The 61280-nt window shown below is 37.9% G+C and overlaps 1 protein-coding gene across 2 annotated transcripts; it reads right to left on the reverse strand.

Moving 5' to 3' along the window:
- Positions 1–25875: 25875 nt before the first annotated feature.
- CPA3 (carboxypeptidase A3) lies at positions 25876–58065 on the reverse strand. 2 transcript variants are annotated; one of them, XM_019961134.2, is made up of 11 exons: positions 57979–58065; positions 57806–57881; positions 54644–54768; positions 46553–46655; positions 46342–46443; positions 44816–44917; positions 42494–42604; positions 41333–41423; positions 39751–39953; positions 37995–38079; positions 25876–26437 (listed from the first exon to the last, which is right to left on the reverse strand). In XM_019961134.2, the coding sequence occupies exons 1-11, from the start codon at positions 58044–58046 to the stop codon at positions 26250–26252; spliced, it is 1254 nt and encodes a 417-aa protein (XP_019816693.2). In that variant the 5' UTR covers positions 58047–58065; the 3' UTR covers positions 25876–26249. The 2 variants fall into 2 exon arrangements, with proteins under 2 accessions (XP_019816693.2, XP_070649477.1); XM_070793376.1 differs by lacking the exon at positions 37995–38079.
- Positions 58066–61280: the final 3215 nt, after the last annotated feature.

The raw sequence follows: 61280 nt of genomic DNA on the forward strand, positions 1-61280 counted from the left end.
TTGCTAAAGCTTAATTTTGTTAGTTTTTCTAAATAGCCATCTTTTTTTTTTTTTTTTTTTGCCTTGTTAGTCTTCTCTATTTTATCTTTGTTTTCTTTTATCCCTTATCTTGTGTTTTCTCTAGTTTTTATCCTGTTATTTTTCCAACCTCTTAATTTGGGCAATTAATTTGTTACTTAGGGGGCTTTCATCTTTTCCTTTAATGTTCATATTTGAGGCTATAAATTTCCCTCAGTTTACTTCTCTTACTGTAACACATGAATTTTGCTATATAGTTTAAAAGCTTTTAAATCAATTCCAGATATTTAAAAATTCTCATTATGACCTCTTATAACCTTGAGTTATTGATCAGGGTTTAAAATAAAGTTTCAAATAAGTGGGGATCAAAAATTTGTATTATTAATGTCTAACCTAGTTGCATACTTATCTTTATAAAATCATTGAGGCTTTCTTTATTGACTATGCCAAAGCTTTTGACTGTGTGGATCACAATAAACTGTGGAAAATTCTGAAAGAGAGGGAATACCAGACCACCCGACCTGCCTCTTCAGAAACCTGTATGCAGGTCAGGAAGCAACAGTTAGAACTGGACATAGAACAACAGACTGGTTCCAAATAGGAAAAGGAGTACGTCAAGGCTGTATATTGTCACCCTGCTTATTTAACTTCTATGCAGAGTACATCATGAGAAACCCTAGGCTGGAAGAAACACAAGCTGGAATCAAGACTGCCGGGAGAAATCTCAATAACCTCAGATATGCAGATGACACCACCCTTACGGCAGAAAGTGAAGAGGAATTAAAAAGCCTCTTGATGAAAGTGAAAGTGGAGAGTGAAAAAGTTGGCTTAAAGCTCAACATTCAGAAAATGAAGATCATGGCATCCGGTCCCATCACTTCATGGCAAATAAATGGGGAAACAGTGGAAACAGTGGCTGACTTTATTTTTCTGGGCTCCAAAATCACTGTAGATGGTGACTGCAGCCATGAAATTCAAAGACGCTTACTCCTGGGAAGGAAAGTTACGACCAACCTAGATAGCATATTGAAAAGCAGAGACATCACTTTGTTAACAAAGGTCCATCTAGTTAAGGCTATGGTTTTTCCAGTGGTCATGTATGGATGTGAGAGTTGGACTGTGAAGAAGGCTGAGCGCCGAAGAATTGATGCTTTTGAACTGTGGTGTTGGAGAAGACTCTTGAGAGTCCCTTGGACTGCAAGGAGACACAACCAGTCCATTCTAAAGGAGATCAGTCCTGGGTGTTCATTGGAAGGAATGATGCTAAAGTTGAAACTCCAGTACTTTGGCCACCTGATTCGAAGAGTTGACTCACTGAAAAAGACTCTGATGCTGGGAGGGATTGGGGACAGAAGGAGAAGGGGACAACAGAGGATGAGATGGTTGGATGGCATCACCGATTCAGTGAACATGGGTTTGGGTGAACTCTGGGAGTTGGTGATGGACAGGGAGGCCTGGAGCACTGCGGTTCATGGGGTCACAAAGAGTCAGACACAACTGAGCGACTGAACTGAACTGAATTCATGATAAATTTTATTAATAGTCATGTGTACTTGAAAACAACATTATGATTCTATTTTGTGGATGCAGAATTCACTGTATGTTCATTAAGGTTTTTAGTTCTGTCCTTCAGATCTTGTATATCCTTGCTGATTTTTTTTTTGTCTATTTGACTTCTCAAAAGTTGAGAGAAGTATGCTGAAATCTCTTACTATGATAGTAGATTTATTACTCTATCCCTGCAGTTCCAATAAAATTAACTTTATATGCTTTAAGGCAATTTTATTAGTAACTATGTATTTAGAATTACTTCATCTTTTTGGAGAATTGAATTAAGTAGTGAATTGAATTATCTGTCCCTAGTAATATACTTTATTTATCTTATCTGTTATTAATATAGTTCCAGCAACTTTGTTTAGTTGTATTTGCTTCATATTTCATTTTCTATCATTTTACTTTTACCCTTTGTGTTTTCCTATGGTTTAGGTATATCTTTTATAAATAGACTATTTTAAATTTTATAAAATCCAAATTGCGATTTTTATCTATTAAAGTTTTAGTTGGTATTTATTTATGCTAATTACCAATATACTTGCACCAATTTAAAATATCTCGGCTTATTATTTCTGTTTTCTCTTTCATTTCTATTTCTTTTCACCCATTTCATTTCTCTCCCATCTTTAAACTGATAGCTCTATCTACTCAAAATGCTGATCCGGGAATTGTTTGTTACTAATCCAGCAAGGTAAGGACCTCATATCTGAATGTAAATTAAAGCACTGTTCCCTTCATTGAGAAAGTATGTGAAAATCACGTCAGCTGAACAGAGCAGTGTGGTTGGTGACGTGGTTCGTGTATAGTCTGATGCAAAATCTTTCTCTTGTTGCTGCTGCTTCAGTCGTGTCCGACTCTGTGCGACCCCATGGACTGCAGCCCACCAGGCTCCTTCGTCCGTGGGATTTTCCATGCATGAGTACTGGAGTGGGTTGCCATTGCCTTCTTCGTATCTCTTGTTAAGAACTGCTGAACAGTTCACAGACCAGCTTGGTGGACTACATTTTGAGAAAGAACATTTAGTGTGTATTCACATCCTTTGTGAGAGCCCAACCTTCAACATCCTGATAGTATCTAAGCTTTTAAATATGGGTTGTTATGAATATGTTTCTTTTTTACTTTGAAAATAAAATTCTTTCTTGCCCTCTCTTTAAAATAGCAACCAACTTTAAGGTAATAGCCGATATTGGGTCTCTTTTATTCACACTTCACAGCATCTCTTGTATTTGTTTGCTCTCTTTTTTGAGAGAACAAACAGAGCATGTTTATCAAGCCTTTACATTTGACTTATATTGGGCTGGATACGAAATGCAAATTTCTAAGTTATTTTCCTTCAATATTTTGGAAATTTTACTCCTATAGTCTTCTTGCAGTCAATGTTGCTTTTCTTGAAGAATACCTGCTGGCTCAGATGGTAAAGAATCTGCCTGCAGTATAGGAGACCTGAATCGATTCTTGGGTCGGGAAGATACCCTGGAGAAAGAAATGGCAACCCACTCCAGTATTCTTGCCTGTAGACGCCCCATGGACAGAGGACCGTGGCAGGCTACAGTCCATGGGATCACAAAGAATTGGACACGGACTGAGCGACTAACACATACATTTTTTGTTGTTGTTGTTGTTATTAGCTTTTAGAATTTTCTCTTTCTTATTCTTAAATTTTAGTATAATGTGTAAATTTTTCTTTCTCCTCTTTGGCACTCTGTAGGGGTTTTCAATCTTAGTCTTGTTATCTTTTAAAAAATCTGGGATATTTATTTACATTATTTCCTCAAATATTTACCCCTCTTTAAAAATTTTCTTTTCTTTCTGTGATTTATATTATTTGGATTTTAGCACTCTATGTCTATTCTTTATACCTATTGACTTCTTTTTATTTCTAATTTCTCTACATTTTCTTTCTTTTCTCAGCATAGTCCTTTATCTTATCTTTCTGTTCTTTGTTTCTACAGTAATCTTTTCTTTAAAGTATTTGCTTGACTATTTTTATAATGTATTTTTCTTTTAGCATATTGATACATTCTTCTCTTTTAAAAATATATTTCATTATGTGATTTAAAATTATTAAGTTTAAATCCTTTTGCTTTTAATGGAATCTGGAATACAGATAACTGTACTCCTTAAATATCTTATCTTCTTGGTTAGTGGGCTTGTATTTCCTGGAGGTATTTTTCACTTTATCAAGCCATGCATGTATGGGAAGGCCAGACCCCTGTCTTTATCACTACAGCCAGCTCAGGGTGATAAAGTAGTGTATATGCATGAGTCCTAGTGTGTAGAGGTCCAGGCAGTGAAAAACTGAGTCAGTCACTCCTCACTCTAAAAAAAGAAAGCAGGGTTTTGCTCTTTGCCTCTCAGTTTTAGGTGGGGATCTTTCTTAAATGTAACAACTTCCAAAAGTCATTACCTTATTCTTTTTTTTTTTTTTTTAACACCATGTCAAAGTGGCTTCTGCCTTTGATTTTGCCTTGGTGGGGAGGAACACTTGGACCAAGTCTGAGTTGCTGTAGAAGTAGGGTAGGCATTCCTTGTCCCAGGAGTACATTTTTCTACATTATACTGGGCTGCTCCTTGTGCTGGCTGAAGCCACTCCTTCTATCTTGCAGTAATTCAGAACAGCCTTCTGTCTTTTATTTCAAGGATTTCTTATATTTGTTTTGGTGTCTTTGGTTGATCTTGGGTGTGAGATCCAATAACTGCCTGTTCACTTTCCTAGTAGGACCTGGAAATGGATCCACCACCCTTTGCTTTTGTTTTTAGGGGCCAACATTTTTTTTCCCCCCCAGCACAAAGTAACATATAATTTTGTCTCATGATTTTATTTTTACAAAGTGTTTAGAATATAAACATAGAATATCAAATACTATATCAAAGCTCTTTATCTGTGTTCCATCCCCCATCTTTAACCATATACAATAACATTTTTTTATCCTGCAAGCTTTTCATATTATTAAATTGAGTGTACTTCTTTTGCTTTGTTCTTTTTATTTTAATGCTTCTAGTATTTATTCTTAATATGGTGCATAATATTCTAAAAATTATATACTAAAATTTATTAAAGCTGTGTTATGATTAGATTATTTTTTGAGTGTATTTATGTTATTTTTACTTCTTACTACTAGAGATAAGTATAACATCTTTAAAAATATATCTTTTTCTTTTGATTTATTGGTTTAGATTTATTTTTAGAATGAGATTACAAGGTCCATGGATGTAAAAGCTTTATGGCTCTTGATAAGTATTGCCAAATTGCCCTTCAAAGAATGATGCTATTCTTTGAATGGTTTTCTATATACTTATTCTGATGTATACTTAATTGCATATGCACAGACTTGTTGTATATCACTTAAGACAAATCCTCTTCTGTCTTTTTTACACTATTCTGATTACATTTTTAAGGATACATTAAATTAAAATGGTGATAGACCATCTTCTCTGTTTTTTTTAAACCACTATTACTTCCAAATAGCCCTGTAAAATCCTCTTAATTCTAATTCTAATTTAAGTAATTAGGAATATAAATATAAATTAAGACAATGGGTGATGTTTACTCCCTCAGATTCTACCAATATGGACAGCACGTATTACTCATATAGTTTGAAGTCTTAGATCTCCCAGAAATGTAGAAAATATTTTTTGCAGTCAGTGTTACTTCCAGAAGTTGTCTGAAATTATGACTCTCCCCCTCTGTTTAGAACCATATAAGTCCTGGGGTTTTGTGTCATGTAAGAAAGGGTTGGGAATTGAAAAGAACAGCTGTTAGGCTTCTTTCCAACTCTGAAGCCTGGTACTCAAACTAGATTTAATTTGATCTAGAAAAATGCAAAAAGGTACCATTTTTACACGATGAAGGCCTGCTACTCACACCTGCTATTTTCTTTAAACAGAGACTTTGAATATCTTGCTTACATTTTTATTGTTCAGTATAATTTATAGGATTCCTGAAATAATTATTGTTAATATGTGGAAAGCACTATTTTAGATACTCTGTGTTAACCCCTGCATTACTTTTTGCTGCATAAAATGTCAAAGATTTGGGGATTTACAATAATAAACATTCCTTTTCTCCCTAGGTTTTCTGTTGCTTAGGTTGGCTCAAGTCTGTGGATTGGGGTCTCGTCTGCTTCACCAGTACCAGTGGCTGTCTGGGGCATGCTATTCGCATTGGAGACCACAGAAATGTAAGTCAGCAGGCCAAACCACACAGACTTATGTAAAACTTCTGCTTGCATCACATTTGCTCACATTCTGTTGTCCTATACAAATCACTTGGCCAAGCCCAACTGTAGTGGGCTGGGATACATACTCTGCCTACAGTGGGAGGCAGTGAAAAGTCACATGGCAAAGAGTGAGGATGTGCAACTTTATTAGGAAGTGAGTGAAGAATTGAGAGTAATAATCTTGTATATCATAAACCTCAAAGCAGCTGTGTGGATTGTCTATTGTTAACTCACCTTCATCCCTGGCCCTTATATTAAATGTACCAATTGCACTGCATTTCAGGGGTGAAGCTTCACATATTAATTGGCTTTGGCTGCCATAACAAAACACTATAGACTGGCCAGCTTAAACAACAGACATTTATTTCTCACAGTTCTGGAGGCTGGGAACCTGAGATCAGGGTGCCAGCATGGTTGGCTTCTGGTAAGAGCTCTCTGCTTGGCTTGCTGCCTTTTCACAGTGACATTATGTGGTGGGTAGAGAGAGGGAGCAAGCTTTCTGGTATCTTTTTATAGGAGCACCAATTCCATTATGGGGGGCCCACCCTAATGACCTTGTTTATTAAATCTAATTATTTCCTAAAGGGACTGTCTCTAAATATCATCACATTTGGGGGTTAGGCTGTCAACATGTGAATTGTGGGGGGACACATTTCAGACCATAGTACCCAAGAGCAATATTTTCTGAAACCCCTAGCCTACTGGGTCAGATTCTGTTAATGAGAAACACTTAATTGGGATATGCAATGTTGAAAATTAGAGGACATTGTCTGTCAGCAGGTGGGCAGGTAAAAGGCAAAGAGCATGAATTTACTTTGAATTCTGGCTACTTTTCCCAATCACTTGCTTTGGTGCGGGGGGCAGCTGAGATGGGCCATCAGCAGAGGTTTTTCCATGATGCTTGTCTTCTCACTTCTGAAAGCAGCGGTTTCCCTGATTTTGTAAGCACTTATTATGTTTTACTGACGTTAAGATGCCATCCATGGTGTCACTAAGAAAGAAAAAAGCTACCATTAAAAAGCTAAAATTTTTTAATTCTGAGGATTTTTATTCCACACGTTGGAAAAAAGATTATTAGACTTTAAAAAAAGATTATAAATAAGACTATAAAAAAAGATTATTATTAAAAGATTATTGGACAGCTCTCAAAAACATGTGTGCTAAAAAACATATATTGCAGTTGTACATACATAAAGATGCAAATATGAGCACTGTCAATTTGCTGTTTTTCCTGAAATAACCTTATATTCAGAATTTTGCTCTTGTGAATCATTTTTCTCCATTTAGAGGCCCCAGTATCTGTGTTTTTCCACCCATCAGCATTGGTGACAGATCATTTCTTAAAAGAGTGCTCCGTCATTATCTCGTGTCTTTTTCCTTCCAAGCTGCTAACAACTGCTCTGCCATTCTGGTTGGAGTTAATCTGGATTTTATGTCAACTCATCTTCTATTATATCCTCAAAGAGTACTTGAATGGGCTGGGAGGATTCGCAGTGGTTCAGGTAGGCCACTGGGAATAACTGAGATTCTGTCCTCAATGACCTTATTCTTTACCCATCTTAATACACATTTCTGCAATGTCTCAAGAACTAACCTAATTGATGGGTTGGGTAGATTTTCTGGATAAATCTGTTTGGAGGACTTTGAGCTAGCTCAGTGGCAAACCATTCATGTTTCTTGAGCACATACCATAACATTTTGGGGGAAGAGCTTATTTTTGTCTTTATAATTTTGCAGTTTGCAATTAAATATGAAACCCATGGAATGTACAACAAGAGTGAACCTTAATGTAAACGAGGACTTTGAGTGGCAGAGAGTATCAGTGTTGGTTCGCTGGTGGTCATAATGTAACCTTGGTGCAGGGTATTGATGAGGGAGGCTCTGCATGTGTGGGGGCAGAAGTTATATAGGAATGTTCTGTGTTTTCTGCACAATTTTGGTGTGAATCTAAATTTGCTCTAAAGAATAAAGTCTATTAAAAGTTAAGTATAACAACAGCTTTGCCTTCCCATAACAAATACAGTTATTGGCAACTATGCATAGCTTTATAGGTTTAGGTTCCTTTTTTTGTTTTAAACTTTTTATTTTGTTTTGGGGTACAGCTGATTAATAATGTGATAGTTTCAGGTGAACAGCAAAGGGACTCAGCCATATATATACATGTATCCATTCTCCCCCAACCTTATCGATAGGGAGTTTGGGATGGACATGTACACTGTTTATTTAAAATGGATAACCAACAAGGACCTACTGTAAAGCACTTGGAACTCTGCGCAGTGTTACGTGGCAGCCTGGATGGTAGGCTGCTTAACCTCTTCAGCACCTTTATCAGTGATAGTGTCATCACTGGAGTTTCTTTAGCATTTTCTGTCTGACTAATAAACAACTAGTTTTATTAATTTCCTCAATTGAATCACATGTTGCTAGAAATTAAGCAACTTCTGTTCCCAATCAGCAAAGTTTCTGACAAATTGATCCTTAGGGCCTTAAGGGTAATCCTGGGTGGTGCATGGATTATTTGCATAAGCTCTTTCATCTCTTCTGGATGATTTGGCCATTTCTCCTGCCTTTATTTCCCTTTTAGTTTGGGTTCCCCTAAAAGCAGAGCCTGAGACAAGGACATGGGTGCATAGAGAACATATTTAGAAAGTGGTCTCTGAAGGCAGGTGGTCTAGGGGCATTAATGTCGCCCCTGGGGACATTTACTGTCCCTTGCACCCCAATTTCCAGGCTTTTCTAGGGAGAAAAGCAGAAGCACACTTATTGTTTTAAAGAAAGGGAAAGAATGATGACGAAGACAGAGCGCTAGCTGCTGGGAGGTGCTCTGCTGCTTTTGTTTTTTTCGTGATACTTGCTAGGCCAAAATGCATAAGGTTGAGACTTAGCATAATCTTGTGACATGTATTCCCCCAGCTTTTGTTCACATTTCTTCCTCTTCATCACCTGGTTGGGATGGATACTGCCTGTCTCTCCGAAGTGTGTCTACTCTGCATTCTCTAGTTCACTCCAGACCCCTATCGGCCCACCGTCAATTAATAATTTGGCAATCTCACTGTAGAAGTCAGACCCTAGTGAGCCTGGTTGACATGCGTTCATTTAGCAGAGCCTCTTCACTCCTCATCACACTTCTGCACGTCTGATTCTAAACTCTGGTCCCTCCACATAGGCATTGCCATCCCTGGAGACCCTGCTGAAGCAGCCTGCCAGCATTGGTCTTCTCCTTTACTATGGCGTAGATGTGTTAGGTCCCACAGGGAAGAAAAAAGAAGTCTGCAATAGCAGCTGATTTCCAGGAGTATAGCTGTATGCTCAGGAGTAACCCCACACAAGGGGTAGTCAAACTCTGGGAGCAGTTGAGAAGGAGGATGCTCATATAGACTGGAACCTTTAAGAAAATTTCCATAAGGGGCCCAGGTCTGAGCAGTGGTTTTGAATTGGGGCAGTGATGTTGATAAAGACTCCTAGGACACATTCTTTTGGAACTTGGGCCTTCCAAGCAAATGCCATTTAAAAATTCGATCTTATTCCCCTCTGGTCCCCACATTGTCTGGTAAGTTAGTTGAAGTCTATAGACCTTACGAGCAGGCAACTTGGTTGTGGGATTGAGGTTTGAATGTAGGTCTGAATGTATGTTTGCCAAAAAGGTTGGTGACTGACCTATTTAGCAGTGTCCTTGGAGAGCCTTGGTGGCTTACTTGTGTATGGAAAGTCTGAATAAGGGTCGTAGATTCAGTGGGACCCATCTGAGCGAGAACCTGGCAGCCTGCTCTTTGAGACAGCCAGATTCCTGGGGAAATTGCTGTCCCTGGCCCAGTGATGACACTGACCAGCTCCTGGGTGGACCTGTACCTTCTGGAGCCAAACTTCCCGCTCTTCATCTCCAGGAAAAAACTGTAACCATTTGCTTTTCCATGGCTATCATGGGATGCAGCAGAGGATCTAAGGGGGCTGGGAGGAGCATTAAACCTTCCCTTTGCTCATTCCTTGTGAGCCTGTGGTGTCTGTAAACTCTCACTTGTTAGGAAACAGTTCATTTGCAAGCTCCAAAGGCCTTGAATGATGTACCACAAGAACTTAGGGTCACTTTTGGAAGGCATTGTGTTTGAGGCTCAGGCTTGGGTTCAAATATTAATGCTGCCCCTCCAGTGAAAACCATGAACCATGGGTAATTCTCTTAGATTCTCTGAGTCTTGATTTCCTCTTTATATGGTGGTTAATTATACCTGTCTCATAACACTGTTGGTAGATTAAATCAAATGATATAAAGTGCCTGGCATGGAGCTCCAGAAATGTCAATTCCTTTCTCATACAGACTAATATGTGATACCTGAAGCTAAAGCCTTAAAAGTCCAGTTTAAAATTAATGAAAAACTAAGATATTTAATGAATTATTTTAAAAAGAAACACTGTGAGAAAAATATTTAGATTTAAGCCAAGGAATTTTGAAGGTGGAATATAGCCTTATTTCCTAAATGCAGTTATTTTCAGTGACTATTTTATTCATTTTTATATGGAAGAAATATGTCATACAGAAGAGATGGCCTTGGTATAAAGGCATCTGATGAAGTGCAGCTAATTAAACACATAATTTGGTACGGACTGTGTACCCAACATATTCTGGCACATAAAATATTTACTCTGATAGACTGAAGCTGTTGCTCTGAACTGGGTCTGAGTTGTTATTGAGACTGAATGTTTTTAATCTAGCAAATGATAATGACTTCATCACTTCTGACTTTGTGTGTCTGGTTTCAGCCTGGAATGAGATTTTATTGCTGTGCTTTCAGCTTTCTGTAAGAGTGCTTGATAGACTATCTCTGCTGAGTTCCTGTTTTTGAAAAGAACATTAAATACTGGTTAATTTATATTTATATTCAAAAGTCTAAATCTGTGCTAAACATAAGCTAGACTCCTAATTATGAATTTTCTTTCTATTTTCAGTTTTACGTGAAAGCCAAGAACTTGCATAGCACAAAGAGTAGATCAGCTCAAAGTTCCTTTGCAAAGTGCTTTGATATTTTGGTCTTTGCTCTCTTCAATTCCTGATGCACTTATACCAGAAGAAAGGTCTAGTTTTGGTCCTATTCTAAATAGATGTGTTTTTTGGGGGAATCTCCCTAAACCCATGCTTTAACAAAGCACTATTTGGCTTTATTTCAGTTTCAAGAGGGCCTAGTGTATTTGTCTACTTCCGGAGATGCAAGTTCTACTTTAGTTCAACTTTACTTTCCTTGGCTAAGTCTCTGTGTGGCTTTTAGAGATTCTAGACTTCAGATTTGTGACCTCACAAATTAGGGGCACGGAATGAAGAAATTTGCTCATGTTATCTAAAGCTCATGATTTAAGCTGTAAATGTCTCAGGCATTAGTGTTTCAGTAAGGATTGTGGATCAGTTAGTCCAGGATGGGTGTGGTGCTGAGAGTCTGCATTTTTAACAAGCTCCTAGGTGATGCTAAGGCTCCTGGTCTGAGGACTACACTGAGTAGGAAGTATGTAGCCTGCACATTTTAAAATGTGCCTCCTAGGACTTGAATGCCTGTTGTTCCATTTCTTAGTTCTGTGACTTTGAGCAGGGCATTCAGTTGCTCTGTCTCTCAATTTTGGCATGTGTCAAAATGGTTATTAAAATGATATTTAGCTCTAAGGGTTCACTTAAAGAACAACTGTTGCAGTTCATGTAAAGTAGTTAACACCTAATAGCAAAATGATAACTACTGATAAATATTGATAGAGATTTTATCTGGTGAAATGTTTCTCAAGAATTGGAGAGGCAGAGGAAGGCATCCTAATATTTATTTACTTTTGCCTGAGAAGTGTTTCAGTGGCCAACTGTCGCAGTTTTCCCAGAAGAGTCCTGGTTTTAGCAATGCAAGGCTCACATCCCAGGAGATGTCTTTCTTCTGAGCAAATAAGAGCAATTGGTCACCCATGGCTCAGACGGTAAAGAATCTGCCTGTAGTATGGGAAACCTGGGTTTGATCCCTGGGTCGGGAAGACCCCCTGGAGAAGAGAATGGCTACCCACCCCAGTATTATTGCCTGGAGAATGCCATGGACAGAGGAGTCTGGCAGGCTATAGTCCATGGTGCCACAAAGAGCTGGACGAGACTGAGCAACTAACACTTTCACATCCTTTATATACTTCTTTTGAAATCTTCACAGTAACTTTATAACAGGTAGCATTACCTGAATTTCACAGATGAGCCATGCTAGTAAATGGTGAAACCTCTCTTCAGACCTGCCTTTGAGTCCTTCTTCAGAGTCCTTCTAAGTTCCATTACATCTGTTGTATGCCCAAATGTTCCTGTATTATTAGTCTTTCAAAATATATATAAGAAGCCTATTTGGTTTAGAATAAGATAAAGGAATAAAAGATCGTTAACTTCCGTGAGGTTATTTTAATAAAAAACCAGTAAGTAGTGAATAGAAATACACTGGACACACCAGAATCATGAGGCTACCCTGATCCCCAGTCTGCGGAAAGGTGACTCATCTCAGAGCCTTGCTTTTTGTAGACCAAATGAAATGGACAGTTGGGTTAAGATGAAACTTAGAGGCGGAATATTTAAATAATCCCGTGAGAGGGTGGGTGTTTGAGGAAGTAGCTAGGGAAAATCTGATTTTATTCCTTTTCTTCTTCCTGACCCTTTTTTCCTAGTCTTCTGTAAAAATGACCAGACATGTTCCTTATCTTTCTTCATTTCTCTGTCTTTGTAAAAGATTAATTGGAGCAGATTCAATTGAGCTTTGTCCAGTGGCAACATCAAGAGATGCCCGGGCATAAGAAAGTCCTCAGATTATCCCATCGTCCTGTCTGAGCTTTTTATGTGACAGCCAAAGAACCATGTCAGCTGGAGTCCTCCCCTTAGTCTTCCCTGAAACAAATGCTGTTAACTCCAAAAAGACTTTTGCAGATACTGAGCATAGAATTTGCTCAGTTTTACTGTTAAGAAAGCTACTGTTATTGCTGAAGGAATTTTTAACTCCAAACCAAACCAGTTTTCCTCAGTTGGATGTAGCCACAGTGAATCTGGGCCTTGGCAGAAGTCTTATTTTTATGTTCTAAAAATGGATTTGGACATGACTTTAACATAAAAGCATTTAAACATTTAAAAATTGAATACATTAATAAATAAAAATATGATATAAATAATAAAAATATATTGATGCCAGTTATCTTAAAATCTGTAGAATCAATGAAATTTCAAAGGAAGGACTCTATTATACATTTTATTTATGTATATTTTAAACTGTTTTAATGTATAATGGATTTGAAACGTGTAAATCTTTGTTCAAACACTTATTTACAAACATTTTTTGGAAAGATAGAAAATGAAATGAGACTATTTCCCCCATTTCAACTATTTGATTTCTTTACAATTTTAATTGGTGATAAGACATGTGAGTAAATTACTTTTTGTAAATAAACTGCCCATGTCAATAAAGATCACTATAATTATTGAGAAAAACAGTAATTGAAAGATGAGTTATTTTATTGTAGAACGTTTATAATTACCCTATATGAAGGCAATGGCACCCCACTCCAGTACTCTTGCCTGGAAAATCCCATGGACAGAGAAGCCTGGTAGGCTGCAGTCCATGGGGTCGCTAAGAGTCGGACATGACTGAGCATCTTCACTTTGACTTTTCACTTTCATGCATTGGAGAAGGAAATGGCAACCTACTCCAGTGTTCTTGCCTGGAGAATCCCAGGGACGGGGGAGCCTGGTGGGCTGCCGTCTATGGGGTCACACAGAGTCAGACACGACTGAAGTGACTTAGCAGCGGCAGAGTGTTTTTCAAAGTGTGATTCCTGGGCCAGCACCATCAGCATTATCTAGAAATTTCTTAAAAGTGAGCATTATTGTGTTCTATCCAGATCTAGTTTCAGAAACTGTGGAGAAGGGGCCCAGCAGTCTGTCCTTTAAACTTCTTAGGTGATTTCAGTAAAGGTTCAAGTCTAAACCATTTAGAAGAGTGTCTGATGGGTCATTAAGATGATACACCTTTGGCAAGGTTCAAGAATTAGAACCTAAATTGATGACTCACAAATTTGACAACCTCTTTCTCTCTCTGCCTTCTAAGAACGTGATAACCATAGGACAGTGTGGTCTAAGAAAAAGAATTTTAATTTTAAGTATGAAGGTCTAGTTTTAAGTGACAACTTTTTGTATGCAAGTCACTTAAATACTTGAGCCATTGTTTCTAATACATAAAATGGGATAATCCTAGCTTGTCCCCAACTCAGTCTCATAGAGGAGTTGTGATCAAATGCAGACATGCAAGTGAGGGCAATTTTTAAATTATCCAATGCTATGCAAATGTTACTTCTCATATGATCATTACTGCCAGTATGATTACAATACCCCAGATTTTTCCTTCTCACCTTCCCCCTCTTTGCCCCATTAAATTTGATTGCTCTTGAAATTTGTTTTGCAAAGCAGAGATTAAAAAAAAGAAATGGGAGACTTTTCAAATTAGAAAAGAAACCAGCGTTCTTGCAGTTTCTTTTATATATGAAATGATACATAAGGATTTTTTTCTTTGTTTCATGAACAGTCTTTTAAGCCTTTAATCCACAATGTAAAATGAATCAGTAGCACACTTAGGTGATACCATGGCAATAATAATGCATTTGGAACGTTAAGTGTCAAATTCCCCTCACATATTTCAAAAATTGTTTTACATTTTTCTGGTTTAACCTCTCTTGACACCAGTGAACTTAAGGCTTGTAATTGAAGGATAAGTGAGCAGAAAAGCAGTTCAAGTGATAATATATCCATTTCAATTCCTATTTTCTGGACGGAGACCTTTTATGCTAAGTTCATGTGAGAGTACATTTTTATGACAAAATTATAACCCTCAAATAGATGTTACTCAGGCAGGGTGAGATCTGTCCTGGTATAATGGATTTTGTGACAATGAAATGCAAGAAAGTCTCCCAAAAGCTTTGCCTAAGGAATTTCTGTCAGTAGCCTATATGCTGCCGAAATTTTCAAGATGCTATTATGACTCATTTTTACTCATTATAGAAAAGTGACTTGGTATTTTAATCATGAGATACAATTGTGTTGAAAAAAGGAGAAAGAAGCATAAAGGATAGTCTGAAAAATTGCCATGTATTCATTAGCTGTACTATTTGGTAAATTTTATTGCTTTTGAAATGGTTTTACATAATAAAACCTTCTAATTTAGAAGGTTGAATATATTTGTTTCTCCTAATTTGAGTTTCACTAATAATTTTCTATTTGTCACTAGTGGAATGAAAAGAAGGCATCCTTTGCAACAAGAGGTAATCTGAACTTAAATTATCTAAGTTCTTTCTTCCTGGAGTGGTAGAATACTGCTTCTTCTCTCTTTTCAGTGTTTTTTTTTTTTTCCTTTAGGGAAAGTATGTAAAGTTGTCTCATAATATGGTAACATGTGCAATTAAAAATATCACAGCATCTATAAGGACCAAATACTTTTTCTTTTTCTCTCTCTGGTTTTACTGAGATATAATTGACCTAACACTGTGTTAGTTTAAGGAGTGCAGCCTGTTGATTTGATATATACATATATTGTGAAATGATTACCACAATAGGTTAGTTAACACCTTCATCACTCACATAATTGCTTTTTTTGTGATGAGAATGTTTAAGGTTTACTCTCTTAGCTTGGAAGTATAGAATATAATTTCGTTAACTGTTGTCACCATACTATATGTTAGATTTCTAGAAATTATTCATATTAAAGCTGAAAGCTTGTACTCTTTGACCAGTATTTCCTCATTCTCCAACCTCCCATGGCTAGCAACCACTCATTATTCTACTCTGTTTCTATGAGTTTGGCTTTTTATATTTCACATATAAGTGATATATATTATTTGCCTTTCTCTATCTGACTTATTTCACTTACCATAGTGCTTTCAAGACCATACATGTTGTTACAAATGGCAGAATTTCCTTCTTTTTTATGGCTGAATAATACTATTCTTTATCCATTCATCTATAGCTCGACTCTTAGGTTGTTTCAGTTTCTTGGCTATTGTGAATAATGCTGCTGTGAACATGGGGGTGCAAATATCTCTTTGAGATCCTGATTTCTTTTTCTTTGTGTCATGGTCTGGGTGCAGGTTGGAAAAGTTTCCTGACATGAGACAGAATGAGAGGGAAATAAACTTTCATGGAGAGTGGGAGATGCTGTTAAAGTAGCGAGCCAACTCAAGAGAGAACTGACGTTAAGAAGGGGTCCTTAGTCCACTTTTATACCCAGGGTACAAGGAGTGGGATAGGGGTCTTACAGGTCATTTGCTGATTGGATGAGGCACATATACTGGGTCGGGGGAAGAGTAAGGCAAATACGTTCTCTCTATGGGATAGGAGGGGAGATAGGTTATACTGTTCAGTTCAGTTCAGTTCATTTCAGTTGCTCAGTCGTGTCCAGCTCTTTGTGAGCCCATGGACTGCAGCATGCCAGGCTTCCATGTCCATCACCAACTCTTGGAGCTTGTTCAAACTCATTTCCATCAAGTCAGTGATGCCATCCAACCATCTCATCCTCTGTTGTCCTCTTCTCTTGCCTTCAATCTTTCCCAGCATCAAGGTCTCTTCCAATGAGTCAGTTCTTCCCATCAGGTGACCAAAGTATTGGAGTTTCAGCTTCAGCATCAGTCCTTCCAATGAATATTCAGGACTGATTTCCTTTAGGATGGACTGGTTAGATCTCCTTGCAGTCCAAGGGACTCTCAGGAGTCTTCTCCAACACCACAGTTCAAAAGCTTCAATTCTTTGGCACTCAGCTTTCTTTATAGTCCAACTCTCACATCCATACATGACTACTGGAAAAACCATAGCTTTGACTAGACAGAACTTTGTTGGCAAAATGATGTCTCTGCTTTTTAATATGCTGTCTAGGTTGGTCATAGCTTTTCTTCCAAGGAGCAAGAGTATTTTAATTTCATGACTTCAGTCACCATCTGCAGTGATTTTGGAGCCCCCTTCCCAATTAAAGTTTCTCACTGTTTCCATTGTTTCCCCATCTATTTGCCATGAAGTGATGGGACCAGATGCCATGATCTTAATTTTCTGAATGTTGAGCTTTAAGTCAACTTTTTCACTCTCCTCTTTCACTTTCATCAAGAGGCTCTTTAGTTCTTCCTCGCTTTCTGCCCTAAGGGTGGTGTCATCTGTGTATCTGAGGTTATTGATATTTCTCCAGGAGGATCTGAAATCCATTAATAGTTACAACATGGGGGAGGGAAAGATGATAAGTGTTTTTTTCTGTTCCTGCATTCCAAGACTCTCCTTGGTTTTATCTGCTCTTTGGTCCTTGGTTCACCACATGTTGGATATGTACAGAGAAGGGGAATCATATGGTCGTTCTCTTTTTAGTATTTTGAGGAACCTCCATGTGCTTTCCATAGTTGCTGCACCAATTTACATTCCTACAATAGTGTCCAAGAGTTCCCTTTTATTTGCATCCTTGCCAACACTTTGTTTTCTCTTGTCTTTTTCATAATGGCCATCCTAACAGGTGTGAAGTGATATCTCACTGTGATTTTGATTTGCATTTCCCTCATGGTTAGTGTTGCTAATCACTAATGGAAATGTTGTCTTATTTGGAAAGGTCTATTCAGGTCCTCTGCCCATTTTTTTATTCAATTGATTTTTTTTTTTTTTTTTTTTGCTCTTGAGTTATATAATTCTTTGTATATTTTGGATATTAACTTATTATCAGATAGATGGTTTGCAAATATCTTCTCTATTTCCACAGGTTGCCTTTTCATTTTGTTGATTGTTTCTTTTGCTGCACAGAATCCTTTTAGTTTGATGTAGCCCCACTTATTTATTTTTGCTTTTTTTGTTTATGTTTTAAATATCACATTCCCAAATTGTCACCAAGAACAATCTCATGAAGACTTTTACTTAAATTTTCTTCTAGTTTTATGGTTTTATGTTTTATGTTTCAGTCTTTAATCCATTTTGAGTAAAATGGTTTCCATCTGAATGGAATATCTTTTTCTATTCCTTCCCTTTGAACCTGTGGGCAAACTTAAAGCTGAAGTGAGTTTCTTGTAGGCATCATATAGTTGAAAGTGAAAGTGAAAGTTTTAGTTGCTCATTTGTGTCCAACTATTTGCAACCCCATGAACCTTAGCCCACCAGGTTCCTCTGTCCATGGGATTCTCTAAGCAAGAATACTGGAGTGGGTAGCCATTCCCTTCTCCAAGGGATCTTTCCAATACAAGGACTGAACCCAGGTTTCCTGTACTGCAGGCAGATTCTTTGCTGTCCGAGCCATTAACGAAGCCCATCATATAGTTGGGTCTTGGTTTATTATTCATTCCATGTCTATTGATTATATAATTTAATATAAAATTTAATTTATTTACATTAAAGTAATTATTAATAGATAAGTACTTACGGTGCCAAATTATTGCTTTCTGGCTCTGTTGTTCTTCCCTTGCTCTTTTTTTCCTCTCTTAATGTCTTCATTTAGAATTGAAGACTTTCAATAGTGTTATGCTATTGAAAAGTCTTTTCCTTTTCTCTTTATCCTTTGTATATCTACTATAGATTTTTGCTTTGTGATTACCATGAGGCTTACATAAATTACCTTGCAGTCTGTTTTACATTGATGACAACTTAACTTTAATTGCATACAAAAACTCTACCCTTTTCTTTCCCGTATTTTGTTTTTGATGTCACAGTTGACCTCTTTTATATTATGTATTTATTAACAATTTATTGAAGCTGTTATGTTTTAATACTTTTGCCTTTTAATCTTTATTACTAGTGTTAAATAGGTTAATATGCCACCATATTAAAGATAGTATTGTGAATTTGAGTGTATACTTGTCTTTGCCACTGTATTGTATATTTTCATATGTTTTCATGTTACTAATAGTGCCCTTTTATTTCAACTTGAAGAATTCCTTTCACCATTTCTTGTAAGTCAAGTCTAGTGGTGATGGACTCTAAATTTTTGTTTATCTCAGGAAGTCTTTATTTCTCCTTCATCTGAAGGAAAACTTTTTTGGATAAAGTATTTGTGGTTGGCAGTATTTTTCTTTCAGCACATTGAATATATCATTCTAATTGCTTCTGAACTGTTCGTTTTCTTTGAAGAAATTCACTAATAGACTTATGGGGATTCCCTTGTAAATAACAAGCTTTTCTCCTTTTGCTGCTTTTAAGCTTCTGTGTTTGTCTTTAATATTTGACAGTTTTACTATAATGTGTCTTGGAGAAGATTTTTTTCATTGAATTTGTTTGGGGACAAAGCATCATGAGCTTCATGAACTAGAATGGGCAAATCTCTCCCCAGATTTTGAAGTTTTCAGCCATTATTTCTTTAAAAAATCTTTCTTTCTCTTTCTCCATTTCTTCTCCTTCTGTGACTCTCTAATCTGCAGATTTCTTTTCTTAATGGTATTTCATAATTCACATAAACATTCACTTTTCTTCTTAATTCTTCTCTGGTTGGATAATTTCAAAGTTCTTTTCTTCTGTTTACAGATTCTTCTGCTTGATCCATTCTGATGTTGATGCTATCTATTGTATTTTTTCATTTTATTCATTACATTCTTTAACTCCAGAATTTCTGCTGGACTCTTTTTGTGTGTGTGTGATTTCTATCTCTGTTAAATGTCTCATTTTGTTTGTGTATTATTTTCTCAGTTTCACTGGATTATTTTGTATGTATTTTCTTGTAGCTCATTGAGCTTCCATTAAACAGATATTTTGAATTCTTTCTCAGATAAATGGTAGATCTCCATGTTTTTGGGGTGAGTTAACAGACTGGTTCCAAATAGGAAAAGGAGTACATCAAGGCTGTATATTGTCACCCTGCTTATTTAACTTATATGCAGAGTACATCATGAGAAACACTGGGCTGGAAGAAGCACAAGCTGGAATCAAGATTGCCGGGAGAAATATCAATAACCTCAGATATGCAGATGACACCACCCTTATGGAAGAACGTGAAGAGGAACTAAAAAGCTTCTTGATGAAAGTTAAAGAGGAGAGTGAAAAACTTGGCTTAAAGCTCAACATTCAGAAAATGAAGATCATGGCATCCGGTCCCATCAGTTCATGGCAAATAGATGGGGAAACAGTGGAAACAGTGTCAGACTTTATATTTTTTGGGCTCCAAAATCACTGCAGATGGAGATTGCAGCTATGAAATTCAAAGACGCTTACTCCTTGGAAGGAAAGTTATGAACAACCTAAGTGAAGTTGCTCAGTCGTGTCTGACTCTTTGGGATTCTCCAGGCAAGAATACTGGAGTGGGTTGCCATTTCCTTCTCCAGAGGATCTTCCCAACCCAGGGATTGAACCTGGGTCTCCCGCCTTGCAGGCAGATGCTTTAACCTCTGAGCCACCAGGGAAGCCCTGAACAACCTAGATAGCATATTAAAAAGCAGAGACATTACTTTGCCAACAAAGGTCCATCTAGTCAAGGCTATGGTTTCTCCAGTGGTCATGTATGGATGTGAGAGTTGGACTGTGAAGAAAGCTGAGTACCAAAGAATTGATACTTTTGAACTGTGTTGTTGGAGAAGACTCTTGAGAGTCCCTAGGACTGCAAGGAAATCCAACCAGTCCACCCTAAAGGAGATCAGTCCTGGGTGTTCATTGGAAGGACTGATGTTGAAGTTGAAACTCCAATACTTTGGCCACCTCATGCGAAGAGTTAACTCATTGGGAAAGACCCTGATACTGGGAGGCATTGGGGACAAGAGGAGAAGGGGACGACAGAGGATGAGATAGCTGGATGGTTTCACCAACTCGAAGGACATGAGTTTGGGCGAACTCTGGAAGTTGGTGATGGACAAGGAGGCATGCTGCGATTCATGGGGTCGCAAAGAGTCAGACACAACTGAGCGACTGAACTGAACTGAACTGAACTGGAATATTATTGTTTTCCTTTGGTGGTATCCTGTTTCCTTGACTTTCAATGTTCCTTGAAGTTTTATGTTTCTATCTTCATATTTGAAGTAGCAGTCACTTCCTCCAGTCTTTACTGACTGATTTCAGGAGAGAAATAACTCTCCTTCAGTCCTGTTAGGAATTCTGAGACTTTCTCAGACTTTCTATAGCCTGCTCCATACTTTTTACTACCTCTTATGGCAGAATTTTTAAGCTTGTATACCTTCTCTTGATCCTGTAGTATACCAGGCTGGGTGTCAACAGCCTCCCTTTTACTTTCCCAAGAGAAGTGCTCAAAGTTTAAGCCTGTGGTTTCTTTTTGGCCCACAGAGTCAGACCTGCTTTGTTTTGGGTATGTGCTCATTATCTGCTAAAGTGTGTTTTCACTACGATTGGAAGCATACACAGGGAGCTGGCCATGAAGTGTGTATATTTATGTTTCTGTGTGTGTGTTTGTGAAGTGCTTGGAGTAGCTGTGCTGGTTGGGGAAATCTGTGGGCAAGATATCCCAGTGACTCGTAGGTAAGCCTCCAGAATGGAATCTGTGATGCGGTTGGAATCATTCATGTCTCTTTGATGCATTCTACTCCCAGATGCTGTTCTCCCAGCTGCTCACTGCTCCCAGCCATGCAGCTCATGACTCAGTATGCTGGATGAGACCAGAGAGAAATGGGCCTCCAGGATAGTGTCCCACATAGGTGAGGGAGCCAGGTGCTCACTCACATACCCTCCCTTTCCTCTGTGGGATAAATCACAGGCCAAGAAGAGTTCTCTTAGACTGAGTTGTGGCACCTTCGGGGAAATGTGATGAGGGTGAAGTCAAACTATTCCTCTTCTCCTCTCCAATGTGTCCAATCTTGGATTTTTTTTTTTTTTTTGCTCTGGTGGTATATTGGGGCTTCTCCACTGAACTCCTGGGCTTCCATAAAGTAAGTAGCTCATTGTTCAAGTGAGTATTCTATAGGGACTCCTGGTTTGTGGCCAAGAGGGGCTAGAGCCAGTTCATGGGCCATTCAGGGTCCATAGCTGGTACTGGGGTCTGTATGTCCATTCCCCTTGGCATATGGAGCTGGATTCTGCTGCTCCTACAGAGGCACCTTTGTCCCTGGATGGATGCCAAATTATTGTTGTTGAGGGGGACATGTTAGTGAGGGACATCTTATTTGGCCATCTTGGTAATGTCAGTCTCCATATATTACATTTGAACAAGCACCAGCTTAGGGTCAGAACAACTAGGGAGGCTGTAGGTGGCACTTCAGAGCAGGGAGACATTCAGGCCACCTAATTATAACAAATGCATTGGCATGCTATAATTATTTTGTAAAATTTCAGGACATCTAATTTACTTGTTTTTGATAATTGGAAATGTTTTCTATTTTCCAGCTATCTAATATACATTTATGTATTTTTTCTGAATATTGTTTAAAAAAGCAAAGGAGAAAATCAATAGTAACAAACAACTACAAAAGAGATGAAGTTGCTATGCAAACTCTGAGATCCCTGGATTGGAGTTAAGTTTTACTTTTATGTGTGCATGTATTTTTCAAATTATGTTGGATTTTGTTTTCAGTTGTGCTTATAAACTTTTGAGGATCAATAACCCTTAAATTGGGCTTCGTTGGTGGCACAGCGGTAAAGAATCCTCCTGCAATGCAGGAGACACGAGTTCTGTCCTTGGGTTCGGAAGACCCCCTGGAGGAGGAAATGGCAACCTGCTCTAGTATTCTTGTTTGGGAAATCCCATGGACAGAGGGACCTGGCATGCTACAGTTCATGGAGTTGAAAAGAGTTGGACATGACTGAGCAACTGGGCACACAAACTCACACGTAGCAGTTTATAAACTTGGGCACAGTTTCTAGGTGTTATTACTTCTTATAGACATTTGTATAAATGAGTATTCAACTGAGATTATTTACTGCTACTGCTTTTTATTATTTGTGTCCTGGGAAATTAGCATCAATTTAATACTACCATATTTCATTATAGGTTTTTGGCATGTTCTCTTTTAGAAAAACTTTCATTTATATTTTCTATGTTAAAGGCAAAAAGTTAGTTTATAGTACTGAGAACCAGGTGGTGAAATCAACAAGTTCTCTGTCTTTGATCTTTTCCCATGTCTGCAGAAACCCAACATTCATCCATTTGAATGACCAGCATAATTTAAACACTTAGTAAGAACAAGTCAGCAGAACCTGAGAATAAAGAGAACTTGTACATTTTCAGTGATCTCCTGCAAGTTTCTTTGGGAATTTCATCTAAAGAAAATCAAGCATAAATGTTTGTTTTAAGTGAGAAACAAACTCTTGTCAGTAAGTCTCATATTTATTTAGCCAGTGAGTACTTATGTAGCTGTAGAATGTATCCAGTGTGTTGGGGGTGGGGAAGATACTTCTGTTATGGCTCTTTTTTTTAAAAAAAAGTTTATTTATTTATTTTTGATTACACACAGGCTTTCGCTAGTTGCAGTGAGTCGGGGCTACTCTCTTGGTGAAGGCTTCTCATCGCAGAGGCTTCTCTTGTTGCAGAGCATGGGCTCTGGGGCACAGGAGCTCAGTAGTTGCAGTTCTTGGGCTTAGTTGCCCAGAAGCTTGTGGGATCTTCCTGGACCAGGGATCGAACTTGAGTCCCCTGCATAGGCAGGTGGATTCTTAACCATTGAACTACCAGGGAAGTCCCTGATGTGGCATTTTAAAATCAGTTTGAAGTCATAATGCCCATTGGAAACAAAAATTTACTTGCACTGCTAAAAATAATCAGTAAGATATTTCATTTTCTCTTGTAATGAAGACATATGTCTCAGCTACTAGATCATTGCCATAAAAATGTTCAAAATAGGAAACAATGTTTCTTGAGTGAATTTGGTGGTATGAACACTAGAATAGGAATGATAATTTAGAAGATTTTTTTTGTGAGACATTGTCAAGAATACTTTAAGAGACAGCTCTACTTGTAACTTGGATACACAGTCATTTTACTGATAAATGAGAAATGACAAGGGAAGAATCAACTACTGACTACTCAAATTTTCCATAAATACAATGAAATTTTAGTTTTTAAAATTTAATGTATTTTCTTCACATATTTATTTTCACAATTCACATAAAGTCAAGCAAATATCTAAGATATCATGCAAAAGGTATTTAATTAAGAAATGAATGATCTTGTAAGGATTTTTTATTTTTTGTCACTCAAATGCTTTCTGTCTAATTGAGAAAAGAAATATTAAGCTATATTAAGGTTCAAATAAAATGGTGACTAAAACTTTTGTGCCTTTTATAAACTGGGTGAACACTGGATGATATTCAACAATTGGGATTATCTCTCTTATCTCTTACCTGCTGCTAAGTCGCTTCAGTTGTGTCTGACTCTGTGCGACCCCATAGACGGCCTCCTACCAGGCTCCTCTGTCCCTGGAACTCTCCAGGCAAGAACACTGGAGTGGGTTGCCATTTCCTTCTCCAATGCATAAAAGTGAAAAGTGAAAGTGAAGTCACTCAGTCGTGTCTGACTCTTTGCGACCCCATGGACTGCAGCCTACCAGGCTCCTCCGTCCATGGGATTTTCCAGGCAAGAGTACTTGGAGTGGGGTGCCATTGCCTTCTCCATCTCTACTACCTTAAGGCCTAATAGAATTAGAAATATTTTATGTACATTTTAAGATTATGATTTCTTTCAGTCCTTTATCAGCTGAGTAAGTGTGAATGAGTGTGTAATTCTCATATGGCAAATTTAATGGAACACATTTACATTCCTGTGTTCTGAGCCAGTTTTGAATGCTAAATATTTAGGTATAGATATTATATTTTTTATAAAGGACAGTTTAGTCTTATAATCAAGGCTTTATATTTTATCTTTTTTTGTCTCTGTCGCATTTTCCTCCTCTATCTGTAGAGCAATTTTATTAGTTTTATATAGGTTTCCCTATATAGGTTTTAGCGGAGAAAGCAATGGCACCCTACTCCAGTACTCTTGCCTGGAAAATCCCATGGACGGAGGACCCTGGTGGGCCGCAGTCCATGGGGTCGCTAAGAGTCAGACACGACTGAGCGACTTCACTTTGACTTTTCACTTTCATGCATTGGAGAAGGAAATGGCAAGTGTTCTTGCCTGGAGAGTCCCAGGGACTCCAGTGTTCTTGCCTGGAGAGTCCCAGGGACGGGGGAGCCTGGTGGGCTACCGTCTCTGGGGTCGCACAGAGTCGGACACAACTGAAGTGACTTAGCAGCAGCAGCAGCATATAGATTTTAGACAGTTTTCCATGGGAAACTTTTACCTACCTTCTAACTATCAGATATACCATCACCTTATAGATTTAATGACACTCTTTCTTTTGTGGGGCCTTAAAGGAGCCATAAGGAATGTCCCAGTTTATTTGTTAACCTGGTTTCTCGGAATCTTTTAAGATCCTCTAAATTTTTATACAGATTGTTTTGAGAAGTTTGTAGAAAGTCAAGGAACTCTCTACTTACATCTCCCTTAAATTCTCGTTGACCATCTATTTCTGAATTTCTAGTATGTGGATACCAGTGTTATCATATGATGAGATATAGAAGAATAAATTTAGAGAAAAGGTATTTTGTAGCACTATCTTAAGCAATATGGTTATAGACGTATAAAGGTAATAAATTATTCCGATTGACCTTAGTCCACATGACTTTCTCTTTCCAATTTGTAGTATATTTCCAGGCTTCTTTTCTGTCCATTGTTAGACAGGGATTACAGCTGATCAGACGTTCTGACTGTGTCTGTAACTGCCAAGAGGTGTTTTGGTAGGTAATTCCTCTGATTATGACACTTTAAACTGTTTTGAATTTAATGTACATTATGTTGATGAGCAGGGAGGCCTGGCATGCTGCGATTCATGGGGTTGCAAAGAGTCGGACACGACTGAGCGACTGATCTGATCTGATCTGATGTTGATGAGAACTGGATTGGTTGTTTAAGGCATTGAGATTCATTTCTAAATAAACTACTTTATTTCCTTCTAGAACATCCTTTTGCTATTGTGCAGATATAAACATGGTCTACTTGTATTAAATATATGTAGGCAAAATGTTTTTTAAAAATTGAAGATATACTTCTGTGTTTACAGAATGCATAGAAAGAATTAATGCATGATTATTAGTACTAATAGAGGAATGTAGAGAACATAATTTATAAAAAACAGAAGGTAAGTTTTAGAATATGTTTTATTTTTATTATATTGGCACATGAAATGATGAAGCCACATGGTGAAAGTGGTTCTGAAGAACGTGAAGGTTCTCATTTTCGTCTCATGACCCAGAGTCTACTACCTTTCAAAATACTCAAAATAATACTTTATGCTGTGTTACAACTTCACTTGGTTAAACTTTCACCTAAAGCTATTTGTTAGGTTGTTATGGAGAGTAAATAAAAGCAAAAAGAAATAACATAGGACTTAAGTGAGCAAGAAAGGATCTGTTCAGGTGGTATGGAAACCAATCTAGGTACAAGCAAAGACGTGACTTTCTAGTGAAAGGCATGGGAAGAATTAACTGGCTTATTCCAAACAGAGGGCAATTCTTTATGAAGTATGCTTGAGGATATACTTGACAATAAATTTGAGAGCTAGCATGGTCTCTTTACATGTTGGCTTTATCTGAGATTCTGGAAGGAGAAAACCAAATCTTCCTTTATCTCGGAGCTCAAAGGCAAATGTGTGTTTGATGCCCAGGTTGTAAGCCCAGTCTAAAGAAGAACCTGATGTTGGGTCTGTAAAACATAAGCAGTAAATATTTAATTAGAAACAAATGTTAACATTTTTTTGAAAAAGAAATTCACCGGTGTAAAATTAGCAATGAAAAATAATTATATGTACAATTAATTGCAGTAATGAATGAGAGCAGTAGTCTGCAGTGTAGTGCATGCCTGTGTGTTCAGTCATGTCCAACTCTTTGCGACCCTGTGGACTATAGCCTGCCAGGTTGCTCTGTGCAGGAGGTTGCAGTGCTGAGTAAAAAATAATCACGGCTTTAGAATCCACCACATGCTTTAAATATGTGCTGTATATTCAGGATTACATTTTGCTTGGATCATTTTGAGTCTAAATTGAGTTCGTCTTCTGGGTGCATGTTGTCATAGATGGAGGTGGTCTGAGCAAATGCAAGCAGTTGAGGAGACTAACTCAGGAGTGGATGGGTCACTGAAAATCCACCAGGGAGGACAATACATACAAGATTCGAGAAATTAGATTCCTTCTAATAGTTCAGGTCTGTTTCCATTTATGTTGCTAGGATAAAATATTTCATAGTTAGGAGAAAGTTTAAATCAGTTATTTTAAGGATGTGTTTAATCCCCCTAATCCAACATTTCCATATCAGTTTTTGTGAAATTTTACTAAGAATATTATTTGTTAAAAAGACCAAAAATATAAACATTTAGAGGTTATATATAAGCTTTATATAAGTTTATGCTAAGCTGCTAAGTCACTTCAGTCGTGTCCGACTCTGTGTGATCCCATAGACGGCAGCCCACCAGGCTCCACCGTCCCTGGGATTCTCCAGGCAAGAACACTGGAGTGGGTTGCCATTTCCTTTTCCAATGCATGAGAGAGAAAAGTGAAAGTGAAGTCGCTCAGTTGTGTCCAACTCTTCGTGACCCCATAGACTGCAGCCCACCAGGATCCTCTGTCCATGGGATTTGCCAGGCAAGAGTACTGGAGTGGGGTGCCATCGCCTTCTCTGATATAAGTGTATATAAATGCTATAAATACATTTTTGTACGTTTTGACTTACATAATAGAAAAATATATATTTTTTGTATATAAAATTACTTATGTTTTAGAAAAAGTAATGAGTTTAACTGACACTAACATTTTAGATTTGAAAGATAAGAATTCAAAGTTGTGATGAAGTAGAGAAAGAATATTTTGTTAGAGAGATAGGGTTTGCTTTAAAGTTATTCAATATGTATTTATCAAACCTTTAATATGTGCAATGCACTTTACTGGGAACTGTAGAGGGTGGGTGGTATAGGGTACGGAGATGAAGAAGATACTATTGGTGTGTTTGGAACTTCGAGTTGGTGGGGAAAGAAGTCAAATATGCAAATCAGTAGGAAAATCCCATAAACAGAGGAGCCTGGTGGGCTGCAGTCCATGGGGTTGCTAAGAGTTAGACACAACTGAACGACTTCACTTTCACTTTTCACTTTCATACATTGGAGAAGGAAATGGCAACCCACTCCAGTGTTCTTGCCTGGAGAATCCCAGGGATGGGGGAGCCTGGTGGGCTTCCATCTATGGGGTCACACAGAGCTGGACACGACTGAGGCAACTTAGCAGTATCAGCAGCAGCAGCAGCAGAGATGTGGCAGACTATTAAAGAATCATAGGAAAGGTATAGTATCTTGTGAAGATTCAGAGGAAGAAAGCTATTAGGCCTGGTGAAGGGGATGACATTTCATGCTCAATACCTGCTGAAATACCACTTTCATGATGGAGATTGTATTTGGAGAGAGCCTTGAAGAAAGTCTAGTATTTTTCCAGATGGGGCTTGAAGAAAGGCATTCTAGCCAGTGAACCACAAGGATGGAAAGCATGGAAGGGTTTAGGGACCAGTGAGATCCAGCTGGACTAGAAAACGGAACAGCAAGAATTTGTGGGCAAAGTTCAGAAAGCTTGTTAAGTCAGTAAAAATGTTTTGTTTGGAAACCAATTATAGCCATTTCAGTGCTGTACTTCCAACGGCACTGGAAAGAGACCAGTTAGGAGGTATTGTGGAGTGAAAGCCTGAACTAGCATAGTGTCACCACACAGGGAACAGAATTGATCGGGCTTGTAAGAAAAGCCGGAATGGAAGAGTCATAGAATTTGAAGAAAATGATAGATATTTCAATCTGGGTAGCTGGAAAAAATCCACATGCTATTAACAGGAACAGAAATTCAGAGAGAGCAGTGATGGGGAAAAGAAAGGGTAAAGCAAGGAAGACAAAAGGATATGTTTAGCATCAGTTAGGGGATAGGTTCCTCCTACTAGGGATCTGGGAACCGGTGGCAGAACACTGGGGAGCTGTGTGGCCTGTAACAGCCAGAGAAATACCATCGGGATGTCCAGCCTTGACAAAATGCAAGAACCCTGTCTAGCCCTGGGGTAGAAGGTAGGGGGAACTCCTGGGCGGGGCTTGTGCAGGATCTCTGAGGCCATAGTTGGCTTTGTGTGCTTTTCCCCCTCAGTTCTGTGCACAGCACCTGCCAAATACACAGTGTTTGACGCAGAAGGATATGTGAAGCCTTGTTTATGCATTGACATGTGAATTGGAAAGTTTGGGAGGTTGATGAGAGCCAGGGGTTGCTGCCACCTTTCTCTTACTTACTGTGTCTTAAAGGAAGGTGTCTGGGAAAATGGATTTGGAAATTAACTAGCAGAAGCATCCTAAGTGAAATTGGCTTACACACACTTGTTCAGGGTCATTATGTCTTCTTGGTGGATTGATCATTTTATCACTAATGTTCTTCTTTGTTTCTATCAAATTTCTTTGTTCTGAAATTTACTTTATCTGATATATAGTATAGCACTCCTTTGGGTAATGTTTGCATGATACATCTTTTTTCAGCCTTTTGGTTTCAACCTATGTCATATATGATGTGGGTTTCTTGTAGCCAATGTATTGTCATATTTTTATGAACCCACCCTGCCAATTTCAGCCTTTTAATTAATATATGTAGGTAAATTATTCCTATCCCTTAAATCTACCATCTTACTATTTGATTTTTATTTGATCCCTCCATTTTTCATTCCTCTATTTCTTTTATTGCCTTATTCTTGGTTGCATGAATATTTTTAGGGTTCCATTTTGATGTATTTATAATATTGTTTTTGAGTGTATCAGTTTGCATAATTTTCTCAGTGGTTGTTCTATGTATTACAATATATACACATAATTTATCACAATCTACTGGTATCAGTGTTTTAGCATGTCAGGTAATATATAGAAATCCTATTTGCCTTTAGATTCTTTCCCCCTTCCCACTTTTAAAATATAATTGTCTCAATTACTTCTCTACATATATTAAACTTCACATCAGATGGAGTTATATTGATTCAACTATCATAAGGAGAAAGATAGTCTATTTATCCTTCATTCATTCCCTAATCTGTTGTTTTTCTTTCCTTTCCACAGTTTCAGGCCTTTTGTTATTATTTATTTCTTATTTGAAGAGCTTTCCCTACCCATCTTTAAAGCGTAGGTCTGCAGGTAACACATTCTCTTAGTTTTCCTTTGAGAATGTCTTTTTTTCCTCTTCATTTCTGAAGGATGTCTTTGCTGAATATAGAATTTATGATCGATAGTTCTTTTAGCACTTGAAAAATGTTATCCGTTCCTTTTGACCTTCTAGGTTTCAAATGAGAAATCTGCTGTCATTTGAATTGTTTCTCCCCCTTAGATTATTTCTGTTTCACTGCTTTCAAGAGTTTTTACTTTGTCTTTAGTTTTCAGTACTTTCTTTATGGTGTGGCTTGATGTGAGTTTCTTTGAACTTATACTGTTTGTGGTTCAGTTGTTTCTTAAGTGTGTTGGTATATGTGTTTAGGAAATTTGGGAAATTTCAGTCTTTATTTCTTCAAATAATTTTTTCCAACCTTTTCTTTTTCTTCTCCTGATAATTGATGACATGAATGCTTGATCATTTGTTATTATGCCACAGGTCCCTTAGGCTTTGTTTATTTTTTTTTCAACTTATTTTCTCTCTTCAGATTTGTTAAGTTCTATTGTTCTGTCTTCAAGTTAACTGATTCTTCTCTACATCATATTCATTCTGCTATTGATCCTCTCCAGTGAGTTGTTAAAATTTAAGTTGTTGTGTTTTTCAGTTCCGTAATTTCTATTTGCTTCTTTTTTATACCTTGCATTTCTTTGGTGAGATTTTCTAAGTTATCATTTGTTTCATGGCTATCTATAACTGCTCATTGGAGCATTTTTATGATAATGATTTTGAAATTCTTGTCAGATAATTCTAACACTGAAATCATCTCAGTGTTGACATCTGTTGATTGTCTTTTTTCATTCGAGCTGTGATTTTTTTTCATTTTTGTCAGGGTAAGTGATTTTTGACTGTATCTTAGACACTTTGGCTACTATGTCAAATCTTAATGGAAATCTATTTTAGCAGGCAGTCACCCTGTTTAGGTTTAGCATACAGGCTCTATTCTTCTTTGGTGACTTCTGGTTCCAGTGTTAACATAGTTTTCAGAGCCTTTGACTTGCTGTTTTCATCTCGTTGGTTCCTCTGATGCTGCTGGGCTCCCACTGATCCCCATAGGTAACTGCTGCATGAGTGAAAGGTGATCTCCTGGCTGGGCATCTGAAGCCTCTAGATGGCAAATGAAGGCTTCAGCCTGTGAGGGTAGACAGCACTTCCCTCTCTAGAAAAGAATAAGGAAGAGGGGGTGCCTGAAGACAGAACCTGGTGAAATACCTGAATAATATCTATTTTGGGGAAAATAGCTGCTTTGGAGGCAGTCAGCAGAGACAGAGTAGAAAAGAAGAAGGAAGAGGCAAACCAGGTAAGTTTGGTGTCAAGGAAGCCAAGGGAGTGTCAAGAATGGTATATCAACAAGGTCCAGTGTTGCAGGGAATTTTTGGGGCATGTTAGCTGAGATAAATACACTAGCTTTAGTGATCAAGAAGGCTGCCATTTTCAGCTAGAGTTGAGTTTAAGTTTATTAGAAAAAAAAGAACATAAAGGTAAGAGTTCTATAGCAATGGAGGTAGGGAAAATAGGGGTTGTGTCTTGCATGATGATTTAGAGTGTGCTACTACTGCTACTGCTAAGTCGCTTTAGTCGTGTCTGACTCTGTGCGACCCCACAGATGGTAGCCCACCAGGCTCCCCCATCTCTGGGATTCTCCAGGCAAGAACACTGTAGTGGGTTGCCATTTCCTTCTCCAATGTGTGCTAGACATTTCAATAAACGCGGCCAATTTCTAGCTGTACCAGCCTTCCATTTGCAGTTAAGTAAACTGCTGTGATTTCAAAGAGTTAAAGAATATGGATATTCCATTTTTACAAATTTACTTTATGTGACATCTCTCATTAAGATTAATGGTGGTGATTGAGAGTTTATGTAATTTGTGATTTTTTATAATTGTGTGATGTTATTGAGTGTAATACATTTTCTTTTATGATATCACTTTTTGTATCTTTGAAACCTTAAATTTGCAAACAAAAACTATATTAAGACATAAAATAAATACAACATTGAAAGCTTTTTACTTGTTAAGAATATATTATTATACAACTTAGTTGAACATGTTGCTTAGCCTTTTATTTATCTCCATCTGTACCCACTAGAATATGTGGATATATTTATAAAATATAATAACAAACACTTGCTAAATACCAGGAACCCTTCTAAGTGCTTTATGTGTGGTAACTCATTTTATTAACTCCTAGCAAAACCTTGTGATTTGGCACCAATTGCTCTTTTATAGAAGAGGAAATTTTGGCACAAAGAAATTAAGCAGTTTACTCAAAGACAACATAGATGTAGAAAATAGATAGGTGATGAGGATATACTGTATAACAGGGAATTATAGCTATTATCTTATAATAACCTATAATAACCATTAATCTGCAAAAATACTGAATTAATATACTTGAAGCCTGATGCTAATAGTGTAAGTAAAAAAAATACTTCAATTACAAAAAAGGACCCATAGCTAGTAAGTGGTTGAATGAGGAATCAGACCCAAGCTGCGTGTCTTCAGGGTTTGTGTGACTAACCATTGTACTGTCCTACCCACCACATGTCAATCTGTAGTCCTCTTAACAAAAAGTCTTAATCAAGTTCTGCAAGGTAATCTTTTGTTCTGCTCACAACATTGTCTTAAAATATTGACAATAAGAAGAAAATTTCCTACTCTTTTCAAGGCATGTTAAGCACAAGGAACTCACTGTAATGCACTCAAAAAAGTCAAAATAAAATTGAACTGAACTAACAATCTGGTTTCATTCCAAAGAAATCCACATAAAGTGACACCGGTGGCTTAACTTGTATGTTTTAAAAAACATATCAATATGCTTTAAACTAATAACATGCACTTTTATGTCAACAAGAGTCAAAATTCTTTTTTCAGCAAGAGCTGAAGCTCTAGATACATGGGCATGGACTGAAATTCTTTTTTCCCCACATCTGTTCCCCGTTGTATTTCAGTTCAAATGTCTTAGTGGATAGATATTGGATGTTGAACTACAAATTCGGGGGTCTTGATTTTCTTCTTTTCAAAATGTAGAGTGGTAAAGACATCCTGGATGTGAAGTCAAGTGGGCCTTAGAAAGCATCACTACAAACAAAGCTAGTGGAGGTGATGGAATTCCAGCTGAGCTATTTCAAATCCTGGAAGATGATGTGAAAGTGCTACACTCAATATGCCAGCAAATTTGGAAAACTCAGCAGTGGCCACAGGACTGGAAAAGGTCAGTTTTCATTCCAATCCCAAAGAAAGGCAATGCCAAAGAATGCTCAGACTAATGCACAATTGCATTAGTAATTGTGTAATGTAAAGTAATGTAAAGTAAAGTAATGCTCAAAATTCTCCAAGCAAGGCTTCAGCAATATGTGAACCATGAACTTCCATATGTTCAAGCTGGTTTTAGAAAAGGCAGAGGAACAAGAGATCAAATTGCCAACCTCTGCTGGATCATGGAAAAAGGAAGAGAGTTCCAGAAAAACATCTATTTCTGCTTTAATTGACTATGCCAAAGCCTTTGACTGTGTGGATCACAATAAACTGTGGAAAATTCTTCAAGAGATGGCCATACCAGACCACCTGACCTGCCTCTTGAGAAACCTGTATGCAGGTCAGGAAGCAACAGTTAGAACTGGACATGGAACAACAGACTGGTTCCAAATAGGAAAAGGAATACATCAAGGCTGTATATTGTCACTGTACTTATTTAACTTATATGCAGAATACATCATGAGAAACGCTGGGCTGGAAGAAGCACAAGCTGGAATCAAGATTGCCGGGAGAAATCTCAATAACCTCAGATATGCAGATGACACCACCCTTATGGCAGAAAGTGAAGAGGAACTAAAAAGCCTCTTGATGAAAGTGAAAGAGGAGAGTGAAAAAGTTGGCGTAAAGCTCAACATTCAGACAACTAAGATCATGGCATCTGGTCCCATCACTTCATGGCAAATAGATGGGGAAACAGTGAAACAGGGGCTGAGTTTATTTTTCTGGGCTGTAAAATCACAGATGATGATTGCAGCTATGAAATTAAAAGACGCTTACTCCTTGGAAGGAAAGTTATGCCAACCTAGACAGCATATTAAAAAGCAGAGACATTACTTTGTCAAGTAAAGTTCTGTCTAGTCAAGGCTATGGTTTTTCCAGTGGTCGTATATGGATGTGAGATTTGGACTATAAAGAAAGCTGAGCACCAAAGAATTGTTGCTTTTGAACTGTGGTGTTGGAGAAGACTCTTGAGAGTCTCTTGGACTGCAAGGAGATCCAACCAGTCCATCCTAGAGGAGATCAGTCTTGGGTGTTCATTGGTAGGACTGATGTTGAAGCTGAAACTCCAATACTTTGGCTACCTGATGCAAAGAGCTGACTCATTTGAAAAGACCCTGATGTTGGGAAAGATTGAGGGCAGGAGGAGAAGGGGACAACAGAGGATGAGATGGTTGGATGGCATCACCGACTCAGTGGACATGGGTTTTTGTAGACTGTGGGGTTGGTGATGGACAGGGAGGCCTGGCGTGCTGCTGTTCCTGGGGTCGCAAAGAGTCGGACATGACTGAACTGAACTGAAAGAGTATAGAGAACAGTACTCTAGAGTTGAGAAACAAGAGCAGAGCTAGCGATTTTGATGTGTAGGAAGGCAACAAGAACGGCACTTTGAAATTAACTTTTTAATCATGATGTGACCCATAGACAGATGATATTATTGATGCCAACTTCTTGGTTTCTATCAATTCAGTGAGGTATTCTTGCTAACCACGCACTATGTTCAGTTATTTCTAAGATGGTAAAGGATTGGCTATGCTGTCAGTATGCAAATATAAGCATTTCATGATGTTTTAATATCAGTTTTTGTGTGCTTCATGGTTTACAGTTTGTGATCTGGAATGCTTATTTTTTATCCTATTTTGCCCCTAAGGGATCAAATCTTTCTATATCTCAATTTCATAGTTTATGAATGAGGGGTTTAGCTTATATCAGTGGTTCTCCACCCTAGTTTCATCTTAGAATTGCTTCAACTACTTTAAGAAAATTCAGACTCCTGGACCTCATCATGGACTAATGAAATCTGAATCTCTGGGGACAGGACCTGATCATCTGCATGTTGTAAAAGCTCCTCAGATAATGTTAATTAGAAGTCAGGCTTGAGAACCATAAATTAGATTATCTAGGTATCCTCCTGGTTTTAGATTTTACAGTTTGAACTTATTTGCTTATTAGGTTACAATTGCAGATATATTTATGTTCTTCTGGAGGCCAGGGATCTTTCCACAGTTTGGGTTTTAAAAATGCTCTCTCAGTCTTCTTTTTCTGTCTCCATCAAATCAAAGAGAAAAATACTGGTAAATGCTAGTTGCTTCCCCCAAATCCTGGAACATGTTAAATGACAATTAGAATACTGGAATGACTAAACTTTAATCGTGGGGTGCATCTCTTCTCTATTCTTACCAAGTCAACTGCTTGGCTACCCCTGCTTCTCATGAATATTTGATTAACGTTTAATCAAATGCTTTATTAAAGGAGTGACTCCTTAGAGTTTTATACATCTATCAAGTTGCTGATGCCCATATATGGAAGAGGCAATTCTTTCTAAATCTGAATTGCTTAAAAAATCTTTATAATATATAATAAAAAGTTTAAAATACAACACAGTTGTATAGAATAATAATTCCTCTTTATCCTCCCACTTTTAAAGTGACATATGATAGCATGGAGCTGTGTTATCTTTAGGCATCTCCTCCTCCCAGTTAGAAGGTAACTCTTTGAATGCAGTTGTTGTGTCTTTCATCTATCTCTCAAAGGTCCAAGTGCTGGGCTATTAGGCAGGTGCTCCGTAAATTCTTGCTTATTATGATTGTGATGCAATGCAAATGCATAGCTCTAGTATGCTCATAATTTTCATAGATGCAAATACATATCACATACATGTATGTTTGCATATACATATATGTATATACATGTTTGTATGTATGTGTGTGTGTATATCTATATGTATATTGAAAGTGTGAGAGTAATAATCCTTTGATGCCCTAGCTGCCATTTGCAAAGTTTGTTCCTGCTCGCAACCCTTTGTTCTTTGCTGCCAAGAATATTTGTGTGTTTTCCCTCATTATGATGTAGAAATTACTCTTACATCATACCTGGCTGGTTTATCTGGCCCTGCTATCTCCCAGTATCCACTAAGTAGGCTGACATTCTGTCCTTTGGTTCTTTGTTTATTTTTGTCCACTCATATAGCTGGGTATATCACCTGGTTTGAAATCTGGTTATCCACTTGTATGTGTAATGAATCTCTGGCCTGGTTATGTTGCAGCAAGATCTATTTGGATGCTGGCAATTGGCTATGTCACTGTATTTTCTCTTCAGCCCTTTTAAGCTCACAGCTGGTTGATATGTGATTGCTGATGCATGTTCTCTAAGAATGGATCTTGTCTGGCTTTTTAAGTCATTTTTCCAATCCACCAAGGGAACCTCCAGTAAATGGGCTCTAGAAATGCTGCGATGACTGCAGCATTTTCAAATTCCACAGCAATTGTTGAGGATATAGACTTTTAGTTACAGTTTATTCTTTCAGCTTGGGCTAGGGAAGTGGTTTATAATGTATGGCCAAGTAGAGTTATTACATGGAACCCACAGAATGCACATGTTTATTTTTTCAATCCACACATTCCAAACGTATATTGGGAATAATCATTTGTATTTAGTGCTGGTGAGTTGATCCATGAAATGTTTAAAAGTTAAGCAATAGTCTTTGTGCTAAAAATGTTGGCTATCATGGCTCTAGAGAGTAATATAGGTCACTCTATATCAAGTCTAGTTTTGCTGTGGTTTCAATCCATGTTCACTTCTTTTGGACAAGTTATGACATCATTTCATTGAGTAAGTTTATGAGAATCAATTCTACTTTTGTTCCATGTCCTGTACTAGAGACTATATGATCTGAGAGGACCTCTGAAGTATAATCCTTGCTTTTGAGGAATTAAATTTTGTTAGGAAGTTAAGACTGTATAAGAAGTTTCATTGAAATTTCTTGTAAAGTTTGGGCATAAGGACTGAAGCTTGGAAATAGTTTGGAGAAAAGATGGTTTTTACTAAAGAATTTCCAAACTAAGTTCGGTGGGATCGGAGAAGAAATGGTCTCACTTCCCAAGGTCTGAATTAAGGGTCTTTGGTGAAAACCAAATGAATTTCTTTTTATTGCTTGGAAATGGAAAAGCCTAGTTATTTTAGCTGTAAAACCAAATGGGAAATGATTATATGCACAGTGGTTAAGATCATGGACTTTGTTTTTTTTTTTAAAACCTGGGCTTGTATCCCCATTAAGCTGGCTACAAGTACTACATACCTCATAGAATATTGTGAGGAGTAACTGAGATTGTGAAAATCAAGGGCTAAGCACACTGCCTGACTTGTAAGAAATTTAAATCAATAATTAACAAAATGGAAAGACAATGAAAGTTTAAAAATAGTGAAGAATAAGAAGTGGTTCTGAGACATTAAAAAAAAAAAAAAAAAAGCAGCAGAACTAGGACCTTGGGACCTCCTTTCTTAATTCACCATGCAGATTTCAGTTGAACACAGTAGGAAACTGCTGAGAGCCACAGGAGACTGTTTTTACATGATCAAAGTGGCCGAAACTGTTGGCTTACCTATTTACTCACCAGGAGCTAGGGGAAAGACTGTGCTTGCATAGGGACAAGGCCAAGGAAGAAAGAGTCCAGTCAAAGCTAAATGATTAAAAAAAAAAAATAAAGTGGACTCTGCCACAGCTTTGGTGGTGGTGGTGGTGGTGGTAGAGAATAGAAGATGGAAGAATTAAACTGTAAATTTGTCTTGATGTAATTATTCCTGTTGACCTTGTCACCTTGTAAAGGTTCAGTATAATTTGGTTCTAGAAAAATCTTATCCTCCCAAAAGGTAGAATCTATCTTCTGAGTGCACATATAATTCAGAATCTCCTGTTAAAACTGAAGTTTAAATTAGCAATTCCATATGTTCTAATTCTATATTATGAATTCTTTAGCTTTCCTTAATATCTGTAAAAGAGAATTAGGGGAAATGACACAGGAAAAACTTACAAATTGTTGATGCTATTGAGCCATAGGTGTAGTGGGTTTCATATGGAGTTGAGAGAACATCAGTGGCGATCTTTGCAACTTTGGCCTGGAGAGAAAGGGAAGTTAGAGTGGAGGAACTGGATACTAAGTAAAAGCAGTTAATTTACTGCGGATTACAAAAGGTCAGTTTTACTGGCTATTTGCCATTTGAAGATCAAAATAAAACAAATGATTAAGAAATTTGTTTAAAGTAAGGTACAAATATTGTTAATGTGAGTGAGTTAAAGTTGCTCAATTGTGTCCAACTGTTTGTGACCCCATGAACTGTAGCCCACCAGGCTTCTCTGTCCATGGAGTTCTTCAGGCAAGAATATGGGAGTAGGTTGCCATTTCCTTCTCCAGTTGTTAATGTGAGGCCTTCTAAATGTGAAATTAGTTATATACAGTAAAGTCATTTCTCATTTTGTGTTTCTGTCTTTCTTTTATACTCACTTCTCTTTCCTCTCTCCCTTCCTCTTTCCTTTCTGCCTTCTGGCCTTCCTTCTAAAAAAATATATTGTTTCTTTTTCCTCTGAGGTGTTTTTGGCATCAGATATTTATCTTTCCCAAAGTCAGATCACATATGGACCACATATTACCTGTAGATTTATTGTATATACACAGAAAGTTTTAATTACTGGTTCAAATCTCTGCTCCTACTCAAAATGAAATGTTGAAAACAGTTGACTGAAGTCAGAAGGACAACTGTAACCTCTAAAAAAAATTTTTTTTTTGAGGCAGGATAGAATTACAGCTTTTACTGGATATTATATTTGCTAGCCCCATGGGATCTGGGACATTGAATGTTTTCTGCTTTATTTCTTCTGTAGCAGTTAGACATATTTAATATCACTCATATGCAGAAGTTTTTTTTTTTTTTTTTAAGCTAACATGGTCAAACTAGTTTTCATAGAAAGGAAAAGAATGCTTCAGTTCAGTTCAGTTCAGTCGCTCGGTCGTGTCTGACTCTTTGCGATCCCATGGACTGCAGCATGCCAGGCCTCCCTGTCCATCACTAACTCTTGGAGTCCACCCAAACTCATGTCCATTGAGTCGGTGATGCCATCCAACCATCTCATCCTCCGTCATCCCCTTCTCCTCCTGCCTTTAATCTTTTCCATCATCAGGGTCTTTTCAAATGAGTCAGCTCTTCGTATCAGGTGGCCAAAGTATTGGAGTTTCAGCTTCAACATTAGTCCTTCCAATGAATACTCAGGACTGATCTCCTTTAGGATGGACTGGTTGGATCTCCTTGCAGTCCAAGTGGATCAAAATTTTGGATAGAGTATATTTTTTGGTTCAGAAGCTTAAAATTAATATAATTTCCAAGTTGATCAAGAAGATAAAAATACAATGACTCTCCTTAAATCTGATGTCTTGGGATAGGAATAGCAAGATGTATTTGCTGTTGTCTTAGGCTCTTGCTCTTTATGTTTTATGTTATGACATTTAACTACATAGTCATCTGGATAGTAATGGAATTCTACTTTGGTAGGTTAGACCTTTCTTCATAGTGGCTTTATCTTAAAATCACATCAAAAGGTTTTATTATCTATATATGTTTATCATATGAAAAACTAACGTAAGACTGATTTTAACTCTAAGGTAGACTTCACTAGTTTTCTTCTTTGGTATTAAAATGTGAATTTTTTTCAAAATAACCCAAGTTGTTAATGATGAACAGACTGGAAGGCAGTGGTGGTACCAATGCATAAACCGCAGGCTTTTTCCTACATACCAGGTTCTTGTGGTTCGGTGGCAGTTCTGATGTATACCCATAGGGAAACAACAGCATCTGGGAGTAGGAATGGAAGGTAATGTAGGCCTTGATTGATTTTAGGTGGCTTCGAATGAAGTCACTGACTGCTTTGGTCTCTTTCTCGGACTCTGGTGCAGGACCCCGATAGATCTCCTGACACGGATCATTGGTGTTAGGGAAAGCTGCAGAGAACATGGAGGATTGAGATCAAAATCTGTCTCTTTCTTCCCCTACCCCCCAGTACAGCCTCTACCTCTTCTGATATAGATTCACATTTTTTTTTTTAACATTTTAGTCTTCCAGGTTTATGGGCTTCCCCAGTGTCCCTGGTGCTACAGACACTATACAGTACTTTGCACACATGACACAGAGTATGACAGACTTAGCCCACTTGTTATTCTTATTCTTAGCCTTGTTTATTTCTCTTCCATTTCTAAGGGTCATGGGAATAATGCATCAGAAGTAGCTATGGGCCTGGAGTCAGTTCCAGTTCAGCCTCAGATTTGACTTGTTGGAGGCTGGTGTACATTACCTTCTTTGAGTCTGAGTTTCTTTAATCTGTTTCATCAGGCAGCTTTCACTTAGGGATATATGTTTTTATCATATTCCCTAAGTGAAATATAATTAGATGAAGATGAAAATAGGTAGAATATAATTAGATGCTGAGGTGGTATTTTCAACAGTATTAGATAAAGAAGAAATTTATGAATTGGGGTATTGGTAGTTTCTCCTTGAATGAGTGTAAAATCATAAAATCATATTTGTGTAGATAAAATCATATTTGTGTAGCAGCTGTATATCATCTGGTGTAGCAGGCCTCTGCTTTTCTATGAAACCTTTCCACTTTCTTTGCCCCAGATGTTTCTTTTCACTAAACATTCGAGGAACTGCCTATTTGTCGGTTCTGACCACTGGTATTTGTCAAATTTTATCAGACCAGGGCAGGAAGGGAGTTGAGACCTCTGTTCAGATGAATTTCTGGGTTGCACCTGATTTTTAGCAAGATATATTAAGTAAGAGATAGTTTTATAAACAATCCTACCCCCTACTTCCTCCCATTCAACAAAACATTCATAATACTTCTAAAGTAGTGGTGATTATCTTTCATTTATTTTTAGTTATAGCTTTCTTTTACAATTATTATTATTATTTTTAAACTTTTTACTTTGTATTGGGATAGTGATTAACAATGTTGTGATAATTTCAGGTGGACAGCAAAGGTACTCAACCATATATATATACATGTATTCATTCTCTTCCAAACTCCCCTCCCATCCAGGCTGGCACATAACATTGAACAGAGTTCCCTGTGTTGTACAGTAGGTCCTTGTTGGTTATCCATTTTGAATATAGCAGTGTGAACTTATGGTTGCTGGGGGCAAAGTTGGGGAGATGGGATAGTTATGAAGTTTGGGATGGACATGTATCTTTCATTTTTTAGATTAGAAAATTAATGCTTAGTGAATACCTATCTTTCCTAAAATAAGTAGATAGTTTAACTAAATTTGGTGTCTAAACACTCTTTATAGCTATTTCCCTTGAGATCTTGTCTGCTACTTACAGTTCCATGAGACATTAAAGTTCCTGTTGAGGTCAGTTCCAATGCATTTGGAATTTTGGTTCCTAGAACGATTTTTTCTCCACATGCGGTTCTACAGGATTGAATGATGGAAGTGTTTACACAAGTTTACGTTTTTCAGTTTGATTATTTCAGATTCTCTCTGCAGGTGTCTATAGCTTTATTTGAAATTTATCTAGTTAACCTGAGACTCATTAAAGAAAATATACATTTTTCTTATAATATTTTCAGAAACATTGTTTTTATATTACTATTTTAAACTGTTGTTTATTTCTGAGTATTAAAAAGTAATCCCTGATGTTCTGAAATTATCTGTAGTTTGAATTTTAACTTCATTACACCTTTTACCATTTACAGATTCAGATATAATACAGGTCAAATTGTGATTGTTGGAGCATAATTTTCAGAAAAGAACTTTTTGTGATAGTATCAGTCCGAAATCTCAAAATTAATCTTAGCAACAGCAGGGCATAAAGAATTCTCATAAAAGACAGATACCTGTGTCACTCTTTTATTGATTTTTTGATATAATTATTTCACCTCAGATTCTGTCCCAAATTGATTGAATACAGTGACTTTGGTTCTGAAGTCAGTATGTTCATAATGTCTCTAAGTGACTTTTATTCTTAGCTATAAATACTTTCACCATATTGTGTAACATACATTTCCTTTATAATTACTGCTTTATTTCATTTTTCTCCATTATTAGCTTCAGGAGCAGAAATTTCATATTATTTCAAGGACTCCTGTGTAACCAGGAAATCATGCTGTCCTTAGTCTAAATTGAGTTTTTGAATTGGGAATTAATGGGTTAGCTAAACCTTAAACTTAATGCCTAACAATCAACGTACATGCGTACTAAGTCACTTTAGCCATGTCCTTCTCTTTGTGACCCTATGAACTGTAGCCTGTCTCTGTAGGCTCCTCTGTCCATGGGATTCTCCAGGCAAGAATACTGGAGTGGGTTGCCATGCCCTTCTCTAGGGAATCTTCCCGACCCAGGGATCAAACCTGCATCGGCTCTGTCTTCTGCATTAACAGATGTATTCTTTACGACTAGTGCTACCTAGGAAGCCCCAGTGTGCATGAAAGTCAGTAAATAATATATTATCTAAATTCAAACAGGAGATTACAGATCAGTACCTGTGTCCATGACCAAATATATCCATCAACATTGAATACAGGAAGAACATAAAAATTCATCCGGTCCAGGAGTTTAGTCATAATCTTGTTTTTACCATAAGTTTTGGTTGCCTGTAGGAGTAGGAAAAAATTAAGCTATTGGTATAAAGTTTAGTTACCATATGGAGAGCTGTGGTTATAATTGTAATGACGACAACTCCTTAAGTCATTTGCCCAAGGTCACATTATTTCAAACATATTTCACCTAAACTGCATAAAGATAAATGACCCATATAGATGACAGAAAAAATTACACTTATTCAGACTAGTGAAATGAATTTGACCGAATATTCTTTAAAGTGAAAGTCACTCAGTCATGTCCTACTCTTTGCGACCCCATGGACTATACAGTCCATCGAATTCTCCAGGCCAGAATACTGAAGTGTGTAGCCTTTCCCTTCTCCAGGGGATCTTCCCAACCCAAGGATAGAACTCAGGTCTCCCACTTTGCAGGCAGATTCTTTACCAGCTGAGCCACAAAGGGAAGCCCGGATATTCTTTAAAGGATCATTTAATTACCAAGACTAGTATCATTCCACACGTAGAATGCAAGATAACATTTCATAGAAAGAATGAACGCCAATTGAAAAATTAGCAGTACAATTTAAGTAGATTCTTACCCTCACATCTTTAGGTAAATAGAGATTGAGTGTGTAAGCATGCTGCTAAGTTGCTTCAGTCGTGTCCGACTCTGTGCGACCCAATTGACGGCAGCCCACCAGGCTCCGCCATCCCTGGGATTCTCTAGTCAAGAATACTGGAGTGGGTTGCCATTTCCTTCTCCAGTGTATGAAAGTGAAAAGTGAAAGTGAAGTCGCTTAGTCGTGTCCGACTCTTTGCGACCCCATGGACTGCAGCTTTCCAGGCTCCTCTGTCCATGGGATTTTCCAGGCAAGCGTACTGGAGTAGGGTGCCATTGCTTTCTCTGGAGTGTGTAAGCATAGGAACATGTAAATATTGGAGAGGATTCATGAATTAATTATAAGTAAGATTAAAGAGAAAAACACTCTATTAATAAAAAATTAGAATATTTAGATTGACCAGTCAACTTTTCTCACATCAGATGGAAATTTCTCTGATTATTTGGCCTTTTTTGGCTAACTAAATTCTCTCATTATTCTTGGACAATCTCTTCCACGTTTATCTGCACTAGAGCCAAGATGTTTCTTTTCATTAAAAAATAAGTTTATTTATTTGTGTCAGGTTTAAATTGCAGCAAGTGGGATCTTAAGTTGTGGTATGTGGGACCTAGTTCCCTGAGCAGGGTTTGCACCTGGACCCCCTGCACTGGGAGCTGAGACTCTTAGCCACTAGGCCGCAGGGAAGTCCCAAGTAAAGATGTTTCTTATAGGCCTATCTTGTGTGTTCCTTTATGGCTTAAGTAAGCAGAGCCCTCAGCTGAAGAACTAAAACAACTGCAGGGATAAATCAGTTCGATTGGCAGATTCATTCCTAGTGGAAATAAACTTGCCCTGAAAGTGGTTGTGATGTCGTATTCCAGCAGCATGTTATATGCAAAAGTTGGCAGAAAAGAGAGAGTTAAAAGATCGTGGGAATCAGAATACAATAGAAACAGAGTGAGAGGAACAACAAACTTATAAACAGGATTTGTTGTTGTTTAGTCACTAGATTGTATCTGACTCTTTTGCTATCCATGGACTGTAACCTGCCAGGCTCCTCTTGTCCATGGAATTCTTCAGGCAAGAATACTGGAGTGGGTTGCCATTTTCTTCTCCAGGGGATCTTCCCAACCCAGGGATCGAACCTGCATTGCTTGGCAGGTGGATTCTTAATTGTTATGCCACCTGGGAAGCCCATAAACTGGATTTACTTTTTTAAAAAGTGAGTTATTTTTCACTTGGAAAGGAAATTTAAGTATGAAACTTCCAAAAGTGTGTGTAGCCAACTAAATATCTAAGTGGGAACTAGTGTTCTGTGCTTTGAATTGACCGAAGTAAGGCCAATTTTGTAGATTTTAAGTATAAAGATAGTTTCAGATTTTCCATACTTAACTATAGGATAAACCATATTAAAATAGCCAAGTTTTAAAAAAAATTTATAAGTCATCATCTGGATTTCAATAAGTTTGGAGGAAGGTGTCAATTTTATAAAAAACCTCAACGATGAGTAAAATCCAGAGTATTTTATTCCCTGACAGCACCAAATGTGGGCTCTTCTAGTTAAGTGGAACTGCACTCATTTGTAAAGGGGTGTTGCCACCCAGTGAAGTTCTGGAGACTTGACAGTCAAAGGAGAATTGTGTGAATGTTCCACTTGATTTACCTGATAGACAAACCACTGGCAGAAGGCTGGGGAGATCCATTCTCGTGCATGAATGCCACAGTCCATAAAAATAGCCTTTCTTCTTTTATCCTTTCCCGCAATCTTTTAAAAAATAAATTTGAGATGTTATTTTACATGAACTCACACCCTGATCTCTTGTTGTTCAAGAACTCAATCATAGTCTCAAAGCAATTATTTCACCTGTCTCCTGTTGCGTGAGTCACTGCATGTGCACTTATTTCTCTCAGGGAGGACCATGGTACGTATCTTTAAAATATATAATGCATCATCTATTTCACAGTATATTTTTCAAAAATTTTTCTTCATGTCAGAGTGGCTTTTAGAGTTTTAAAAAATCATGTTGATGGATGGCAAAAACCACCACAATATTGTAAAGTAGCCTCCAATTAAATTAAATAAATTAATTTTAAAATCACAGTCTATTGTTTTTCTTGTTTTATTGCTAACATCCTTTGGTCTGCGATATAGATTATAAAGTTGCTTCTGTTTCTGCCATTCTCTTTTGTTTTTCTTACTTCATGAACAAGACGTGGGAAAGACTCTGTGGTTGTGTTGCGGTGGGGAGGAGGAATAGGGCTGGATATTTGAAGGGCTGTCATTTGGAGAATTTATATTTGTTTTGAGTGGTTGGAGAGCATGAATGGATGGGAATTCAGAGTAGGGAAGGGCTTCTCAGTTATTGAGAGAATGCTTTAGGGAGCAATGTCTTCAGATGTACAGAAATCCAGCAGCAGCTGAATGGCAGTTGTCAACTCAGTCATAGACAGAAATCCCTATCAACACAGTTAAAATGCCTCACTTACTGTACTGGACTCCTACAATTATATGATTCTTAAATTTCTTTTCTGCTTGACATTTAGTTGTCCATTTCCCTGAATTTTAATGGATGAAAAACTGTTTTATACACCAGGACATCATATGCTCTTGTAATAAAGATACAGGATAAGAAACTTGTCTGGTTTTGTCCTCTGTGTCTGTCAAGTGGTTTATTCATAGACTTTCTTGGTCCCACCTAAAACCATTTGTCACTTCTATTCTTGAATGGTTGTCTAAAGCTTACATGTTCTTCAAAGAAATAAGACTTTTTATTGTCTAAAAATTAGCTAGGGCCATCCCTGGTGGCATAGTAGATAAGAATCTGCCAGCCAGTGTAGGAGACATGGGTTTGATCCCCGGTCGGGGAAGATCCCACGTGCCAAGGAGCAACGAAGCCCCTGTGCCACAACTATTGAGCCTATGCTCTAGAGCCCAGGAGCCCCAGCTACTGAAGCCTGTGTGCCCTACAGCCTGTGCTGCACAATAAGGGAAGCCACTGCAATGAAAAACCCGCAAAAGTGGCCCCTGCTCACCCCAACTGGAGAAAAAGCCAGAGCAGCAATGAAGACCCAGCACAGACAAAAATAAACAACAAATAAATAAAAACTAGCTAGTTGTGCCACAAAGTAACTCTTAGATTCCTATTTTTGGACAATAGTAAGAATCAGTAGTTCTTGAATTACTTTTACCTTGAGAACATACAGTGGATTATCTTCAACAGTAGTTCCAATTTTGATACGAGAGACCATTTTAGGATTCTTATGCACCATTTTTTCAGTCCAAGCAACAATCTTAGGAACAAAATCAATTTTGAGAGGTTAGAATAAAAGACAACTAAGTGACAACAAATGTTGAGGGTGACATTTTTCTCTGTGGAAGTACAGGCATTTTATACGATACCTTGTTCCAGTTATTATATTTTGCATAGCTGTGCCTGCCTGGGTTATCTTCTTTAACATCAAACTGTTTTTCAACCTCTTCTTGTACATCGTGAATCAAGATTCTGTTTGACAGGGGGAAATGATAAAATACACGCTTACAGGGGAAAGAAAAACAGTTATCTTTCATTTGCAGAAATCTTCTCTTCCTTCATCTCTGTCTTTGATCAAGTTTATACTGTTTCTTCATGATTCTCTAACCGTGTCTTTTAGATATGTCATGATGTCATGTGTCTGGCTTCCTGTCTTCCCATTTATCTAGAGCTGTGCTGTTCTTGCTGATTGACTGATCTGAGTTTAGAGGAAGAACAGAAGTGAGGTATACTCCTAATTAGAGTTTATTTAGGACATGAGACCATGTACTGCTCATGAATATTGATTCCCATTAACATCACTGACAAGCACTTTATTATGCCTATTATAGTTAACTCACTGTATGCTTGGCTTTTGACTTAGGATGAATCTGGGATTTTTGAGAAAGAAAAATTTGACAACACATTTGGAATCAAGGGGCGCCTGTTGTGCGCTAAAACTCACATGAAGTCTGAGAAGTTTGGAGATTATATTTTGGGTTGTCCCTGCAGCCATATTTAATTGTCTTAAACTCTAAAGAGGGCTTGTGGCTTTTGCTCCACCTGCATTAAAAGCAGAGGAACCAGGCAAAAGAGAGATTTTTTATGGTCTCAGAGGTTGATTGGTAACATATGGCAGTATTAATTAGTCACAGGAAGCTCGTATCTAAGAATATTTTTAGACTTACACATATCAATTTAGCTCTTGTGATAACAGCGGCAAAAGAAAACCGTGTGAGCTGAAATACGACCTTCCCACATATGCAGCTGCATGAGGACATCAGAATGGTGCCAGATTGCTGCTGATGGGAACTAGAAATTAAGCCTAAGGCTGGAAATTAAGATCCATGTCCAGATGTTATTTTCCTGAGGCCTTCCACTAACCAGCAGCCAGGTTTAAGTAGATGAAACCAAAATACTTTCTCTTAAATATTATTTTAGCACTCCAAGATTTACTTAATTTGTTAAAAAATATTCCTAAATATAGGTGAAAGGATAATCACCCCTGAGGATTTAATGATGTAAATGGCCAGTGTTTATTGAGTCTTTCTTATGCGCCAGACATTCTGTTCAGCATGATATTTACATTTTATCACTTAATCTTTACATCAACACTATTAATCTGGTACCATTATAACTCCCATTTTCATAGATGTTAGGTAGATTTCCAACATTGATATAACTAAAATACAGAAGTTGAAATTGAGCCTAGAAATATCTGACTTCAATATTCTAGCTGTGAACCATTATACAACAGTTATCCATCACAAGGAGGGAAAGCCCAGGGTATTGCTGTCAGATCTAAACTCTTCTTAGTCTACTGAGGCTTCTACGAAGTTTGCTCAGTTGATCAGCTCTCCACAAAGCCTGAGTCTCAAGATCAGGGAGCAGGTTAGTTCAGAGCAGAGGCAAAACGAATCTTATTTTAACAATTTCATGGCTCCTTCCATCTGCTGCTTTTAGTAGGAATGGAGATTGCTTTGGCAATTTGTGTGTGTGTATTTTTTTTTTTTTTTTGTGGGTGCATAAAAATTTTAGGATTATTTGTTTCAGTTCTGTGAAAAACATCCTGGGTATTCTAATAGGGATTGCATTAAATCTGTAGATTGCTCTGAGTAGTATGGGCGTCTTAATAATATTAGTTTTTCCAATCCAAGGGTATGGGATCTGTAGTTTCCTTCATCAGTATTTTATGGTTTTCAGAGTATAGGTCTTTCACAACCTTGGTTAAGTTTATTCTCAGGTATTTTATTCTTTTTGATACAATTTAAAGCAGAATTTTTTTTTTTTTTACTCTCTTTCTGATAGTTCATGTTAGCATATAGAAAAGCAACAGATAATGCTTATTAATCTTGTATCCTGCAACTGCTGCGTTCATTTATTCTAATAGTTTTTGGATAGAGACTTTAGGATTATCTATGTAAAGTATCTTATCTTCTGCAAATAGTGATAATTTTACCTGTCTCCTTCCAATTTAATTAAAAAACTTTTTTTATTGGAGTATAGTTGATTTGCAATGTTGTGTTAATTTCAGGAATACAGCAGAGTGAATCAGTTATACATATATTAATACATATGCCCACTGTTTTTTAAAGATTCTTTTCCCAATTAGGCCATTATGAGTACTTAGTAGAGTTCCCTGCATTATGCAGCAGGTTCTTGTTAGTTACCTACTTTATATACAGTAGTGTGCATATGGCAATCCCAGTCTCCCAGTTTATCCCTCCTGCCCCTTATCCCCTGGTAACCATAAGTTTGTTTTGTATATCTGTGACTCATGTTTTGTAAATATATTCATTTGTACCCTGTCTCTTAGATTCTGCATGCATGTGATATCATATGATACTCGTCTTTCTGTGTCTGACTTCACTCAGTATAATGATCTGTAGATCCATGTTGCTACAAAATGGCATTATTTTGTTCTTTTTTAAGGTTGAATAGTATTCCATTGTATAGATGTATCACTTTTTCTTAATCTGTTCCTCTGTTGATGGACATTTAGGTTACTTCCCCAAGTCCTCGTTTTTGTAAACAGTGCTGCAATGAGTCTTGAGGTGCATATATCTTTTCGAATTATGGTTTTCTCTGGGTATATGCCCATGAGTGGGATTACTGGGTCATATGGTAGCTCTATTTTTAGTTTTTTAGGGAACCTCCATGAATATTTTCCATAGTGTCTGTACCAGTTTACTTTCCCACCAATAGTGTCAGAGGGTACCTTTTCTCCACACCCTCTCCAGCATTTATTGTTTATAGATTTTTTGATGCTGGCCATTCTGACCAGTGTGAGGTGATACCTCATTGTAGTTTTGACTGCATTTCTCTAATAATTAGTGATGTTGAGCATCTTTTCATGTGCTTTTTGGCCATTTGTATGTCTTCTTCGGGGAAATGTCTGTTTAGATCTTCTGCCCATTTTTTGGATTGGGTTATTTGTTTTTTTGATATTGAGCTGGATGAGCTATGTGTATATTTTGAAGATTAATTCCTTGCTGGTTGCTTTGTTTGCAAATATTTTCTCCCATTCTGAGGGTTGTTTTTTTGTTTTGTTTATGGTTTCCTTTGCTGTGCAAAAGCTTTTAAGTTGTATTAGATCTCATTTATTTACTTTTGTTTTTATTTTCATTATTTTAGGAAGTGAGTCAAAAAAGATTTTGCTGCAATTTATGTCAAAGAATGTTCTATGTTTTCCTCTAAAAGTTTTAGAGTGTCTGGCCTTACATTTAGGTTTTTGATCCATTTTGAGTTACTTTTTGTGTATGGTACTAGGCAATGTTTTAATTTCATTCTTTCACATGTAGCAGTTCAGTTTTTGTAGCCCCACGTACTGAGAAAACTGTCTTTTCTCCACTGTATATTCTTGTCTCCTTTGTCATAGATTAAGTGACCGCAGGTACCTAGTCATCTCTATTAAGATGATCAAGTGATTTTTTATCTTTCCTTTTGTCAATGTGGTATATCACATTGAGTAATTTGCAAATATTGAACCATCTTTGCAACCCTGAATAAATCCCATTTAATCATGATGTACGACCCTTTTTATATATTGTTGGATTTGGTTAGCTGGAGATATCACTCTTTCTGACTTCAGACTATACTACTAAGCTAGGTCATCAAAACAGTAGAGTACTGGTATCAAAAAAGACACATAGATCAATGGAACATAATAGAGAGTCCATTCCCACTGTTGGTAGCAATGCAAATTGGTACAGACACTATGGAAAACAGTATGGAGCTTCCCCCAAAAACTGAAACTAGAACTACCATGTGATTCAGCAATTCCGCTCCTGGGTGTATATCCAGAAAAAACAAAAAACAAAAAACAAAAAACACTAATTTGAAAAGATACACCCAGGATATAGAAGCAAACCAAGTGTTCATCAATAGACAAATGGATAAAGAACATGTGGTATACATATAATTAGAGTATTACTCAGCCATAAAAAGAATGAGATTATCTTTTTGCAGCAAAGTGGATGGATCTAGATAATAATATGCTTCGTGAAATAAGTCAAACAGAAAAAGACAAATACTGTATGATATCACTTATTTATAGAATCTAAAAAAATAAAACTAATGAACATGTACATCACAAAATAGAAAGAGATTCACAGATTTAGAAAGCAAAGTAGTGGGGAGAGGGAAAAGATAGGGGTATGGAATTAAGAGATACAAACTGCTTTTATAAAAACAGGTAAGAATATACTGTATAAAATGGAATTATAACAATTATTTTGTAATAAGTTTTTAAAAATTTATTTTTTAATTGAAGGATAATTGCTTTACAGAATTTTGTTTTCTGTGAAACCACAACATGAATCAACCATTGGTATAAATTTTAAAGGAGTATAATCTATGAAAATATGGAAACACTGTGCTATACACCTGAAACTAATATGTACTCAAAGTACTTAAATTAAAAAAAAAAAAAGGAATAGAGAACTGTGGGCCAGTGTATGTGTTACCATGAGTTTTGGAGTGTGCGTATGTGTGTTTGTGTGTGTGTGTGTAAGTGCAGTGGGGAAGGATGTTTTAGGGAGGCAGAGTCATGTTATGCTGCCTGATAAATTGGTTTGGACTACCTCTCCCTGATACCCACATTCCTGCAGGGTGCTGCTGCTGCTGCTAAGTCTCTTCAGTCATGTCCGACTCTGTGGGACCCCATAGACAGCGGGTCTACTCAAAAAGCATGATTCCAGGTTTCTGCATGATCTCAATTCTCTCCAGGAACTCCCTAGTTGAATTACCTTGCATTCTACTCGGCACTTATGGACATGGATTTCCCCCAACATTGGAGGCATATTTCTATGTTAGATAATAAACTTTAAGGCACTAATTTTTATTTAGCAGGAGGGAAAGGGTACCACCGCTGATGTGTGTGCTGCTGCTGACAGTCTCTAGTTATCCTGTTGCTCTTTTTCTGTGGGAAAGGGAGCAAACCTGCTACTCTAAGGTAAAATCTGTCTTGGTAATTTAATTTTCTGGAAATTAAAAAAAATATATCACACAGATGCTTTAAACTAAATAGTGGTTTCTATGCACTGTCTAATGAGGGGTGTCTAAGTAAATCATTGTGTCAAACCAGCCTCTTAATGTGGTTTTATTCAAACTGGTGTCTGGCCCAACCAGATGTTTCTGTGCTTAGAACCCACTTCTGTTACTGACTGACACCAAGTAACACATGTAATTAATATGCAAATAAAATTATCTATATAATTAGTACTTGGAGACAAGATTTTAAATAGTTCTTGTCTGCACAGATCACTTTACATATTTATATTTCCGAGGAAGGTAACTATCTGATTATGTGGCTTTCCCACAACTGTGGCTAATTTGGGCCAATTTCTAGAAATCATATCCTAATTAGATAAAACTAATTTTTATAGGTAGTTTAACACTTTGCTTCTTGATGTAAATAGAAAGAAAGTACTTGGCATATGACAAAACGAAAAGCACACTGTTTATGAGGATCTGGATTTAGACCTCTGTTTGAGTCAGATTTGTTCCAAGCTTGGAGAAGGCCAAAGAGGAATAAGGGCTGATAAAATGGATGGCTGGCAGCCTCCTGCCTTGGCGTCTCCTGTCACAGTGATCTATTCTACTAACCACACTCAGTGTCAAGCAGTCAGCTTCTTGTCTACAGTATCAGGATATTGAGGAAAATGTAGTTAGCTAAAATTTATTTTAGCTTGGGCTAGATACTTTGTAAGAATTAGTTGATCATAAGGAATCTGGGTCAGGTTTGTATTAATGAAGTAAAGTGAAAATTGTATAAATCGAGGCACATATTTTAGAAGTCTGGCTTTCAAGTGATTCACGAGATGGTCACCAGGAAGTATATAGTGTAGAGGGGTGATTTCTTTTAGAAATATTCAAGACAGCATATCAGCCTCAGCATAAGCCCAGAGTCCGTAATGTCCTACTAATTTCTGTGATCTTATGTGTATAAAGTGTCTGCTTCTAATTTTAATGGTACAGTTTATAAAATTATAGAAAAACTTATCAATGTATTAATTAAAAATGTTTAGATTAATAATTTTGAATATGTTCTCCCAATATATTAACTTCCCTGGTGGTTCAGTGGGAAAGAATCCTCCTGCCAATGAAGGAGACATGGGTTCAATCCCTGGGTCCGAAAGATCCCCTGGAAAAGGAAATGGCAGCCCACTCCAGTATTCTTGCCTGAAAAATCCCATGGACAGCGGAGCCTGGCAAGCTATAGTGCATGGAGTTGCAAAAGAGTCAGATATGACAGTGATTAAACCCCAAGGAATAACTTACTTTTGAATATATTCTCACCATACATGCACTTACACGTTTGTTTCACAGCCTTCTTGAAACAATGGCAAAAACAAAGATAGTGACCAACAATAATCACACATAATAACCTGTGACTCTAAGCCATAGGCAAGAATGTTTTTTGTTTACTTGTCTATGTATGTATTTCCTTTAATAGTATTTAAATTTGTTAGGGATATTGTAGCAGTTTAATAAATACAATCAAGTCATGATAAGCAGCAATAAATCCCTCTCTCTGATATGACACTGTAGGATCTTTGAACCAGAAGTAGAAGGTTTTTTGAGCTAACAGCACTGTTAGGTAGCAGAGGCATGAAATATTAAATCAAAAAGAAAGAACTAAGGTGTAGCAATTTTGAGTGATGGGGTTCCTGTAAAGGGTGCTGCTGGAATGACAAGGGCTGGGGGAGTTCAAACAGGACCGCTCAGTACACCAAACTGCTAAATATTTTAAAGTATAAAAACACACTTTATTTTCTCTAGTATATGTTGATTTGTGATATTCATCTCTGAGCTCCCTTCTTATTTGTTGCCCTAGGGCCCAGACTGTGTGTGCATGACCCATGGCTAGTGCTAGATAATTTCTAATTTCCTCTTATTTCTCTATGGGACCACAGTGACTCATTTCTGCATCTTAGGCCATTTGAGAATTCTCTCCTCTTAGATTTAAGTCTTATTTTACTGTGTTGTTTTGCTTTCTCTGAGGAAGAATTTCTTTCATAAAGAATTATTTATTATAAATTTTATATTCCAACATCTCTGACTCAAAGATAAACAATGTACTTTGGGTCTCTTTTTATGTATCAGGAGAATTTGAATATAAGAATCTGGTGCGGGCACAAGGAACTCTGTTCAATGTCATGTGGCAGCCTGGATAGGAGGGGAGTTTGGGGGAGAATGGATACATATATATATATATGGCTGGGTTGCTTTGCTGTGTACCTGAAACTATCACAACGTTGTTACTTGGCTATACTCCAGTATAAAATAAAAAGTTTAAATAATGAAAAAAAAAATGCAATGCTGGTAGTCATCAGTAGTGCTGAGTTCCGGGCTGATTACCTGTCAGGAGTAATGAGTGTGACCAGACCATCCATGCCTGCTCACATGCTCTTTGTCCTCACCAGGGGTTGAGTTTTAGGGATGGCAGATACCATAACTGTCATTCTTGCAGATCATAATAAACATAAGATAGAACTTGAGTACCTGGTTTGAGCTCATCATTTTTATAAGCAGGCCTCCATACTCTGTTTGGAGGCAACAGTAAGTGTTATTTCTTAGATAGAGCATTCATTTTGAGGGGCCCCAATATAAAATTATACTCTCCTTTCAATTTCAAGACTCCTCAGACTTTGAGTCGGAGAAGGCAATGTCACCCCACTCCAGTACTCTTGCCTGGAAAATCCCATGGACAGAGGAGCCTGGTAGGCTGCAGTCCATGGGGTCGCTAGGAGTCGGACATGACTGAGCGACTTCACTTTCACTTTTCACTTTCATGCATTGGAGAAGGAAATGGCAACCCACTCCAGTGTTCTTGCCAGGAGAATCCCAGGGACAGGGAAGCCTGGTGGGCTGCCGTCTATGGGGTCTCACAGAGTCGGACATGACTGAAGCGACTTAGCAGCAGCAGCAGCAGCAGACTTTGAGTATCTAACACATTTGAATATTTTCATAGGACTTACTCATAGTGCATTTGATTTTGATCCAATGCAGACTCAACAAACTGGGATTCCTTTGCACTGATTTGGAAATCCACCGTCATGTTAGCAGCTACATGGTGGGTGGCGTCTGGGTACCAGAAGTCAAGCTGTGCAGATGAGTTCAGTGTTAGTCACAGTTGTTTATTTGCTCAAGCAACACATATTTATTAATAAATGACCACGTGTCATATGCAATGAAAGGAATTTAGGGTTCAACGTGTCTGAAGTATGAGCTCTTCTCTTAATAAACCTATGAGATTTTTGCAAATATATTTAAAAACTGTTGACTATTAGGCAGTGGGAAAAAAGCTATTGTAATGATCATATTTTTTTGGACATAATATATTCAAATGCAAAAAGAATGATCAGCTTTTGGTTAATCTGTTTTCTTCTACCACCAGTTGGAGTTGTTTCATAACTGATTTAGCCACAGCATCTGCCTCTGGTTGGGAATATGGATTCATATGTGGCTTCTTCCTCCCCTGCCCCTGCTCTTGAGTCAGGCCTCCCTCAGAACCAGATGTCCCTGTAAACTCTGGAATTCCTGGAAAGATTGTGTCCAGTGAAGACATATTCTCTAGCCCTGTCATTTTCCCAGCAGTATGTCCTTGGGCAGATTACTAAAACTCTTTGAGTTTCAGTCCTCCTCCTAAGAAATGGAGCTAACAGCCCTCCATTGGGAGTCTTGTGGAGGTTATGAGACAGCTATGACAGCTGGGCCACACAATATTTAGCAACTGCTGGTTCCCTGCTCTTTATTTTCTGCTAGCTGAGAATTTCAGAAATTTGGTGAACAGAATTCAGAGTAAAATCATTTTAGAAGTTCCCAGTTCTTATTCTTGAAAATCATACTCAATTGTGAAACCAAATGACGTTATCAGTTCCCAGCCTTGGAAATGTGGAGAAAATGCTCACTTTCCACCCATCGTGCCAAGCTTGTGGGCATAGCTGAGTCTGCCTGGCTGTTCTGTAGATGAATCCCATTCTACTTCTAGGTCAGTCCTGTTCCAGTAAAAGGCTGCTGGGAACCAACCAATATTTGTTGGTTTGTTTTGATCAAAAGGCTACAGTATAAAGTAGACATCTGTGAGGTATAAGAATGATTTAAAGGCGAGTTAGGCCATCACAATAGCAATTTCTCTATCCTAACAGGGTTATGTGGTGCATGAATTTGTTGTTGTTGTTTATTTGTGAAGTCACGTCCAACTCTTTTGCAACCCCATGGACTCTAGGCTGCCAGGCTTCTCTGTCCAAGGGATTCTCCAGGCAAGAATACGGAAGTGGGTTGCCATGCCCTTCTCCAGGGGATCTTCCTGACCCAGGAATCAAAAATGAGTCTCCTGCATTGGCAGGTGGATTCTTTACAACTGAGCCACCAGGGAAGCGCAGGGCAAGAGTTTAGGGCTCAGTGGACTTGCATGAACTAAATAAGCATCAGGTGCAGAGCTGGATGCCAGGGCTGTGGCGGTTAATAAAAGAGAAGCAAGGAGCTTAATGTGGAAGACAGAGCCATCTATGCATTTCCAACATGCTTACCCATGCCAGGGGCAAGCACAAAGTTGTTTCTAGGAGCACAAGAAGCAACCCATCTGGGTCATGAGAGTTGATGAACAGAGAGGGACTTTCTCCAGGAGATACTGCCTGAGCTGGATCTTGAAGAATAAGTGGCATTTAGCCAAGTAAAGAGGAAAATACATTCCTCCCGAGAAAAGGTGTATAGGGCCAATGTGGGTGAGTGTTTGGTATTAATAGTGCTTGAAGGGTAAGAAAGAGGGTGGAGTACAGAGGTTGGAGATTATGAAGTTCTTGGAATACCACATCGATATCAATAGAAGATGCTTCTACAGTACTTATTATGACCAGGCACTGAGCATTACCCCAGTATTAGCTCATTTAGTCTTTATAATAACTTTAGGAAGTAGGTATGATTATTATGTCCCCACTTCACAGAGGAGGAAATTGAAGCCCAGAGAGGTTAAGTAACTTGCCTAAGGACACAGAGCTAGTGTAAAACTAGGATTTGAACCTCTGAAGACCATGCTCTTTCCATACTAGGCCACCTCTCACTGAAAACCTTCAAACAGAGGAATGTAGGTGTCCAATTTTAGAGCAATCAGGTTGCAGTATGGACTTGACTTCATGGGAGGCAAGACTAGAACCCTGAACATAAGAGAAATTGTAATTGTCTATTGAAGTTGTCCCTGAAAAAGATAGAGCAGACATGAATTTGGCAGTGACAGGGGAATGAAGAGGAAAGTATGGATTTGAGAAAGATCTGGGAATTAGTATAGGCAGATTGATTTGATGTGGAAATAAGGGAGTGTCTGACTAGACAGATCTTGGATTCCATTCTGGGTTTAAATTTGACATGTCATCTTGGTCGTTTAATTTACTGTCTTTGAACTTCAATTCTTCTGTTTTAAACACGTTAAATTGGGACACAGACATTGAAAATCTAATGAATTTGAAATGATGTATTTGAGCAAACTCTGGGAGACAGTGAAGGACAGGGAAAACCTAGCGTGCTGCAGTTCATGGAGTTGCAAAGAGTTGGACATGACTTAGTGACTGAATAACAACAAGGTGGCTAGAACAGTGTGTCTTGTACAGAGGAGCAGTTGAACAAACGATAAAATGATTACTTTAGTCCATTGGATTTTAAAAGATAGAGCTAACTTTAAGAGTTTTCTTTCAAAATGGATCTGCTCTTAGAAAGGGACACTTCTTGGTATTATCAAACAGTACATTGATGTTATCAGTTAAGCAGTACCTTGATGTAATCATAATTATGATTATGCCACAGAAAGTAGACCACTGGTATAGATCCAGATGGTAGTAAGGAGAACGGAGTAGGCAGGAACTGTCAAGGTTGAAGAAGAGGCCATGATAAAGGTCAGGAATGTCTCGCTATTTCACAATTCCACCTAGAAAATGCTGTTGTTTGCAAAGTTTTTGGATGGGAAAAAGAAGTGGTAATTTGGAGAAAAATAAACAGAAACAACGAAAGGATTAGCAGTGAGTTGAGTTATCCAATTATCACCATTTTCCCCAATCTTTGTCTTTGGTAGCTCTGTGGGTGTTAAAAATAAAAGACAAAAGGAGAAGGTTTTAGGAAATAGAAAAGATAAGATAGCCTTGCCTTACCTGGCTGGTTTTGGCTAAGTCCTTGATGATGTTTGCTTGTTTTTCATCCTGGAGCTTCACACGGAGCACCTTGTCCCTGTAAGAACACAAAAGGTGGAACACGTGAACTGGAAAGAAGCATTTCCTCTCTGGCTTCCCAAACACAGTCTGGAGCACAGGGCCGTGAGATTTACCCGTCAAAGCGGACAGGAGCAATTGCAAGGGTGGTGGCGATCAAACCCACAGGCAGGAGGAACCTCATGGTTCTTCTTTGCCTGCCCAAAGACACTCTGCTGGTTTTGTGTCTCAACTCTTATCTGGATGAACAGCTCATTTCCTCTTTGGGTTCTGGTGGATAGAATGTGCCCCCCACCCCTTTGCCCCACCATTTTCTAGTTGGGGAGGGGAGTAGGGTGGCAATGTTAACACTAACTGCCCTCTTTGTGACAGGTGAATTCCGTGCTACTCAAATACCTTTTACAATTAAGGATTCCCATTGTACAGATGGAATGGGAGGCAAATTTCCTTGTTTAGCAAATAACTTGTCTGGTGTCTCAGATGGTAAAGAGCCCGCATACAGTGCAGGCGATCTGGTGTTGATCCCTGGGTTGGAAAGATCCCCTGGAGAAGAGAATGGCTACCCACTCCAGGATGATTGCCTAGAGAATTCCTTGGACAAAGGAGCCAGGCGGGCTATAGTCCACGAGGTCACAAAGAGTCTGGCACGACTGAGTGACTCACACTTTCACTTTTGCCCAAGGGAGCAGAGTTAGTAAGTTCACAGAGTTGACCTTTGAATCCAATTCTTTGTTCTAAAATACTGCTCTATCCTGTGCTTGATGTAAATGATGGAAGAAATCGGTTTAAATTTGCACTTGGAAACTTGGAGGAATTAGGGTATCTGGCCACAGAACCTTGATGGCAAAAACTATGCTTTTGAGGCCCCATTGTAAGTTGTTAAATTAAAAATGTTTATATTATAAATTATTTTGAATATACTAAAATATTAGGAGTAATCTGGAAAATGTTGTTATGTTCACTGTCTAAATTTTATTTTTATTTATTTATTTATTTATTTTTAGGTTTATGACTTAACTTTAATATTTCAAAGCAATTGATAGTCTTCTTTTTATATTTACATTTTTAAAAATAATCTAGGGAATCAAACAATTGTATCATTTTGCTTAGGGGATAATATAACACTATAGAGACATAATACATATTAAATGTGTGAACTATTTAATGTACAGATATGAGAGCTGGACTGTAAAGAACGCTGAGTGCTGAAGAATTGATGCTTTCGAATTGCTGTGTTGGAGAAGACTCTTGAGGGTCCCTTGGACTGCAAGGGGATCAAACCAGCCTGTCCTAAAGAAATCAGCCTTGAATATTCACTGGAAGGACGGATGCTGAAGCTGAAACTCCAATAATTTGGCCACGTGATGCGAAGAACTGACTCATTGGAAAAGACCTTGATGCTGGGAAAGAGTGAAGGTAAATAGAAGAGGGCAGCAGAGGATGAGAGAGTTAGATAGCATCAGTGACTTCATGGACATGAATCTGAGCAAACTCCAGGAGATAATGAAGAACAGTGAATTCTGGAACACTACAGTCCACGAGATCACAAAGAGTAGGACACAACTTAGCGACTGAACAGCAACTATCGTTGCAGGTGATGGAGTCAGACAATTGAATCTGGATCTTAAAGATTCAAAGAAAATATTCCAATTATATTCACTTGTAACTTGCAGTGTACTAAATGGCCCATTAATAATTATATTTACATTTTGCTGCTGCTGCTGCTAAGTCGCTTTAGTCGTGTCTGACTCTGTGTGACCCCATAGACGCAGCCCACCAGGCTCCCCTGTCCCTGGGATTCTCCAGGAAAGAACATTGGAGTGGGTTGCCATTTCCTTCTCAAATGCATGAAAGTGAAAAGTGAAAATGAAGTTGCTCAGTCGTATCCGACTCTTAGTGACCCCATGGATTGAAGCCCACCAGGCTCCTCCGTCCATGGGATTTTCCAGGCAAGAGTACTGGAGTGGGGTGCCATTGCTTTCTCCCACTGTCTAAATTTTATACTTTAGCCATCATTATATAAATGATGATTATATAAATGATGGCAAAAGTATAATGAAGTGAACCTGACCAAAATTGCTAGATTACTCTTGGTAAAGAAGTAAACATTACAGAAATTGCTGAATTACTTCCCTGCTCCTTTCCCCTTTTTTATGCCTTCATCCTCAGAGAGAATCCCTATTCATAAAGCAACTTGAAGACATGTAAAGGGCAAGATAACATGGGTGCTCAAATGTTTGTTCATTGGCTATTCTGGTTAGGGTCTAAATGCTATACATGCCAAATAAGTGCTTTTTGAAAGTTGAGTTTATGAAAGTCATTTATAAGTCATTTTTAAAGTGTCTGGCAGGGGATCTTTAATCTTGAACACAACTCAATTAATTATGGATTGGAGAAGGCAGCAGCTTTACCCACAATTATAGGTAAGGTAATATAGTGAATGAATTTGTTTGATCAGATAGCTTATTAGAATTTCCTTTTAAAACTCCCTCTTCACATTGACAGATGTATAGACAATCATAAATGAAACTTCTCAGAGTTTTATATTTTTATTATAAAAATAATTCTGTTGGGGAGGTACTCCTGTTACACGTACAGCAGCAACAGCTTCATTCCTCTCCATCTGAGAGATGTACAGTATGACTTGTCACTCAGGAGGGTCCCCTTGCCATGATCCTGCAGGTAAAGAAGAAGAGGGGATTACAAATGCCTTCATGTTGTTGATATTGGAGAAGTGTATCAGCACTAGAAAATTCCAGAGCAGATTCTTGCTCCATTGATTCTAAGGATGTGTTTAGCAAGAAAACAGAGGAAAAGGAAGAACTTGACTTTGAAGTTAGACAAATGTAACCTCAGAGTGGTTCCCAAACACTAGCTACTTTACCTTGAGCATGCTGCCTTCCAGACCTTAGTTTCCTGGGCATGCAAAGGGACCCTAACAAGTGGTTATGAGGGTCAAATGAGATGAATATATATGTAAGGGATTTGGTAGATGGTAGGGACAAAAAAACATGCCTGTGTCCTCCAAGTGCATGCCTGCTAAGTCACTTCAGTCATGTCTGACTCTTTGTGATCACATGGACTGTAGCCCGCCAGGCTCCTCTGTCCATGGGATGCTCCAGGCAAGAATGTTGGAGTGGGTTGCCATGCCCTCCGCCAGGGGATTTTCTTGACCCAGAGATCAAACTCACATCTCTCACATTTCCTGCATCAGCAGGTGGATTCTTTACAACTATTGCCACTTGGGAAGCCCATCCTCTAAGTATTAACACAATTGTCAAGTTCTATAAACAGACATACTGGCCATTATCAGGCTGCAGAACTGATGAGTATCAGCATATATCAGGTGGAAGGTTAAAGTGGTGGCCATGTCCAATAAGGCAAAAATATCTCTGTATTTGTTTTAGTGTGTATTGCT

Source organism: Bos indicus, chromosome 1, assembly GCF_029378745.1.
Source record: "Bos indicus isolate NIAB-ARS_2022 breed Sahiwal x Tharparkar chromosome 1, NIAB-ARS_B.indTharparkar_mat_pri_1.0, whole genome shotgun sequence".
NCBI lineage: Eukaryota > Metazoa > Chordata > Mammalia > Artiodactyla > Bovidae > Bos > Bos indicus.

Excerpts from the sequence above, each read along its gene's own strand:
- CPA3 (XM_019961134.2), bottom strand. The coding sequence starts at position 58,046 with ATGAGGTTCCTCCTGCCTGTGGGTTTGATCGCCACCACCCTTGCAATT. Across the intron at positions 46,656-54,643 it reads CAAAATCAAATGCACTATGA|AATCTTGATTCACGATGTAC; the intron begins GTAAGTCCTATG and ends CCTGTCAAACAG. Across the intron at positions 41,424-42,493 it reads ATATTTGGTCATGGACACAG|AACCGCATGTGGAGAAAAAA; the intron begins GTACTGATCTGT and ends TCAATCCTGTAG.